Source organism: Epinephelus lanceolatus, chromosome 8, assembly GCF_041903045.1.
Source record: "Epinephelus lanceolatus isolate andai-2023 chromosome 8, ASM4190304v1, whole genome shotgun sequence".
Taxonomy (NCBI): Eukaryota; Metazoa; Chordata; class Actinopteri; order Perciformes; family Serranidae; genus Epinephelus; species Epinephelus lanceolatus.
In genome coordinates this window covers 41976072-42048160 of record NC_135741.1, presented here as the reverse complement: position 1 = coordinate 42048160, position 72089 = coordinate 41976072, and the positions used below count along the sequence as shown (strand labels likewise).

The 72089-nt window shown below is 41.7% G+C and overlaps 1 long non-coding RNA gene across 1 annotated transcript; it reads right to left on the bottom strand.

Annotated features, from left to right (window-relative positions):
- Window positions 1-25199: 25199 nt before the first annotated feature.
- LOC144464218 (uncharacterized) lies at window positions 25200-40705 on the bottom strand. Its single transcript, XR_013491988.1, has 4 exons — window positions 40689-40705; window positions 39511-39648; window positions 34641-34683; window positions 25200-25959 (listed from the first exon to the last, which is right to left on the bottom strand). It is a non-coding gene; the product is annotated as an uncharacterized LOC144464218 (long non-coding RNA).
- Window positions 40706-72089: the final 31384 nt, after the last annotated feature.

Genomic DNA, 72089 nt, shown 5'->3' with positions numbered 1-72089 from the left:
CCTGTGTGGTCTGCAGGTTTAGGAGCAGGAGAGCCGATCAGCGGCTCAGGAGAAAGAGCAGCAAGAGTCTGTAGAGCAAGTGCCCCCTTCAATGGTTCAGGGACATGAGCCTTTGAACAGGACAGTGGCACAGGAGAAAGCAGAGAGAGTGAAGAGAGCAGAACTTCTCCTTAATTCTGCTTGGTGACATAATAGAGTGACATGTCACTATGTCAGTAGTGCCCAGTCAGGTTTGAAGGCTGGTCTCTCACTTAGGTGTGAGAATAAGGCATTCTGTGGAGATGAGTGTTGTTCTTTGTTTGGTGAACAGTAAACATGTGGTTTTGGTCATCATTTCAGATGGCAAGATGCAGAGGAAAAGCCTCCACATGTCCAGTTTAGATTGACAAATGACAAATCATCTGTGGTCCCAACAATAGAAATGTGGTCTCAACCCTGGAATGAGATTTCACCCTCCGATCTTCATAGACGTTACATTTTACAAAAACAAACAAACAAACAAACAAAAAAAAACACTGACCTGATGCATCAACCATGTTCTCATGCTGTTTCCCCCAGCAACCTGGTACCACTGTGAAGCAAATTAGGAGAAGAAAAGAGGGACACAAAGATGCAGACAAACAGATAACGTGCATACTGTTACATATTGGTCTCTGGACAGTGTGTCTGTCACTTCATTGTCAGAACCCCTAATATACTGAATATCTAGTCAAAATAATTATAACAACAATAACCACCTATTCAGTCAGTGGTTTGGACACTGCAGGGAGGTCAGTGTAGTGGTCTGTAATGGTCTGTGTAGTGCACCACAGACAGCACACCAGAGCCCACATACACATCAAAATGCTTTAATGCCCAAGTGCTTCTTTTTCTATCAAAGGATAATTCAGCTGATATGAATTAAACTTCTTACAAAAGAAGATCCCTGGTCACAAACTAGATCATTAACTTGCAAAAGAACTGTGCCTGTCCCACTTTACTTGCATCCATCTGAAGTGAAAATGGACGGTTAAACCTAGGGGCTGCCAAAACACAACAATGACCAGGCAAAACTTGTTTTTCCCTTCAGCAAGTTGTGCTACTACTTTAGAAAAGTTTCTACACAAGAGCCAAGGTTGATGCTGGCTGCCGTATCATCTGGCAGCCGTATCTCAGCCAGGATAGGCCTGTATCTACAACAACTAATTGGGCTCAGATTTGACAACCACCAACAAGCCAGAACCCATTTTTGTGCTGCCTGCCCTTTTCGTCCAGCAGCCATGTCTCAGCCAGGATAGGGCTGCCCAATCGGGTCCAGATTCGGGTCCAGGCCAGAGTCAGTTTGAACGCTGGCTGCTGTTTTATCTAGCTGCCCAGTCTCAGCCAGAATAGGCCCATGTCTACCATGCTCAATCAGACACAAATTTGGAAACCACCATTGGGCCAGAACCTATTTTAGTACATGTTGCCATTTTGTTGGGCAGCCATGTCTCAGCCAGGTTAGGCCCATGCCTCCATGCCAAATCAACTCCAGGATCCAGTAAAAGCAGACTGACATGATCATCTGGCACAATGTTATGTATTCTGATTAAAACAAAGATGTAAAATTACCATCCATACAGATAAATTCATTTCATACAGCTGCTTTTTTTATCTTATTTTCATCTTCAGAGGTAGCAGTGTATGCAGTGCATGCATTCAGAGGTGACTAATGTACTGAGTCACAAATCTGGGGCTCTAATTGAACCTATTCCAGGAAGAAAAATGTGTAAGAATAATGTGTGGTGTATGGAGTCAGGTTAACGTGACCAGGTGGAATATTATCCAGGCTAGTCACAGTTTATAGCTTCTCCATGGTGACAGCACATGTGCTAATCACTAAAGCATGCAGTAGAGACAGTCTGCAAAGGCCTGACATGATCTGCTGAAGTCATTTTTAAAAAATCCATTCATTCGAGGTTTAAGTGAAAAATTTGTTTTACGCATGTCCTGCAGTCTTTTGCTTGCTTCTGAATAGCTTACCGTTATATTAGTGTACTTATTTGGCCTTTGTTTAAGTGTTTCCTTCCTGCTAAATTCTTTAATGTTCTTCACTGCTCCTCCTTGATTTCACTTAAGAATTTTTTGCTTCGGTTTCAAGTGAGTTTAGATTTCTTTAAGTTGAGCAGCTATCTTTGTCTGTTTAGCAAAAGTGCCACCCCTAACAAAGCTCTTTTTGAGATACTGAATGTGATGTAACTTCATGTAAGTGTGATAAGTCGTCTGTCTCTATGTGTCAGCCCTGTGATAGTCTGGTGACCTGTCCAGGGTGTACCCTGCTCCCAATTTGTCAAAACTAACGTTAGACATCTTAATCATACCAACAGCCAGGGGCTGATTGTCGCTGTGTTCTACTCATTTTCACCTGTTTACAGACACAGGATTGGATGGCTAAACATAAACAGGAAAAAAACAGGACAGGAATAGATACCGTCTTATTTGGAACTCTGACACTCTACATTAGAAGTACATTTCCACAAAAAAATGGGACAGTTTGTGTCCCAGGAAAGAACACTATGTGAATCTGGGGTTGTGCTATGATAACGTTATCCAACCCCATTGCCACTTTGGTAGTGACTTGTAACAGAGGGCAACCACCTGTTACTCAAAGCCATGCCCTTAATTATGTTTAACTTTAAGCCTTGAGTTATACAAAGATTTAACCCCATACAGTTGTCATTAGTATGGACTTTAGCTATAGAGACCAAAATCATTTTTTGTACCAGACTGTAAACATGTTTATTTCTGCTGTAAAGTTGGGCATTAAAACACGGGGGTCTATGGGGATGGACTCGCTCTTGGAGCCAGCTTTAAGTGACTGCAGTTTTTGGCACTGCTGCTGTGGCTTATTTTGTCAGCCCTATAGGCTAGCGCTTGGTTTTAACATGATTTATAATTACTTTCTTGGAAACAAACCCCATTCCATTGGAATAGGTCATGTTTTTGTTTGTTTGTTTGTTTGTTTGTTTTCTCACATCACACATGATATAGATAAAACTTCTCCCAGTTGTTTGGTGTCGGCGTCACCATGTTATATGTGAAGGATTTCTTTACAGCCATTGTTAATATGCCGGTGCAATTATTTTACAGTGGATTGTTATAACTAATTTGATGTAACAAACTGATTGGTCATGCAAGCTTCCCCTCAGGCTTTGGCAGCTCCATAATCACATATAGTTAAATCAAAGTTCTCATACAGTATAGAGCTAATTTCTCCAAAATGTCCCCCCTAAGTTGTGTCACTTTAACAAGGCCCAAATCCAATGCTTGGATACTCAGACAAGCCTTTTGCAGGATACACCACAACTTCCCATTCAACATCATATTTGTTTTTATTTTGCATCCAAGTTGTAATTTTAAACTAAGCAGTTCTGTTGACTTTTGCAGTATTTAAACTTTGTTTTGGCCCCTGAGATTATGTTTACAGACATTAATAATACATGAAATATGAAGTCATAATGACAATAAAAGAAGGAAAAAAATCAGTACATTATGATCATTATGCCTCCACCCCCACCTCTCTGGCACCACAGCTCTGAATGGCAGACATTAGAGGCTTGAAAACTAATTCATGAGAATCTTAGGGGGAAAAAAATCATGTCCTGTGTTGGTGGCTGCTGGTTTTCGCCACGTGAAACTAAGCTCCGAAGTGTGTGTGATGTTTCATTGGCCCACACATGCTGCCCAGCAACAGACAAGGCCACTAACTGAATCACAGTGAGGACCATCTGGGGAGGTGAATGTGTCATGCTGTGCCAAGCTGCAGAAAAATAACTCATCATCGCATTGCCCTCAGAGGAGGACAGAAGGCAGAAGAAAGCAGCAGCAGCCTTGCCAACAAGGTTCACAATGCCTCATTATTATGTTGAGAACCTGGGATGGGCAAATCACCACCTGCCCTTTCATTGTCTACATGCTGGGGTTCAGTCAACACAACTGTCTGGCACACTGGCTCTGTTTTTGTGTCAAAGTCGAGACCAATTTATTTCCCTTTGCAGTTGCATCATAAATATCGCAGCAATCAAAAGTAGCTCCACCACAGAGGAGGGAGTGGTGAACATTCATTACTGATTGGCTGGCAGTTATGTACCAGGACACCTCACACATATTTCCAGTGAACGGTTTAATCAGCCTGTATTAGGCTGCATGTAACCACAGCAACAATACAAATAATTTACTCTAGCTAATGAACTTTTGAAACTAGCGATGCAGAAGGCCCATTACTGTTACAGCTGATGAGAAAAGTATATAATGTAGTATAGGTATGTATAAAGAGTGGCTTTTGAAATTACGTTTTAATTAATAATTACATCAGTGCTGTATGCATGAAATATATTTATTTGAAATGTAATTTTTTCTGTACAAACAAAGAAATGTCAGGTAATTTCCTGCATTTAAGTCATTAATTGATGACACAGAGAATAAAGCATGTTTTTGGAAGCTGAGCTGTCAACAATTAAGGTGGCAACTGAAAACTCAGACCTATTGTAGTTGTCCTATCCAGGATCTAAATCTTTAAGAAAAGGTTAACAAATAAATATTTTTTTAAAGGTTCAACAATGTCCTCAAACAGCTGTTCACTGTAGTTTTATTGGGGACTGTTTTAAGCAGTGGATTAATTCACATTTGGTGCTGTAGTGAGTACATGTGGCAGCAGGACAGTGTATGTGGGATTGAGTCAAAATAAACTACAACGCGTGTGTTTGTGCTAATCACGGTAATGATAATGACTGTGATGTTGAGGAGTCAGAGTCACACATGTGCAGCTAACTAGGAAATGTTGATGACGTGAGAGATGCTTGCAAACAAGTTCAAACAAAAATAAATTAAAACCTATGGGCTCTAGTTTCCCGGTGCAGTGCAGGGTGGTGCAGGGTGGTGAACCCCACGCAGAGCTAGTTTCAAGCAGCGCAACCCGAGGCGCGCTCAGTTTGGTAGTTTGGCAGACTGAGGTGCGCTGAGATGGGTGTGGCGGCGCAGCAGGGGGAGGTGTCGACAGATCCAGCTAGGCGCAGTGACAGTTTCGTGCCAAAAGGCTTCACCGAAGGTGCGCTAAAAGCTCGCCATCTGAAACCAGGTCTACTGTCAGCGCAGGGGGAGCGCAGCTGGTGTAAGCCGAAGTTTGGCTGACCAGCGGACAGTGCGCACACGTCACCAAAACATCACAGGCAGGTTTCCAGAATGTCAGGCACATTAACGATGCAATAAATACCCACATAACCACTATTCAATGCAACTATCTGCAATCAGCACATAAATGTATCTCTATATCGACTGTCCCGTCACATCTGATCAGATCAAAGGGGATTGGCACCGTTTGGCACGCGTAATGGAAACCCAGCCTGTAACACAGCTGCAAACTAATGAGTTCACATCCCTCTCAGCCAACCACAAACAGCCACAGCATCGGATAGGGAGTATATATTCAGCATCTGTCATCTTAGAAAAGTCAAAAGAAAAGAAACAGAGTGAGACTGCGAGAGAGAGAGAGAGAGAAAGAGAGAGTGCGCGCGCATGAGAGAAACGCAACATTGATTTACAATTGTGGTGACCTCCTCCCAGGCTACCTTTGCATCATCAGCCCGTGGAGGTCTGCTCGCAGTTCCGTATATTCGGACAATGCGAGCTTGGACCTCCCGAACCAAAACATCAGTTTCCTCCTGGGAGAAGTTTGGCCGTCTGACGCTGCTGCTCTCTTCTACCATGGCGAATTGAGTAAACTCTCATTACACCTTTGCACGGGGCATTTAAGGGCGAGGAGAGGGGCTCATTTGATTGGTGTGATGTGTGTAAAACCCACTCCACGCCTTCTCTCCTCCCTCTTTCCGACTTACGCAGGTAGGAGGGACGGAGGTGGGAAAGAGGAGTAGCTGCGCCAGGCGCATGGTGTGCCAAACTTGCAAAATCCACCTGGCCACACCCAGTTGGCGAAGCGCAGGTGCGCTGCGCCCCCGCCTCGCCCGGTCTGCGAAACTAGAGCCCATTGTCTCAAGTTAAATGACAGCACAGACTGTTCTGATACGTTTTCCTACGTTTCCTACGTTTTCCCTGCGATAGTCTGGCGACAGGTCGCCAGACTATCGCAGGGCTGACATGTAGAGACAGGCAACCATTCACACTCACATTCACACCTACGGACAATTTAGAGTCACCAGTTAACCTATCCCCAATATGTATGTCTTTGGACTGTGGAAGGAAACTGGGTTACCCGGAGAAAACCCATGCTGACACGGGGAGAACATGCAAACTCCTCACAGAAGGGCTCTCACACCCGGGATCGAACCAGGAACCCTCTTGCTGTGAGGCGACAGTGCTAACCACCACACCTAATTCAATAACAGAACTCCAAAATATATTTTTCACTCAATAAAACCAGAATAAATAAAATATATTAATATAAACAATAAAAATAACAGACCTAAATGTAAACTTTGCCAAACATGAACATGTCCTGCAAATAACACATGACTTTAGTATGTTACTCTCTCTCTTCTCTTTTCCTACTTAATACCGTTCTCTGTTTCTCTGCACTTTTTTTGGCCCTTGTTGTGTCTATTTCTCTAGTGTCCACTACAAATCCAGCAAATATATACAGTCTATAGGGAAGACATGTGAGAGATGCATCAAGAAATGCAGTGTAGCCAATCAGAGGCGGAGGAGGGCGGGCCTTGCCAAGAAAAGCCAATAGCAAAGCAGCAAGCAGAACTAACTGAAGGATTAGTATGTGATGTCATACGGAAGTGCTTCCCTCGTCTACATGCCTCAATGTGGTGCTGGTATCAGTCACATTACTTCTCCTCAGTTTCATTATCCTTACTTTTATCCAGACCTCAGCAGAAAAAAATTCTACTACACTTCAAAGCTTTTCCTAAGAAAAAGAGCTTCTAGCTTTTGTGGACGCTACCACGCTACTCAGTCAATTAATCAACTTCACTACTGAAAAGCTATTTGAGTCAGAGAGTAGTAACGTTACCACCACGCTACTGAGAAATTGAGTTAAGTTTGTAACATCACTACTTTTAGTGACTCTACTGCACAACACTACATATTCATACATATTCCATGTATTTAAAAGGCTGCAATCACATGACTAATGCGCTGTTGGGAAAAACAGGGAAGCAGTCCTGAGCGGTCTTGTAAGACAGCAAGTTTAGGTGATGGATGTTTCAAAAAAATGTAGACTTTCCCCTGGAGTCACGTGTTTGGTACATACTTTGTATGTTTAAATTGTTTCAAATTTACTGATCTGAGCATGTGTGTATGTAGTGACTATGGACCTGTGTATGTGTGCGCCTGGCTGTATGCATTTTTTAGAAACCTGATCAAGTTTTATGCCTTCACGGTGTTGATGGCTGTAGCCAGAGGCATAAATATTGAGCATCCGTCCGTCCCAGTCTCATGAACATGATTCTCAACATCTTGAGGGAATTTCTTCAAATTTGGCACAAACATTCATGTGTTACAACCTCTGAGTTGGGAGTATACAGTCTCCCACGTGAACTCCTCCTCTGGTACCCTTGATACCATCCCAACTAAGCTCCTTAAACAGGTATTTGCGACTGTCTGCCCTGTTATTTTACAAATTTTCAACAGTTCCTTGGTTTCTGGCTCATCCCCTGACAGCTTTAAGCATGCCATTATTCATCCACTATTAAAGAAACCTCAACTGGCCCCCTGTCCTTGAGTAACTACAGGCCAATTTCCAAATTGTCCTTCTTGTCCAAAGTTCTGGAGAAAGTAATTTCCTCACAACTGGTGTCTTTTATGAATAACAACAATGTTTTTAACAAATTTCAGTCAAGTTTTAGAGCACTTCATAGTACTGAGACCTTTTGCTTGCTGCAGAAAGAGGTGACTTTCTAGTTCTTTTAGATTTAAGTGCCGCTTTTGACACTGTTGACCACTGTATTCTTCTGCACCGCCAGAGAGACTTGGATTGGAATTGAGGGCCCAGCACTCAGCCTACTTCAGTCCTACCTCTCTAATAGAACTTTCTCTGTTGCCCTGGGTAATGTTTCTTCTTCCTCAGCCCAGTTGAGGTGTGGGGTCCTCGAGCCTCTGTCCTTGGTCCTCTTCTGTTTTCCATATACATGCTACCTCTTGGCCAAGTTATCCAGACTCATGATGTGCTTTACCATTTCTATGCAGATGACACTCAATTGTACATGCTGTTAAAAACCACAGATTCTTGCAGCCTATCTTATCTCCCATCCTGCCTCTCTGACATGAAATCCTGGATGTCCCAAAACTTCCTCCAATTCAACGATGAGGAAGTTGGAAGTCATTCTGTTCGGTCCCCTAAATTTCATTAACTCCACTGGTGCTAATCTGGGAGAGCTGTCAAAGAATATTAAGCAGGCTGCTAGGACTCTAGGTATGATTTTTGGTGCCAAACTCTGTTTTGATAATCAAGTCAGAAGTGTTGTTCAGTCTTGTTTCAGCTTCAGGTCATTTTTATCACTCACAGACCTAAAAAAAAGTTGTTCATGCTTTTATTTATTCGCAACTTGATTACTGCAATGCACTTTACTCAGGTATTAGTCAGAGCTCCATCCGTCGTCTCCAGTTGGTCCAAAATGCTGCTGCCGGATTCATTACTGGGACAAAGAGGCAAGAGCACATCACCCCTGTGCTTGCCTCCCTACACTGGCTCCCTGTTAGTTCTCGAATTGATTTTAAAATTGTATTACTCACTTTTAAGGCCTTAAATGGTCTAGCTCCAACATATATTACAGACTTACTAACACGGTATGTGCCCTCTCGCCTCCAATCCGTGGATGGAGCCCTGCTGGTTACTCCTAGGTTGCAGTTTGTAACAAAGGGAGATTGTGCTTTTGCTGTTAGAACCTCCACACTCTGGAATGCTCTGCCTATTGGACTAAGGCACACTAAGTCCCTTGCATTTTTTAAATCTCACCTTAAAACCTCTCTCTATGTAAAAGAGTTTGTGAATGTTTGACTGCTTTTATTTTATACTGTTTATATTATTATTTTATATATTTTTGTATTTATTCATTTTAACTGTTTTCTGGTTCTTGTTTGTCAGTCTTTTAGTCAATTGCCATGTCTGGTTTTACCTTATTTGGTTTTTATCTCTTCTTGTTAAGCACTTTGTAACATTGTTAAGAAATATGCTATATAAATAAAGGTCCAAGGTCAACATCAGCATGACCACACCAGTCTCATTCTTGTGAACGTGATATCTCACCAACATCTCAAAGAAACTTATTCAAATTTAGCACAAACATTCCCCTCGGACTCAGTGAGCATTTAATTAGATTTTGGTGGTCATAGGTCAAAGGTCAAGGTCAGTATGACCTCACAAAACATATTTATGGCTACAGCTCAAGAATTCACACGCTAATTATGACAAAACTTCACACAAATGTTTAAAAGGATATGATGGTTAAGTGATGACAATTTATATCCAAAAGGTCAAAATTCAACTTCACTGTGACATCATAATGTTCTGCATAAAACACTTTTCTGGCCATTACTAAATGCAGGGTTCCTACACATTTGGAATTTCAAAATTCCATACTTTTCCATACCCTAATTTCCAGACTTCTCTGCGTTTTTTTTTCTTTTTTCAGAGAATATGCGACATCTGAGTAAATATATCAGTGTATCATATTTCACATCATATTTAATTATTCTTAATAGGCGATTGTAGACAAGTACCATAATAGCATGCAAATAAAAACTCAGGTAAGTTCAATGTCTGGGCTGACGCAAAAAGGTTGGGACTCTGGGTGCAAGCGATGCAGTAACAAGACATCTGTTTTTTCCTTTCATGTGGCTCAGAATCGCCTTCTCCCCCATGTTGGTGATGTCAAACAATTTCACACAAAGCTTGCATCTAGCTCTGTGTGTGAATTGGGAATCCTTGGCCAACCAGTATTTATATATGGTATTGTCAAGCCATCCATCCAAAAACTTGCATCTACCCATTGTGAACCACGTGAAACTCATCTCCTTGTCGAAGGTGCAGTGTTGGAGTGAAACTTGATACCTAGGGGGCTGGAGGAGGGTCATGGGGCAGCGGACTGGACAAACCACTTGTCAATCAGGTAAAAGGGGCGGTATGTTTTCTGAGACGTTTGCTCTCACACAAACTGTGCTTGGCCCGGCATAAAACACGATTCGGATTGATTAAATTATTTTTGGAAATACCTAATTTTCTATTTTAGAAAACAATATTTTAGAACAGTGGTAATAGTCTGGAAACATAATTTTTTTTTATACTTTATTTTTCATTTTCCATACTTTTTAATACCTGGAAATTGATCAAATTTATTTCCATACTTTTCCATACTTTCCATACTTGCGTAGGAACCCTGTAAATGTCATGTCTCAAGAACAGATGGGGAGACATCTGGTCAGATACTGAATTGGTGACACTAATCTTGAAACTGTGCCGATTGTATAGATCTACTGTGTGTGAAGCATCCATGTTTTCACAGACATGGATTTAAACTGTAAGAGAAACTTGACTGGTGCACAAAGGTGGTAATTCTAGTTTTTACATAATTTTACTGATTAGTGGAAGTTCAAAGACATGTTTTTTGTGGCATTTGTCACGCTGTCACTGATAGTGGTAGAGAGATATGAAAGGGAGACAGAGGAGCAGACATACAGGGCCCTGGGCCTGATCAAACCAGCCGGTGTGTTAGGGCTCAGTTGTACTGGTATGCACTCTACTCGGTGAGCTACCAGGGTGCCCAGAGGATGTGTTTTTACTGAGCTAATAATACACAATGTGATGGTGATGTGAAGGACTCCGCAGCTTGTTCACTGCTTATATATACTGTGTGTGCATGTGTGTGTGTCTGTGTGACATGATAATAAATGAATGTACTGCAATTACTAAGTATTTCTGAGATAGTAATAATTAATTTCAGGGCTATGCTGTGTCCCATGGTCGGAATGCTGTTGTAGAGGCTTTTCTGTCAGGAATATTTCTAGCTGAGCAATGTTGTCATTTTGTAATATTTCTTTGGCACTGAAATGGTCAAACTAAACAAGAGAAGAAAATAACGTCCATCCAGCTTCAGTCCAATCATTACTGCAGGAAGCCAAGCATGAGCAGGCGTCTGCGTGCATGGTGACAGCGTGTGATTCAGCCAGACATGCCTGGCATACCAGTTGTGTCTTTCTCTGCATGACGGGATATTTTGTCATCCTGCAGTCTGGATCCTCATTCTGTTCCGCCTCAGAGTGATGGAGTCTCGCTGTAGTCCAGATTGACATGACTCACAGCCCAGCAGGCAGCCTCTTCCCTGACCAGTTTGTCTGCTGCAGTATCAGCTCCCACTGACCAACAGCACTTAGAGAGGATGGATGGTCAAAGAGAATTACACTACAGTGCAATGACAGTACAGTTTTACAGTCAGGTAGTATAGGTAAGAAAAGTAAAAAAAAAAAAAAAATATATATATATATATATATATATATATTTCCTACATTACTGTAGTCTTCAAATTATTTCAGGTGGTTTAGCACTTTCATTAAAATATGAGATTAGTGCTTCAAGTCTTTCAGCTATTTTGAAATATTATGCTGGCTTATTTCTAAAAAGAAATAAATAAAAAAAATAAAGGGCTGATTTGCAGTATTAATTGTGAGAAACCAAGTTTATTTCAGTTTTACTGTCAGGAGGTGGATATGTTGTGCATGGGTTTAAATCCATTATGTGTTATGTTGTTGCTTTTGCTTTCCTTTTTTGTCAGGGGCAAAGCAGGAGATGCCCTGTGCAGTATGGTGAACTATGGATATGTACTTTTTATTTCTCTGACAATGTGAAAATCTTATGTTTTTACATCCCAGTGAAGGAACTATAATTCTAGCCCATTTTCATTCAGAAGTTGTGAAATACTGCCACTTTGTCAGTGATTATGGCGCTAGCCAGGTCAAGGTTTTCAAATGTAAACATTTTTATACATTGAGGAAAACATGTAGAAGAATGAGCACCAGCTGAGCTCACATCCAGCTGGCCATTGTACAGAGCTAATAGCATTTATCTTTAAACTGTCTCTCTAAACTCAAGGAGTTTAGATTACCTTTAAAGCTAGCCAGGTTTGAAGGAGAAATGTAGCTGGTTATCATCTGCATATAAATATGATATCAGTATCCTATCAGTTTTTTTGTCTCAAAAGCAAAAACTTTAAAGTGAATAACAGAGGCCTCAAAACTGAGCCCTGCAGGACACCACATGACAGTGGAGGGGAGACAGAGAAACTCCTGTCAGTGAAATAGGATGAAAAAAAGTCTAATCCAATGTATGATATGCCAACACAATCAGGTAACTTCTTAATAATGATATGACGTTCTGCTGTGTCGAACGCAGAGCTGATGTCAAGAAGTATTAATACAGAGCAATCACCTGCATCAGAGTAACTAAAAGAAGACAGAGTAAACTCTGCCCCTGCAGATTTCTGCGAGCTAGCCAGGCTGAGGTTATCACATGTAACTTCAAGTAACACAAGTAAACATCAAGCAAAAGATGGAGAAGATGGGCACCAGCCAAACGAGCAATCTGCCAGCCAGAATCTCCGTCCCCGCATCAGTTTCCAACAGGATATCAGGAACTGTAATATCCTTTGTTTCACTGTAACTTGGCTAAATCCTGGACAGTGCCGTTTGACCAGGTGACTCTTTTTCTATAAGCCAGTATGGCAGAATAGAGGACTCTGGTGAGAGAAGGAGAGGAGTCGAGTGCTTTGGAAGACTTTGGAGACTGTGAAAAATGAGAGGTGGTGTCCCAGTCCTGCTGTGGATCACTGCATTCAGAGGAGACTGCATTGCAGCGCTACACATTTTCAGGAGGAGGGACCAAGCAGGCATCTTGTTGAGGCCAGAATGTGTGGACAGTGAAATCATTCCACAGCCAGAAACCATGGATTACCAGAACCATCTAGAAACATGGGCAATTATAAAGCAGCAACCAACAATGTAAGAAGATGCAAAAAAGACATTACAGACACAAGTTAAAGGAGCTGATGGAATCATATTTCCCTGGAGTTTTATCTTGTATAATTCCTTGTGACAAATAAATAAATGATTGTCTGATGGATTGATAAACCTTAAAAGAGAATACACAGTATATACAGTCTTGAAATGATTTATCTTTAAACTGTCTCTCCATCTTTGGACGACTCAATATTCTTCTTCACTGTAAAAGCTCAAATGAAGGTTTGCTGTCTTGATCAATAAGTCTGGCCGAAAGCTTTCTTTGCTATTCTCAGATATTCCTCCAGCATTGTTAACATCCTCATGGATCCACAGGCCTCTCAGCACTGATCAATGATCCTACATGACTGCTGTCAAATAAATAGTAATTTGTCATAGACCCTGGGAGGAGGAGCAATGACTCCTTTATGGTTGCCTGGGAAACACACCAGGCAACAGACTCCATTGCTTCAACACCGATCCATTGACAACAATGGCTTACAGACACAAATTAAAATCATGTTGTATTGATGGAGTGCCTAACATGTTGGTACTCCAATGGAATCCTTTACAGCTGTAGATTGTTAATCAATGGTTCTTCTTCCCTGATCACTCCCAGCCCACTCTCCTACTGCCAGCCACTAACACTCCATTATCAGAAGGCAGACAGTTACTGCTGCATTAGTCTACATAATGGGATGTGTTGGTGCAGCTTGCTCTACTGATACTGTAGATGAAGATTGTTCTCTCTGGTAAATAAAGGGGAAGAAGGATTTACATTATGTTTTCAATATAGTAAGCAGATGTTGTTCCTTTTTTTAATATGTCAGTGTAATTTACACTTTTTGATCAATACTATGAGTTGCAAAGTTGGAAGTCATGTTCATTCATCCATCCATGTTCATCTGCTTATCCGAGGCCAGGTCGTGGGGGCAGCAGGCTGAGCAAGGTACTCCAGAAGTCCCTCTCTCCAATCCCGATCCCTCTGGGGGATCCCGAGTCGTTCCCAGGCCAGATGAGCGTGTCTGCCCTGCGGCCTCCTGACAGCTGGAAGTGTGGGGGACACCCATTCCAGGAGGTGCCAAGGAAGCATCCTAATCAGATGTCTGAACCACCCCAACTGGCCCCTTTTCAATGCGAAGGAGCAGTGGCTCTACTCAGAGTTCCCTCTGGATGTCTAAGCTCCTCACCCTATCGCTTAGGCTGAGCACAGCCACCTTACTGCGGAAACTCATTTCAGCAGCTTTTAGCAGTGTTTCTTCCTCTGTCAATCACCTGTACATGAACAACAACCTGCGTGCTGTATTTATAATATACTGTGTCCTCCTCAGAGCCACACAATGTTCTTATATGGTTTAGGTGTTTTCATTTTTTGCATCTGTATTTATTGATATTCTGATTGTAAGTTCATTATTTTATAACCAAGAATTTGATTATGGTGTCTTTGAACACTGGAAATGATTTATTAGGCCAAATGTTTCAGGGAAAATTAAAATTCTGTAACTCATCAACCCGATGCTCAGGAATGATCAGCCTCAGTGTGACTGAATGGAAATGACGGTCAGTGAAGTAAAAAGTGTTTCTTGGTGGCAGACAGACTCTCTGATAGACAGACTCTTTGATTGTATCCATAATAAAAGTTGATGAGGGAAATAACAGATCGTGAAGTGAAAAATCTCTCTAATAAATTAAGAAAATCGTTTGTGCTCCTTTTCTTGTTCAGATTTTTAACTTGATGGTAAATAAGGGATTGGGATGAACCCTCTGTGAATGCATGGTCTTTCAACGCGGAAGAGCGGAGCTACGGTGTAGCAGCGCCATATTGGCCGGAACCTGCTGCAAAATATCCCGCAAGACTGAGATAAGGACAGATGATTGTTTTTAATCCTTGAGCTACTTCCCTGGATATTTTTAAAATTGTATTTATGTGTGTGCCTTTTACAATCTTTATGATGATATTGCATTGTTTTTTTAGTAATTAGTATTTTAGTATTTGAACTCATCTTCTTGGTCTTATCAACACCACTAGTGGGTTTTTAGTAGCTCTAACTATTTTAATTTTTGTAATGAATTATTTTTTTTAACTTTACTGGACTCCGTAGCTATTTCAGTGTTCCTCTCCACTCAATTTTAAAATCAACTTGGTATACCCTACCCTCGCTTACAGCTGCACAGACCACTGCCATCTACAATGCTGTCTCCATTTATACGTACAATATAACACCCTCTTCCACCATCACCTCGTTTTTTTGTGTGTGAAACTTTTGACTCCGCCCTCCAGTGCCATCTGTTGGCTGTATCTAAGCCAACGTAAAGAATGCCTGTAAGTATCCAAGTGTGACGTGTACAACATTCGAAACAGACATATCTATTTTTGTACATTAAGGGAGTATAATGAGCCTTAAAGATTACAAGAGTGTGCCACTGAATCAGCATTCACACCAACCGGACTAAACGGCAGACAGAGCATGGTCAAGAATAGAAATGCCTTTTTGAAATAGTAAACACAGGAATCCTTCCCAAACCCAAACCTTAAAAGCAAGACTATGTCACTTTTACTGAGCAATACCCACTGTGGACAAAATTAGCAGTTACAGAATAACGTTTGCCAAAATCTTCTCAAGTTAGATGCTACAATGACATCATTCTCAGGTGAGCTTTATTGGTGACATGCTAGATGTAGTAGGAAAAGTAGCACAGGCACAGAAGAGTCAAAAATTCAGTGATCCAACTTAATGATGTTGAGCAAATTTTACATAGAACTTGCTGTTTAACTAACATTAGGTAACATTTGCCACCAGTCACACCAGACCAGGTTGACACCATGTTTTTTTTTTTTTTTTTTTGCCTCATCTGACTTTGCTGTAGGGACATCACTGTGTTCCCAGATCTCAGCAATTAGGTTAATACAGTGTTATCATTTTCAATGGGAATGATGGGCAATACAATGGAGACCCACATTTTAATGAACCAGAGTTTTCTTTAAAGATCCTGACTGATGTGTTGACTGTCTAATCAGTGACCTCTGCTGTGCGCAGAACACTAATGACTCAGTTTTAAAGCCTGATGTGATGTCTGAGGCTTTCACAAACACAAGGGCCAGTGCAGAGGGTGGGTAGTCAGTGAGTGTGTGTGTGTGTGTGTGTGTGTGTGTGTGTTGTGAGAAAGAGAGTATGCCAAACAATCTGTCAGCATGCAAACTCTTGGGCGTGTGTGCAATATAATTCACGCCTGCTCCATTCAAAAATGTTGGCGTCCAGAGTTATATGTCATCCCTGGTGCGTCCCCCAGCTTCACAGCTGCTGCACCGGTCTGCTCCATTTCAGCTCTTCTCACCACAATAACCATGTGCTTTTACTGACATATTCAGACACCTATACAGTGCAGAAAGCTTCTTTAGACAAGGCCAGGTCCTTTGTTTGCCCAGACTGTGTTCTTTCTAAAGTTATTTGGAGCTAATAATTCTAATTATTACCAGTTAGTATCCTGGTTGTAACCATGAAAGCTTAATGCTGAATTCTATTAATGGACTCTGGCTCTAAACAGTCTTCCTCTCTATTCATCTCCATTCAGAAAGTCCTATTTTTTATAAGATTCCGTCAATATGTTTGTCTTTAGTCTGAAAAGTTAATTTCACTGTCTTGGTGGTCTTTTTGTATAATTTTTGTTGGGCTACTCCAGTTGGGGGACATGCAAGTGGAAGATAAAGAAATAAAGGTCAGTAGAGGCTGAAATGTCCAGACTTCTAACCTTGAGTCAAGTTCCAAATACCTTGGATGCTACACATACAGTTGTATGTATTTATCAATAAAGCCAGAAGAAACGGATCAGTTAACTAAACTTCAAAAATGCCTTACAGACATAAAAACCTGGATGAGCTCCAATTTCCTGATGTTAAATTCAGACAAAACTGAAGTTATTGTTCTTGGCCCCAAACAACTCAGAGACTCTTTATCTGATGACATAGTTTCTCTGGATGGCATCGTGCTGGCCTCTAGCACTACTGTAAGAAACCTGGGAGTAATATTTGACCAAGATTTCTTTTTCAACTCCCATTTAAAACAAACCTCACGGACTGTGTTATTTCATCTGCATAATATTGCGAAAATTAGGCCTATCCTGACCCAAAAAGATGCAGAAAAATTGGTCCACGCTTTTGTTACCTCTAGACTGGATTAATGTAATTCCTTATTATCAGGTAGCTCTAATAAGTCTTTAAAAACTCTCCAGCTAATTCAGAATGCAGTGGCACGTGTACTAACAGGAAATAAGAAACGAGATCACATTTCTCCTGTTTAAGCTTCTCTGCACTGGCTCCCTGTAAAATCCAGAATTGAATTTAAAATTCTACTGTTAACTTATAAAGCTCTAAATGGTCAAGCTCTGTCATATCTTATAGAGCTCATAGTGCCATACTATCACACCATAACACTGCGCTCTGATTTACTCTTGGTCCCTAAAGTCTCCAAAAGTAGAACAGGAGCCAGAGCCTTCAGCTGTCAGAATCCTCTTCTGTGGAATCATCTTGCTGTTTCGGTCCGGGAGGCAGATACCGTCTCCACATTAAAGACTAGACTTAAGACTTTCCTCTTTGATAAAGCTTATAGTTAGGGCTGGCTCAGGCTTGTTTTGGACCAGCCCTTAGTTAGGCTGACTTAGGCCTAGTCTGCCGGAGGACCTCCTATAATACACCTCCTATAATACACCAAGCACCTTCTCTCCTTCTCCCTCTCTCCTTTGCTAACACTCATGTCCTGTTACTGCATCTCGCTAACTCAGGATAACTCAGAAAAATGGCTTCTTCTCGCGGGTTAATTCATATCGCAACAGTGCCTGGATGATGTGACGTGTGGTCCTGCCTGATGCCTCCTGCTGCTGTTATCATTAGTCATACTTCAACTGTCATTATACACATATGATTATTGTCACATATACATACTATCAACAAACTCAACTATATATCAACAAATACAACATATTGTACCACAATAGCTGTAATATTGTAATATTATTACTTAAATCAATGTTGTTGTAAGCTGTCATTACTGTCTGTCCTGCATCTCTCTCGGTCTCTCTCTGTCTCTGTCTATCTTTATCTATCATTTTGTCACAGATTACTGTAATCATTTATCATGTTGATCTGGTCTGTACGACATCTATTGCACGTCTGTCCATCCTGGAAGAGGGATCCCTCCTCATTTGCTCTTCCTGCAGTTTCTAACATTTCTTTTCCCCTGTTAAAGGTTTTTTTGGGGGAGTTTTTCCTTATCTGCTGTGAGGGTCCAAAGGACAGAGGGATGTCGTATGCTGTAAAGCCCTCTGAGGCAAATTGTTACTTGTGATATTGGGCTTTATTAATAAAATTGATTGACTGATTGATTGATACATAATGTAAGACCCACCCCACCAAACAAGTCTCCTCTTTAACAAGAGGGTCGCTCCTTCCAAACACGGGCAGTGACTTCTGCTCCGTAGCCTCCTCTAAACAGTGTATAGCTGTAATTCAGAGTGTTTATTCCCCTTGTGTCACAGGGAGAGGAGGAACAGGACAGCACCTGACATTCCTACTGTCACACCTGTCCTTATTTACCATGGAGTGTCACACCTCCCCTCCTTCTCTCACCAGAGTCCTCTGTTCTGTCTGATCGGCATTATAGAAAAAGAGTCACCTGGTTGAGGAGCGTTGTCTAGGTTTTAGCCAAGTTTTGGTGAAACAAAGGATATTACAGTCCTGATATCATGTTGGAAACTGATGTGGGGATGGAGATTCTCCACATTATTTCCTGTACAATGGCTAGCAGGTTACAAGTTTGGCTGGTGCCCAGTTTCTTTATCTTCTGCTTGTTAAGAGGCGATATGTTTTCAAGATGTTTGTCCGTCCAATTGAACCTTAATTTCAAGATTGCCTTGAGGGAATTTCTTCAGATTTGGCACAATCATGCCCATGGTCTCAACAATGAACTAATCAGACTTTATTGGTCAAAGGTCAAGGTCACTGTGACCTTGCATCTGTCTCACTTTTGTAAACATCATATCTCAAGAAGGCCTTGAGGGAATATCCTTACAAAAGTGAGGCACAAAAATCCACTAGAACTAGGGTGGTCTAAACGTCACGGTCAAGATCACTGTGACCTCACAAAACATGTCTTTTGGCCATAACTCAAGAATTAATATGATAATTATGGGAACACTTGCAAAATAAACACAAGACCATAAATTTAGCACAACTTTGACAGAGCTGACAGACTGGAAATTTCTGCAACTATGTCATAATTTACCAAAATCAGCCACATCCAGGCTTTTTTCCCTTTCCCCAAATACATTATTATTATTTTAAACTGACACATGTATTAACTGGCAAAGAGTAGTAAATCCAAATCCAGGTTTAAAAACATATTTTCTGTATTTGGCCAATGTCAAACACTCCATTAATGTCACAGTAACCTCAGTCAAAAACAACAATAACAACATTACTACATAAGCTCGGAGTCTGTTTAATTCCCAACTCCAATCATCCTGATGTAGCTATGGTGGCCTTTAATTCACCCACACATGTTGTATCATCTAAATGATGCACCCAAACCATCAAACAGAGTGAAAACAAGTTTTTGCTGGTGGCTGGATTTAGCACAGTGCCGTAACCCAACAACAGTTATGATTCAGAAGGTCAGTTTTTCTGTCAGGCCTGCCAACACAGCACTGATTGTACCCACAGGGACACATGCAGTGACCAGCCTCAGTCTGGGGACAAGAGGGAGGGGAACACTGCTCTGCAAACCACAGTCACAGGAGCAAAGCCTTGTTATTCCAGATGTGACTCTCTGGTGCTGTTTATAGCAAATCCACAATTTTACTGTAAGGATATAGATGTGTGTTTCAACAGGACAAACACACTACATTTTTTTGTTTTACAATACAAAAGTGACACCAAGCTACAAATTAAGGAAGCTTGCACTGCCCTGCATTGCAGCCCAGTCTCATAGAAACGAGTTAAACGGACATCAACTATTAACAACGCATTATGTGGTCGTTATGACTGTTGTCATAATTTCTTTTGTTTGTGTGTGTTATCCTGCACGTGTTCGCTGTGTGTGTTCTCTGTGTGTATTTTCTGTATGCAAATAGGTGTGTGCCACAGCCCGGCGTTGATTGGTGGATTGGATCTGCGCTCGTTCCTGATTGGCTGCCGCCAAGGGCGTTCGGGTTTCTAAAGGACCAAGATGGCAGTTGCTTCGAGCTAGCAGGCAGACCTCACCTTCCTCCTCTCCCAACCGGCCACACACATTGTAGTATTGTTGTGTTGTCGTATTGTAGGGAAACAGTGTTTTTGTATATATTGTATAGTAGGGGTGGACTGCCAGTTCTGTTGCTAACCCTTTTTTCTCCTGTTTATTTAGTTAGGGAGGTAAGATTTTTGTCATTTATTTCTTATTATTTGGTTAGGTTACTTACTCCCTGGGCAGGATTGTTTGTTATTTTGGCCTTAGTCCACCCTGAAGTTACTATTTCAGTTAATTCTGTTATTTAAATATTGTAAATAAATTTGCACTATTGATCTTTCCACACGTCTTTTTCATTGTGGCTACTTGGGACTTGGGGAAGATGGGGGCCTTTCATGTCATGTCCCAGACACCCCTAGACTGGGCATAACAGTGATGGTGGGCACAAAATGTGTTAAAATCACATTCTGGCAACACAACAACAATGGCAATGCAAAGTCTGTTAGAATCTTTTGTTGTAGTGGACACACAAATTAAATATAAAGAGCAACAAAGTCCATGTAGGGTGGACAGGAGGGGTGGTCCTTTAACTAGGAAAACAAAAAGTAAAAATAAATAATAAATTGATTCTTTTGAGTTTTTTTTATGATTCAGTAAATAAAAACAGAATGCAATGTTTTGTAAATCCTTTTTGACTTATATTCAAATGAATACAGTCCAAAGACAAGATATTTAATGTTCAAACTGATAAAATGTGTTGTTTTTTGTTAAATATACACTTATTCTGAATTTGATGCCTGCAACACATTCCAAAAAAGTTGGGACAGTAGCAACAAAAGACTAGGGAAGTTGTTGAATGCTCAAAAAAAAAAACCTGTTTGAATATTCCACAGGTAAAGAGGTTAATTGGTAACAAATGATAGTATCATTAATAGGTATGAAAGGGGCATCTTAAAAAGGCTCAGGTGTTCTCAAGTAAGGATGGTCACTTTAAAAAAAAAAAAAAAAAAAAAAAAAACTGGGCGGGCAAAGAGTCCAGCAGCTTGAGAACAACTATTCTCAATACACAACTGCAAATAATTTAGAGATTTCATCATCAACAATCTAGAATATCATCAAAAGATTCAGAGAATCCAGAGAATTCTCTCCATGTAAGGGACAAGACTAAAAACCCAACACTGAATGGCTGTGAACTTTGATCCCTCAGAGGGCACTCTATTAAAAACTGACTTGGTTGTATAAAGCATAGTACGACATGGACTCAGGAACACTTTGTAAAACCATTGTCGGTAAACACAGTTAGTTGGTAGTTAAGACTCTACCATGTAAAGTCGAAACCATATATCAACAACATCCCAGAAGGGCTGCAGACTCCTCTGGGCCCGACCTCATCTGAGATGGACAGACGCAAACTGTGCGGTGGTCTGATGAGTCCACATTTCAAATTGTTTTTTGAAGATCATGAACGCTGTGACGTGACACAAGAGGATCATCCAGGACCATCCAGACTGTTACCAGCTCAAGGTTCAAAAGCCAGCATCTGTGAAGGTGTGGGGGAGTGTTAGTGCCCATGGCATAATGAGTAACTTGTTCATCTGTGAAGACACTATGAATGCTGAAAGGTACATACAGACTTTGGAGGAACATATGCTGCCATCTGGACAACATCTTTTTCAGGGACATCCCTGCTTATTCCAGCAAGACAATGAGACACATTCTGCATGTATCACAACAGTGTGGCTTCGTAGTAAAAGAGTGCAGGTACTAGACTGGCCTGCTTGTAGTCCAGACCTGTCTACCATTGAACATGTTGCGCACTATAAAGCACAATATGCAGTAATGGAGACCCCGGACTGTTGAGCAACTGAAGTCGTACATCAGGTAAGAATGGGAAAGAATTTCACTTTCAAAACTTCAATAATTAGTGTCCTGAGGTCCTGTATGTCACCACAGACTGTGAATATTATGTACTTTTACTTGTGGTAGTCATGAGAGGGAAATACTTTGTTTAGACACAGACTGTAATTGCGGACTTAATTCGTTCATTCATCAAGTAGATGGACAATTGAGACTGTGGACGGGGTTGTTGCGTAATCTGTCCTTCACAGCTGGTATGAATGAGCCGCAAGATTGGGACTGGCTGCTGATTGGTCTGCTGCACGCCAAGCCTTTGAGTGGACCGCGGTGATTGGGGAGGATTTTTAAACAGGTGTCGGGAGTGTGCGGGAGCTCAGCTGGAGGTGATTACGACACCATGAGGAGATGGGTCGAGACAGCGGAGGGGGCAAACGGCGGCAACCAAGTGTCAGGAGCCGAGGGTCTGACGTAAGCGATCTACTGAGCAGTACCAGCGGCAGGGGCTGAAGGACTTTATACAACGCTCTCTATTTCCCATATTAAGGAAAGTCAGAAGGCCAGTGGCAAATCGAGTGAGTACGATCAGCCGATCAGCTGTAACTGTACACTGTCGCGTGGGGAGGCCCGAAAGACCCCCATACTACGCTCGCTATTTCCTGTGGGAAGGAAAGTCGGAACACTATCCCCATTTTTGAGTGAGTGAAACCCTTAGTTGCTGATTCCCTCTATTTGTTTTATCCCCGTCAGTCGCCAGCCTCTGGATTTCCTCTGCCCAGCTAACAAATTTTGGTTCCCTAAACATTCTGGGAACGTTTGTTTTAAGTTGTAGGAACGTTTTTTGAACGTTGCAACACAACGTAATATACTGGTATAAACAGCAAGTTTTCCTGACGTAACCAGAAGGTTATATTGATGTTCCCGGAACGTTCTTGGAAGGTTAATTGAACATTTAAAGAAGGTTACTAGAATGTTCTCCGTAAAATGTTCCCTGCATGTTAAAACGGTAAGTTTTCCTGACGTAACCAGAAGGTTATATTGATGTTCCCTGAATGCTCTTGGAAGGTTAATCGAGCGTTATAAGAAGGTTACCAGAATGTTCTCCGTAAAACGTTCCCTGCATGTTAAAACGGCAGGTTTTCCTGACGTAACCAGAAGGTTATATTGATGTTCCCGGAACGTTCTTGGAAGGTTAATTGAATGTTTAAAAAAGGTTACCAGAATGTTCTCCGTAAAACGTTCCCTGCATGTTAAAACGGCAAGTTTTCCTGACGTAACCAGAAGGTTATATTGATGTTCCCTGAACGTTCTTGGAAGGTTAATTGAGCGTTATAAGAAGGTTACCAGAATGTTCTCCGTAAAACGTTCCCTGCATGTTAAAACAGCAAGTTTTCCTGATGTAACCAGAAGGTTATATCGATGTTCCCGGAACGTTCTTGGAAGGTTAATTGAGCGTTATAAGAAGGATACCAGAATGTTCTCCGTAAAATGTTCCCTGCATGTTAAAACGGCAAGTTATCCTGACGTAACCAGAAGGTTATTTTGATGTTCCCTGAATGTTCTTGGAAGGTTAATTGAGCGTTATAAGAAGGTTACCAGAATGTTCTCCGTAAAACGTTCCCTGCATGTTAAAACGGCAAGTTTTCCTGACGTAACCAGAAGGTTATATTGATGTTCCCTGAACGTTCTTGGAAGGTTAATTGAGCGTTATAAGAAGGTTACCAGAATGTTCTCCGTAAAATGTTCCCTGCATGTTAAAACGGCAAATATCCTGACGTAACCAGAAGGTTATACTGATGTTCCCGGAACGTTCTTGGAAGGTTAATTGAGCGTTATAAGAAGGTTACCAGAATGTTCTCCGTAAAACGTTCCCTGCAAGTTAAAATGGCAAGTTTTCCTGATGTAACCAGAAGGTTATTTTGATGTTCCCTGAATGTTCTTGGAAGGTTAATTGAGCTTTATAAGAAGGTTACCAGAATGTTCTCCGTAAAACGTTCCCTGCATGTTAAAACGGCAAGTTTTCCTGACGTAACCAGAAGGTTATATTGATGTTCCCTGAACGTTCTTGGAAGGTTAATTGAGCGTTATAAGAAGGTTACCAGAATGTCCTCCGTAAAACGTTCCCTGCATGTTAAAACAGCAAGTTTTCCTGATGTAACCAGAAGGTTATATCGATGTTCCCTGAACATTCTTGGAAGGTTAATTGAGCGTTATAAGAAGGTTACCAGAATGTTCTCCGTAAAATGTTCCCTGCATGTTAAAATGGCAAGTTATCCTGACGTAACCAGAAGGTTATACTGATGTTCCCGGAACGTTCTTGGAAGGTTAATTGAGCGTTATAAGAAGGTTACCAGAATGTTCTCCGTAAAACGTTCCCTGCAAGTTAAAATGGCAAGTTTTCCTGATGTAACCAGAAGGTTATTTTGATGTTCCCTGAATGTTCTTGGAAGGTTAATTGAGCGTTATAAGAAGGTTACCAGAATGTTCTCCATAAAACGTTCCCTGCATGTTAAAACGGCAAGTTTTCCTGACGTAACCAGAAGGTTATATTGATGTTCCCTGAACGTTCTTGGAAGGTTAATTGAGCGTTATAAGAAGGTTACCAGAATGTTCTCCGTAAAACGTTCCCTGCATGTTAAAACAGCAAGTTTTCCTGATGTAACCAGAAGGTTATATCGATGTTCCCTGAACATTCTTGGAAGGTTAATTGAGCGTTATAAGAAGGTTACCAGAATGTTCTCCGTAAAATGTTCCCTGCATGTTAAAACGGCAAATATCCTGACGTAACCAGAAGGTTATACTGATGTTCCCGGAACGTTCTTGGAAGGTTAATTGAGCGTTATAAGAAGGTTACCAGAATGTTCTCCGTAAAACGTTCCCTGCATGTTAAAACGGCAAGTTTTCCTGACGTAACCAGAAGGTTATATTGATGTTCCCGGAACATTCTTGGAAGGTTAATTGAACATTTAAAGAAGGTTACCAGAATGTTCTCCGTAAAACGTTCCTTCCAAGTTAAAACGGCAAGTTATCCTGTCATAACCAGAAGGTTATTTTGATGTTCCCTGAACGTTCTTGGAAGGTTAATTGAACGTTATAAGAAGGTTACCAAAATGTCTCCCCTCAAACGTTCCTTCTAAGTTAAAACGGAAGGATATTTTGATGTTGCCTGAATGTTTTGGTAAGGTTAATTTAATGTTTTAAGAAAGTTACCAGAATGTTCTCCCTCAAATGTTCCTTCCAAGTTAAAACAGCAAGTTTTCCTAACATAACCAGAAGGTTATTTTGAAGTTCCCAGAATGTTCTGGGAAAGTAAGTTGAATATTATAGGACGGTTGCCAAAATGTTTGAATGTTTTAAACACAATTATAAACAGCAAGTTTTCCTGACGTTCCCAAGGTTAATTGAACATTATAGGAAGGTTACCACAATGTTTTCAGTTTAATGTTCCCTTCATGAAAATTATAAAACAAATGTGATTCTGTTCCTACTCCTAGGAAATTAAAACACTCAGTGAATGTTCCTAGAATTTTTTTAACAATACCATTTACATCAATACCAATACATTTAAAGTGTCACCATCACATACTCACTGAAAAACCAGAGAGAAAAAAAATTCTGTCAACATTGAAATTTGTCCGATTTATTGGAAACTATGAGAAAAAAAAAAAAACTGAGAAAAAAAAAAGGAGAGCAAACAGGAACACTTTCTGCTAAGGAACATACAGGAACATACAGAAACTTACAGGAAGTAACATAGATGGAGGAACACTGCAACAGGAACATACAGAAACATACAGGAAGTAACATAGATGGAGGAACACTGCAACAGGAACACACAGAAACATACAGGAAGTAACATAGATGGAGGAACACAGGCCTAGTCCTGGCTTTCTGCAGTTTGGTCTGCTGCTTCACCCCCCTGTAAAATAGAAAAAAAGTCATGTTATAATAATAATCTTTTAATCTTTTATTGCAACACACGTCACACTATCATACAAACAAACAAAAGTTTCTAAGACTTGGCTTTAAACAGCCAATGCAGGGTCTAAAATTATATTTTTGGCTCACCAGTCAAATGCCTGTGTAATGGCAATAATTCGTGGTGATCATGAAAAACACAGAGAGCTGTCCTTTGGGCGTTTATTTTCTTTGAAATAAATTATCAAGCATTCAGACCCTGGAACCCCAGCTCCCGGGCGAATGAGAGACAAATTGACATACAGAGTGGAAGTACTTATGCCAGAGAAACAGATAACGCCTTTGCGTACACAGAGAGAAACTACTTCACATATGCTGACCTTGTGGGCCAGATAAGGTTTAAGACACGGAGACAGACAGAAAAGGCCCAAACTGCATGCAATATGAAATAGGAATAGACTAAAGCCCTGTTCGGACGGGATTAGTTTTACATAGGGACGAGGGGTAAAGTAATAATTACCAGAGATTTTAGTCCCGTCCGAATGTGCCATGTCAGTAATCATTACCGCACGATGTCAGTAAAGATTACCGCGACTTTTACCTTCTGTAAAAGGGTCCAGGACAATTACCTCAGGTAATACTTATCCCGTGTGAATAGATCAGCAGTAAACGTGTGTTAGGGCTGTCAAAAAAAAATCGAAGTTAGAAATATATTCAAATATATTTATTTTTTTATAAGTTTGAACCTAAATTGGATCATTCGAATATCATTAATAATTAATTAATACTATCAATAATGTTGTATATCACGGCAAATCCTGTTTGGGCGGAGATGGCTCGCGCACGAGCCGGGCCAGAGAGGGACGCAGTGGGAGGGAGAGGCGCCGACGGAGGAGTCCGCTGCACCAACACCACCCACTGCGCTGTCATTCAATACCAAGTCCTTCAGTAACAGAGGTTTCCCATACCGACTTTAACCTCTCCCGAATTGATCATCTTGTCGATAGCACCGTAGGCTCACTGCGAACAACACTCGACTCTGTAGCTCCTCTTAAAATGAAGTTAACAAAGCAAAGAAAGTTCGCTCCTTGGTATAACTCTCAAACCCGTAAGTTAAAACAAATATCGCGAAAATTTGAAAGGAATTGGCGATTAACCAAACTGGAAGAATCTCGTTTAATCTGGACAGACAGTCTCAGACTTATAAGAGGGGCCTCCACAATGCCAGAGCAAACTATTAGTCAGCATTAATAGAAGAAAACAAGAATAATCCCAGGTTTCTTTTCAGCACTGTAGCCAGGCTGACTGAGAGTCACAGCTCTATTGAGCCTTGTATTCCTTTAGCCCTTAGCAGTAATGATTTTATGAGCTTTTTTAATGACAAAATTCTAACTATTAGAGGCAAAATTCATGACCTCCTGTCCTCAGATAGTACCTATCTAACCTCAAACACAGCTGTAAGACCTAATATATATTTAGATTGCTTCTCCCCAATTTCTCTTCAAGAATTGACCGCATGATTTCTTCATCTAAATCATCAACGTCATCCCAGCTAGGCTACTTAAGGAGGTCTTACCTTTAGTTAACACTCATACATTAGATATGATCAATATATCCTTATTAACAGGCTATGTACCACAGTCTTTTTAGGTAGCTGTAATTAAACCTCTACTAAAAAAGCCCACCCTGGATCCAGAGGTGTTAGCCAACTATAGACCAATATCTAATCTTCCCTTTATGTCAAAGATCCTCAAGAAAGAGGTCGCAGACCAGCTGTGTGATTTTCTCCATGATAATAATTTATTTGAGGAATTTCAGTCAGGATTTAGAGTGCATCATAGCACTGAGACAGCACTAGTTAAAATTACAAATGACATTCTGATTGCTTCAGACAAAGGACTCGTCTCTGTACTTGTTTTATTAGATCTTAGTGCGGCGTTTGACACAACTGACCATCAAATTCTACTGCAGAGACTGGATCACTTAATTGGCCTAAAAGGTTCTGCACTAAGCTGGTTTAAATCTCATTTATCTGATCGTTTTCAGTTTGTTGACGTTCATAATGAATCATCCTTACGTACCAAAGTTTGTTTTGGAGTTCCGCAAGGTTCTGTGCTCGGACCAATCCTATTTATTCAATATATGCTTCCTTTAGGCAACATCATTAGAAATCACTCTATAAATTTCCATTGTTATGCGGATGATACACAGTTGTATTTATCGATGAAGCCAGAAGAAAGTAATCAATTAACTAAACTCCATAACTGCCTTAAAGACATAAAAACCTGGATGAGCACCAATTTCCTGATGTTAAATTCAGACAAAACTGAAGTTATTGTTCTTGGCCCCAAACAACTCAGAGACTCTTTATCTGATGACATAGTTTCTCTGGATGGCACTGCTCTGGCCTTTACCACTACCCTAAGTAACCTCGGAGTAACATTTGATCAAGATTTGTCTTTTAATTCTCATTTAAAACAAACCTCACGGACTGCATTTTTTCATCTGCGTAATATTGCGAAAATTCGGCCTATCCTGACCCGAAAAGATGCAGAAAAATTGGTCCACGCTTTTGTTACCTCTAGGCTGGATTACTGTAACTCTCTATTATCAGGTAGCTCTAGTAAGTCCTTAAAAACTCTCCAGCTAATTCAGAATGCAGCAGCACGTGTACTAACAGGAACTAAGAAACAAGATCATATTTCTCCTGTTTTAGCTTCTCTGCACTGGCTCCCTGTAAAATCCAGAATTGAATTTAAAATCCTACTGTTAACTTATAAAGCTCTAAATGGTCAAGCTCCGTCATATCTTAGAGAGCTCATAGTGCCATATTATCCCACCAGAACACTGCGCTCTGAGAACGCAGGGTTACTCGTGGTCCCTAAAGTCTCCAAAAGTAGATCAGGAGCCAGAGCCTTCAGCTGTCAGGCTCCTCTCCTGTGGAATCATCTTCCTGTTACGGTCCGGGAGGCAGACACCGTCTCCACATTTAAGACTAGACTTAAGACTTTCCTCTTTGATAAAGCTCATAGTTAGGGCTGGCTCCGGCTTGCCCTGTACCAGCCCCTAGTTAGGCTGACTTAGGTCTAGTCTGCCGGAGGACCCGCCTATAATACACTGGGCACTTTCTCTCCTTCTCTCTCTCTCTCTCTCTCTCTCTCTCTCTCTCTCTCGTATCCTATTACTGCATCTTGCTAACTCGGCCATTCTGGATGTCACTAACTCAGCTTCTTCTCCGGAGCCTTTGTGCTCCACTGTCTCTCAGATTAACTCGGATTGCAGCGGTGCCTTGGATAGCGTGACGTGTGTGGTTGTGTTGCTGCCGTGGTCCTGCCACATGCCTCCTGCTGCTGCTGCCATCATTAGTCATTAGTCATACTTCTACTGTTATTATACACATATGACTATTGTCACACATGTATACTGCCAGATATTAATATATACTTTCAACATATTGTACCATAGTAGCCAGAACTATAACTATAATATTATTAATTTCATTAATGTTGCTGTAAGCTACTGTCATTACCGTCTGTCCTGCATCTCTCTCTCTCTCTCTCTGTCTCATTGTGTCATAGGGATTACTGTTAATTTATTATGCTGATCTGTTCTGTTATAACATCTATTGCACGTCTGTCCGTCCTGGAAGAGGAATCCCTCCTCAGTTGTTTCTACCGTTTTTATTCCCCGTTACAGGGTTTTTTTTGGGGGAGTTTTTCCTTATCCGCTGTGAGGGTCCAAAGGACAGAGGGATGTTGTATGCTGTAAAGCCCTGTGAGGCAAATTGTGATTTGTGATATTGGGCTTTATAAATAAAATTGATTGAACTGATTGATAATAGTGAAAGATTGATATTACAGGAAAATTGACCTGACACCTAGTACATGAAAAATTATATCAACTAGGGCTGTAATGAATAACCGATTTGAATCGGAAAATCGGTTTTGATTTAAAAGATGCGAGGGCATCGGTACACAGATTAATGAATCGGTCTCAATGTAGCTTGAACCGGCCGATGGCCCGATTGAAAAGTTATAAATCGGTTTAATGTTTCTGATACAGCTGCTGAAAGCTGCATCTCCCTCTTTGACCGTCTCCTGCTTCCTCCCGTAACCCCTAAATTCCACCAGATGCGTGTGCAGCGGAGCTGATACGTTTCAATTCTAATCAATGTTTGTGGTTCCACCGGCTCTGTCACAGCTGCGGCGCTCCGGAGCATCCGCAGCAGATATGCAGAGCTTCTATTTTTACGCCGAAGCACAATGCAGCAATTCAGCACAGAGCAGATCGTGCAGGACAGGAAGTCGTGCGCAGAAGCAAAATAAAACATCCGGTTAATTTTAGGCGCAGTTGACTCTCTCCCGCTCCCTCAAATAAAACTCTCACGAGACTGTCGCAGTCAGTTAGCGCTGTGAGTTTGTACACAAATCTCTCTTTGTTGTTTCTTTGACTTTAATTTGTGCCAACAAAACCTGAATATTGTTTATTTTTTCAGCCAGAAGGGCTTTGGAGAGCTCTTACATGTTGTTTTTACATGTTACACTAATAAACATGACAAAAGAAAAACAATGGACTGACAACATTCTCAGCCTGATGCTGGCATCTTCTCTTTGCTCTTTTCCACAGATTTGTACAGTACAGGCCAAAAGTTTGGACACACCTTCTCATTCAATACGTTTTCTTTATTTTCATGACTATTTACATTGTAGATTCTCACTGAAGGCATCAAAACTATGAATGAACACATGTGGATAATGGATAAAAACCACTCTTGGCATTCTCTCGATGAGCTTCAAGAGGTAGTCACCTGAAATGGTTTTCCAACAGTTTTGAAGGAGTTCCCAGAGGTGTTTAGCACTTGCTGGCCCCTTTGCCTTCACTCTGCGGTCCAGCTCACCCCAAACCATCTCGATTGGGTTCAGGTCCGGTGACTGTGGAGGCCAGGTCATCTGCCGCAGCACTCCATCACTCTCCTTCTTGGTCAAATAGCCCTTACACAGCCTGGAGGTGTGTTTGGGGTCATTGTCCTGTTGAAAAATAAATGATCGTCCAACTAAACGCAAACCGGATGGGATGGCATGTCGCTGCAGGATGCTGTGGTAGCCATGCTGGTTCAGTGTGCCTTCAATTTTGAATAAATCCCCAACAGTGTCACCAGCAAAACACCCCCACACCATCACACCTCCTCCTCCATGCTTCACAGTGGAAACCAGGCATGTGGAATCCATCTGTTCACCTTTTCTGCGTCTCACAAAGACACGGCAGTTGGAACCAAAGATCTCAAATTTGGACTCATCAGACCAAAGCACAGATTTCCACTGGTCTAATGTCCATTCCTTGTGTTTCTTGGTCCAAACAAATCTCTTCTGCTTGTTGCCTCTCCTTAGCAGTGGTTTCCTAGCAGCTATTTGACCATGAAGGCCTGATTCGTGCAGTCTCCTCTTAACAGTTGTTCTAGAGATGGGTCTGCTGCTAGAACTCTGTGTGGCATTCATCTGGTCTCTGATCTGAGCTGCTGTTAACTTACGATTTCTGAGGCTGGTGACTCGGATGAACTTATCCTCAGAAGCAGAGGTGACTCTTGGTCTTCCTTTCCTGGGTCGGTCCTCATGTGTGCCAGTTTCGTTGTAGCGCTTGATGGTTTTTGCGACTCCACTTGGGGACACATTTAAAGTTTTTGCAATTTTCTGGACTGACTGACCTTCATTTCTTAAAGTAATGATGGCCACTCGTTTTTCTTTAGTTAGCTGATTGGTTCTTGCCATAATATGAATTTTAACAGTTGTCCAATAGGGCTGTCGGCTGTGTATTAACCTGACTTCTGCACAACACAACTGATGGTCCCAACCCCATTGATAAAGCAAGAAATTCCACTAATTAACCCTGATAAGGCACACCTGTGAAGTGGAAACCATTTCAGGTGACTACCTCTTGAAGCTCATCGAGAGAATGCCAAGAGTGTGCAAAGCAGTAATCAGAGCAAAGGGTGGCTATTTTGAAGAAACTAGAATATAAAACATGTTTTCAGTTATTTCACCTTTTTTTGTTAAGTACATAACTCCACATGTGTTCATTCATAGTTTTGATGCCTTCAGTGAGAATCTACAATGTAAATAGTCATGAAAATAAAGAAAACGCATTGAATGAGAAGGTGTGTCCAAACTTTTGGCCTGTACTGTATATTTGGATCTCTTCCTTCCTGAATCCATTCTAAAAATAAAGAGACATTTGTCAGAGCGACTGACCTGCTGGCTCATTCACTGTATCTCGCTGAAACAGGGAGGGGAGGGGCAGACTAAGGCTGGGGCCACACTAGAGGATTTTCAAATCTTAACCAATATTAAAAATGCAAGAGACCACAGACATGAAGATTATTTCAACCCCTTTTAACTCTATAAATCTTCTAAATGCACACACTGTTTGAGATACTATAAAATTAGCCTATTTCAGTGATGTTGCTAGGTACGCGTCCTGCGTCCCTGACGCATTAAAATCTGAAAGGACGTGATCCCCTGTACACAGTATCGCAACATGCTAGTTTGGCCGCTACCAAAACAACTAGCCAGTCACCGCGGATTTCATTTCAACAATTCAAGATACGAACTTAGTAAAGTAGTAAATAAACCCACGTTTCCACTGCTCGATGCTGTGTTCATTCGTGTCGATGATGTTTTAACGTTTAGGGGACGTGCAGTGATTGACTCAGTTCATTTGATTTAGTTGATGTTCAGACATGAAGATTTTGGTGTTATTTTGGTGACAATTTATTTATTAACTCTGTCATAGTGATGAGAATGTTCTGTTTATGTGTTAAAATCAGCACTTTTATTGATAATTAGGGGCCGGGCAGCCTAAGCTGTATGCCTCCTGCACGTTGGCCTGCAGTGGGATGTAAACACCGACCAGAATGAATGAAGCAAACTCACGGGGGGAGTAAAAAGGTTTGCAGTTGATGAAAAAAGATTCCAGATCAGGAGAACAGTGCTGCTGGATCACTGTCACGTCATTACACCAGCCGCTGTTAGTGTAAAAACAGATACCTCCACCTTTAGTTTTGCCGGAGAGTTCCGTGTTACGATCCGCTCTAAAGAGTTGGAAGCCTGCCAGCTGCAGTGCAGAGTCCGGTATCGATACACACAGCCACGTCTCCGTGAAGCACAAAACTGCAGATGTAGAAAGTCTCCGTTTTTCACCATCAGTAGCTGAAGTTCATCCAGTTTACTGGTCAGCGAACGCACGTTGGAGAGAAATATACCTGCATGGCAGCGGTGTCCGCGTTGGCGAAGACGCACAAGCGCACCGGCACGTTTTCCCCTCCTCCGGTGTTTCACTGCACTAGCAAAGGTGAGGGCACCTTTGGCCAAAAAGCCCAATAAATCCACTGAAGGCTCCAGAAAAGTGGGATAAAAATCCGCTGGAGTTGTTCCCCTGACAAAAAAAGCCTTACAGTGTCACTGGCCCGAGCGGGCCTGTGACCTGTCAATCAACTTGCCCGACATACTATTTTATTGGCCCGGGCCATCGGGCCATGGGTTATGTCAGCTTTCCACTATTGCATTTTTCCGACATTTCGCTAATATTCCCTCCGCTCTTTCGCCACAGCATGAGCACGCTCACAGCACGTTGCATTCCAAGCATCAGGTGTTGTGACTTTGTGCACCGACCGTAAACAATAGCCAATTAAAGGGTTCTGCCTGTCAATCATCACATTATACTTCCGATCAAAATTATTACATGTTTATATAATCAAAATAAATCTTGAATAACAATGTTTTTTTCCATCAAGTGTATTTAATTTTTTAATGCCTCTGGACATCGAATTTAGTGCTTTTTAATGCCATCTAAGGCCTTAATTTTCGCAAAATCTATTTTATCTATTTCTGCTTTTTAATGACCCACGGAAACCCTGAACACAAGACAATAGTCCTGATGGCGGCACTACAGCAAGCCTCTAAATTTCAAATTCATAACAAATCAACCATATGTGTCACAGCTTTGGAACTTTCACTTTCAAATTGCCTAATTTTGCCTAAAATTGCCCGGCCCCGACATTGCTGCGCAGCAGCTATAATTTATTTTGATACTACAGACACCATTTTGTTTTCATTTGAATTTTAGTAATTTATTTTGGTGCTATTTATGTTGCTACAAAAATGCTATTTTATTTGAATTTTGTATGTCATGCCACTGTGACAGTTGTTTTGCAATAACCTTTTCAGATTTGGAATTTTATTTGTTTAATTTCAGATAGGCTACATTTTGAACATACATGAATATATCCATTAATTATAACCATGTCATACCATACCACCATCAAAGAAATAGAAGAATATAAGAAATAGAAAGAAATACATTTTTTAATTGGGGACCCATTGAATTTCCCAGGGACCCAATCAACATCACTGCTATTTTATTGCTTTTGTTACTGCAATATTTCAGAATCATATTTTTTCATCAGTCTGACACATCGGTCAGCGAGGGGGACAGCCAGCAATTAAAAACATATCTACTTCTGGGCGCAAATACACATAAAATACTTGCACTGTAGAGCCCTAAGAAGTCAATAGGATGGTGTCCGCAAATAGGATGGTGTCTGCAACATTAGAAAATTCTGCAGGGGTGTGCCATGAAAAGAGAGTATTGAGTGACACTTTTTTCTGTCGAAATAGAAAATATACTCACCACAGTGACCTTTCTCTCCAACTCTCCAATAGCCTGAAAGCAACTGAAAGAAAGAAAAAACTCATGTCACATTCTTTTTGTTTGTTTTTTAAATCACTGACACATAATGAGCATGATTAAATAGCAAATATTGAGAAAGATAATATTAAATATTAAATATAAAAGGACTTACAGATCTTTGAATACAGACACCACATTTTATTAAAGAGGACACGCAACAGCCAGTTAAACTAACACATTAAACGTAAACATTAAGGAGAAAATTGAAGTCGTCGTCGTCGTCGTCGTCGTCCTCCGCTTATCCGGGTCCGGGTCGCGGGGGCAGCAGCCTCAGCAAAGAAGCCCAGACAGTCCTCTCCCCTGCCACTTCTGTCAGCTCTTCCGCGGGAACCCCGAGGCGTTCCCAGGCCAGCCGGGTGATGTAGTCCCTCCAGCGTGTTCTGGGGCGGCCCCGAGGTCTCCTCCCAGTTGGACATGCCCGAAACACCTCCCAAGGGAGGCGTCCGGAAGGCATCCTTACCAGATGCCCGAACCACCTCAACTGGCTCCTCTCGATGTGGAGGAGCAGTGGCTCTACTCCGAGTCCCTCCCGGATGTCTGAGCTCCTCACCCTATCCCTAAGGCTGAGCCCAGCCACCCTGCGGAGGAAACTCATTTCGGCCACTTGTACTCACGATCTCATTCTTTCGGTCACTACCCAGAGCTTGTGAAACAAAGGTGAGGGTTGGAACGTAGATTGACCGGTAAATTGAGAGCTTCGCTTTCTGGCTAAGTTCCCTCTTCACCACAACGGACCGGTTAAGCGCCTGCATCACTGCTGATGCCACCCCAATCCGCCTGTCAATCTCCCGCTCCATCCTACCCTCACTCGTGAACAAGATCCCGAGATACTTAAACTCCTCCACCTGAGGAAGGACCTCCCCCCTGACCTGGAGTGGGCAATCCACCCTTTTCCGGCTGAGGACCATGGCCTCAGACTTGGAGGTGCTGATTCTCATCCCAGCCGCTTCACACTCGGCTGCGAACCGCCCCAGCGAGAGCTGGAGGTCACTGTTCGATGGAGCTAGGAGGACCACGTCATCCGCAAAAAGCAGGGACGAGATCCTCCCGTCACCGAACCTGACACCCTCCACCACTCGGCTGCGCCTAGAAATTCTGTCCATAAAAGTTATGAACAGAACCGGTGACAAAGGGCAGCCCTGGCGGAGTCCAACCCTCACCGGGAACAGGTCCGACTTACTGCCAGCCACGCGAACCAGACTCATGCTCCTTCGGTACAGGGACTGGATGGCCCTTAGCAAGGGGCCACCAACCCCATACTCCCGGAGCACCCCCCACAGGATGCCCCTGGGGACACGGTCGTAAGCCTTCTCCAAATCCACAAAACACATGTGGACTGGTTGGGCAAACTCCCATGCCCCCTCCAGCACCCTGGCGAGGGTAAAGAGCTGGTCCATGGTTCCACGTCCGGGACGAAAACCACATTGTTCCTCCTCAATCTGAGGTTCAACTATCGACCGGACCCTCTTCTCCAGCACCCTGGAGTAGACCTTACTGGGTAGGCTGAGGAGTGTGATCCCCCTGTAGTTGGAACACACCCTCTGGTCCCCTTTCTTGAAAATGGGGACCACCACCCCGGTCTGCCACTCCAGAGGCACTGCCCTCGATGTCCACGCAATGTTGCAGAGGCGTGTCAGCCAGGACAGCCCTACAACATCCAGAGCCTTGAGATATCCAGGACGAATCTCATCCACCCCCGGGGCTCCGCCGCCTCGGAGTTGTTTCACTACCTCAGCAACTTCTGCCCCAGAAATTGGACGACCCGCCCCCGAGACCCCCGTCTCTGCTTCCTCACTGGAATACGTGTTGGTGGGATTTAGGAGCTCCTCAAAGTATTCCTTCCACCGCCCGACAATGTCCCCAGTTGACGTCAGCAGCTCCCTGCCCCCACTGTAAACAGTGTGAGCAAGTTGCCGCCTTCCCCCCCTGAGGCGCCGGACGGTTTGCCAGAACCTCTTTGGAGCCGATCGATAATCTTCCTCCATGGCCTCACCGAACTCCTCCCATGCCCGAGTTTTTGCCTCAACGACTGCCGCCGCTGTGCTCCGCTTGGCCCGCCGGTACCCGTCAGCTGCTTCCGGAGACCCACAGACCAACCATGCCCTGTAGGCCTCCTTCTTCAGCCTGACGGCTCCCCTCACCTCTGGTGTCCACCAGCGGGTTCGGGGATTACCGCCGCAACTGGCGCCAGCGGCCTTGCAGCCACAGCTCACAACTGCCGCCTCGACAATGGCAGAGCGGAACAAGGCCCATTCGGACTCAATGTCCCCCTCTGCCCTCGGGACGCGGTCGAAGCTCTCCCGGAGGTGGGAGTTGAAGATCATCTGGACAGGTTCTTCCACCAGGCGTTCCCAGCAGACCCTCACTGTTCATTTGGGCCTGCCAGGTCTGCGCGGCGTCTTCCCCCACCATCTGATCCAACTCACCACCAGGTGGTGATCAGTTGACAGCTCTGCTCCTCTCTTTACCCGAGTGTCCAGAACATATGGCCGCAGGTCAAATGATACGACTACAAAGTCGATCACTGACCTGCGACCTAGGCTGTCCTGGTGCCACGTGCACCAATGGACATCCTTATGTTTGAACATGGTGTTAGTTATGGCCAAACTGTGACCCGCACAGAAGTCCAATAACTGAACACCACTCGGGTTCAAATCAGGTAGGCCGTTCCTCCCAATCACGCCCCTCCAGGTCCTGCTGTCATTGCCCACGTGAGCGTTGAAGTCCCCCAGCAGAACAATGGAGTCCCCGGTTGGGGCACTGTCCAGCACCCGTCCCAGGGACTCCAAAAAGGGTGGGTACTCTGAACTGTTGTTCGGTGCATAAGCACAGACAACAGTCAGGACCCGTTCCCCGACCCGAAGGCGCAGGGAAGCAACCCTTTCGTCTACCGGGGTAAACCCCAACGTACAGGCAGAGAGTCTGGGGGCTATCAGAAAGCCCACCCCGGCCCTCCGCCTCTCACCGGGAGCAACTCCAGCGAAGGAGAGAGTCCAACCCCTCTCAAGGACTAGGGTTCCAGAGCCGGAACTATGTGTCGAGGTGAGACCGACTATATCTAGCCGGTAGCGCTCAACCTCTTCCACAAGCTCCGGCTCCTTTCCCGCCAGAGAGATGACATTCCATGTCCCAAGAGCCAACTTCTGTAACCGAGGATCAGACCGCCAAGGCCCCCGCCTTGGTCTGCTGCCCCGTCCACATTGCACCGAACCCTTCTGGATCCCTCTGCGGGTGGTGGGCCTGCAGGGGGACGAGCCCATGTAGCCGGTTCTGGCTGGGCCCGGCCGGACCCCATGGGCGAAGGCCCGACCACCAGGCGCTCGCCCACGGGCCCCAACCCCAGGCCTGGCTCCAGGGCGGGGCCCCGGTAACCCTCCGGGCCGGGTACACGTGTCCTTGTTTGTATCCATCATGAAGGGTCTTTTGAACCGTTCTTCGTCTGACCCTTCGCCCAGAACCAATCTGCCATGGGAAACCCTACCAGGGGCAAAATGCCCCCGACAGCATAGCTCCCAGGGTCATTAGGGCACTCAAACTCCTCCACCACGATAAGGTGACGGTTCTCGGAGGAGAAGTCTAGTTTCACATTTTTCATTAGTTTTTTAGCTAGAGTGCGGCCATCTTGTCGGTCGACAGTCTATGACATCACTGGTTGTGCTGGCAGACAGCAACAGACAGTGAAAATAAAGGACAGTTACAGACAGAGACGGTAAAACATGAAACTGTGGAGGTACAGGATTAGAGAAGACACAGGGGAGACCACTCCTATATTATTACTTCATGTAACAACGAGTTTTACAGTGTTAAAGTTCGTGTACTGTATTGAAAATGTAACATATCGACATTTTCAATTACCCCACTGGAATACATTGAAACAAGCTTTGGACCTGCAGTCCCTCGCTTTGTCCTGGAGCAATTGCAAATATTGAAAATCCCACCACTCATTTAGATAAAAGTAGATGGGAAAATAGGGTCCAGGGTGCTAAAAACCATACTTCCCCTTTAAGGATTGAGCCTCTCTTTGCAACAATCATATTGAATTATCTGACAACTGACACCCTTGAAAAAGGTAGGCTCTCTTTTTCAAGACACCTTAAGCACTTTGCAATGGTCATCTCATTATGAACCAAAGCAAAGGTAGCTAGTGTGCACTGCAGCCCACAACACATCAGTTTGGGGTGACTGTGGCCCAGATGGTAACGCAGGTTACCACCTTGCATTGCAGCTCCCGCCATTGGTGTGTGAGTTTGTGTGTGTGAATTGGTGAATGAGAGGCCATTGTAAAGTGCTTGAATGCCTCAGCTGGTGGAAAAAGCACTATGTAAGTGCAGTCCATTTACTATTTGGCCCATAGGAGTAACATGGGGGTTAAGTGTCATGCTTAAGGACACTGACATGTGGACAACAGAGCCGGGATTCGTCCGTCTCGTTCATTCAAACTTTGTAAACACGGTTGGCATATTCTGCCATCATAACTTGGCTCTCAGAATTCACCAGATTGATGCCTTTAAATCAAATACAAAATACAAAAACAAAGCACGCCCCCGGACCCCCCTAGAAGGTTCGGACCCCCCGCCACAGTCTCCAAAAATCCTGTGGGAAACACTGGGTGATTCCTAACTATAAATAAAAATATTCCTTAATTTTTATATTTTTAAACCTTTAAGTGCCGTATTTGTTTTGATGCCAAAATTCACATCGTGATCATGAACAAAGCAAACACTATAAAAAAAATTAAAATTAAAGAGTGTAGAAAGAAAGCACTGAGCACTGTGTCTGTCATTTATATCTGGCATATTTTGTGACTTACCGGTTTTGCTCTCCTCCATGTGCTCTAATGGCACGGTTGCATCCCCTGTCCCTGGCACCAATCAGCCATTTTGGCACTGCTTTTTCCCCATCTTTCCTTGTTATGTCTTTGGTGAGGTAATTTTTTTTTTCAAACTCTCTGTAAGTGACATCCAGTAAGAGCATAAGAGTGAGGCTCGTTATTGTCTAATTCGAGGCGCTTTGTCAAGGTGAACTTATCAGGTGATCAGAAATGAAGATCAAGCTACTCAAAGCGGTCTTTGCTATTTTATCATTAAAAGTCAAAGCGGTACAAGATTATATTTAGGAGTGAGTGTTAAGTGTTCCCAATGCAGTTGCTTTATGACACTGATGATCAATGAACAGTGTGCTCAAAACAACACTGATGTTGTGTTGAGAATAAATAAATAGCATTAGAAATGTTCCGTGCACATATTCACTTCTCAGTAATTAATTAAATGATCTAAGCCACAATGGTGTCAGTTTGTTATTAACTTGGATTTTTAGATATAGACAGAAGACGGGGGAAACAATATAGGAAATGAAATGATGATGTTTATGGAATGTTTATTTGGAGATGGGTAAGTTTATGATGTTATTTACGCTTCAGACTCCGCCATGTTGGACAGCCAGCGCAGTTGTTTCTGCCGTTGCCATGACAACGCGCATCCATGAACCGGTCACCTGTTAACCCGAAACACCGCCCAGTCACGGCTTTTCACATGTCCGAAAACGTCGCAGCAGATTTACAAACAGACGTTATTTGGATAAGCTAACCGCATATGGGGAATCTACATGGTTGCTTTCTCGCCTAAAAAAATGTTAAATCTTAATAATGTGACTCAACAGTCCCACTGTGAAAATTGCAGCTGCTTGTGAGTCTGCTAGTCTCCATTCTGTTCTCCTACAGAAAAACGCCGTTTTTTCATTTTCGGTTTTCCGTTTTGGTTTCAAGACGGAAAAACGGACCCATTTGCTTATTTTTCTGATTTTGTTTTGAAACGGAATAATGAAAGATCGAACCATACACGGATTAAACATACAGAGTTGCTCACTAACTGTCACGAAGTTAACGTTCGTTATGACGGCATATCTACGTTGCTAACGCATGCATGGCACTGTGTTATAGTATGTGTTGTTCTATGTCTGTGTACATATAGCATAAGAAATCATACTCACTGTGCCATAAAATGCATAACAAATCATCATGATGTTAGCCAACATGCGAGCCTCCTAGCGGAAACGAAAACACCGTTCGTGGGTAAACAAGAGTTTAGCCAATCACAGATCCCGCTGGTAGACGTTGGGATTATGGGTAATGTAGTACTTCTTCGTGACTACGTGAAAATTAATTGTTGTCAAACCTATATTTGGAAAAAAAAAACTTCTAGATACGAGCGTCGATCGTCTGACAGTTGTTCTAACATAATTAGTGAGTCTACATTGGCAAGTTAGGACATTACATGTTAAACTCATTTGAGTCATAGCATGCTAGCTAACGGACGTTTAGCCACCTAGCCAAGAACGTCGCTAAAGGGAAAAAAGTAGTTGAACAAACTTTTAGGTTTACACAGTGCTTTTTTCAGTTCTATAGTGTTGTTTGTTAGTCAGGACTTACCTTCAACACTGTTTGGCCCAACTCAAAACTCCTCTTCAACGGTTGAAATATTTTAGGCGCTGATCCTGAGCGGCAACTCCAGAATGAATGAGTCATCGTCGGTTATCGCGAGATTACTTTCTCTCATTTCCATGACAACCCCCGCCACACACACGCGCACACACTGTTTATAAAAAAAAATGCACTGGCTATTTTAAAGAGCAGATAGGCTATCTACGGCTGTGGTTGAGTTTATTCAGGTTTTTATTTTTTATTTTTTTTTTACCTCACATTATAGTGGCTTAAATACCAAAACATTTTGATGACACCTTAAGTGTCAATAATACAGCAGTATATAACAATATTATTTTACCTAAAACAATTAAATTTACATGTCATTTCACAATAGGCTATGGCCCAGTTGGGACCCATCTAGTTCCCATATGTGCTGGCCAACTGGGATGCCCATCTCTCGCCCATGTGTATTCTTCTGGGATGCCCACATGGGGCCCAACACCAACCCACTTAAAAGCCCACTCTGAGCCCATGCCCAGTTAAAGCCCATGTAACCCAAGTAAATCCCATGTGGGCCCCACTTGGACGTGTTGGCTGGGATGTATTTAATGAAATCACTGAACACTGCAATCTACAAACATACTATATATCCTACACAAGGACCCACTAGAAATCACACAGATGTGATTGCCAAAGAAGACTATAACATCTGTATTCCTCCATCACATTAGGAACCATTAGAGACCACTACACCCTGTAGTGACCACTGTATAGTGACCATTAGACTGGTATAGAAACACCTGTAGGAACCATTAGACTCCTGTAGGAATCATTAGTAGGGACCAGTTAAAGTCCTGTGTATTTGTGTTTGTATTTTGGCCGGGTTCGGACCGAGAATTAATGCTTGTCACTTGCATTAATTAGTCAATCCTCTCGCTCATAGATGGTAGAAAAATGTGAATGTAACCACGCCGTACCAGGCCGGCCCGCTGACCCACCGGCCCACTGGGAAAACTCCCGGTACTCCCGGTGGCCAGTCCGCCCCTGGACACCGCTCCTCATTCTCAAACATAAATCACAAATACAAAACAGTCTGTTACACTAGCTTTAGCTTCACGTGTCCTGACAGAAGCCGACACAAGGAGACAGTGAAGTAATTCCCCATGGCTTAGGCTAGATTACACAGTTTAGCTAGCTTACACATGAACAATACTAGTTACCCAAATTTCAACCAAACAGGAACATCAAGGGGAACAGTATAGAAATTAATAATATATTAATAACTACAACAATTATTATTATTATTATTATTATAACTTGAATTGAACATCAAGGGGAACAGTATAGAAATTAATAATATAATAATAACAACAACAATTATTATTATAACGGGGCGAAGTAGCCGGTTGATAGTGGAAAACAGCATTCTGGGTTGGTTTTGCTGGTTGCAAATGAGAGTGGAGTAGTGGTGTGTTTTGGCCTGGGAGAGAGCTTCTTTATAGGACCTCATATCCATAGGCCTCAAGGTTGACAGTGAGGCCAGATTTTTTAAAGAACCTCTCCAGTTAGCGCCAGTGGTCTTCAAGGGGTGGAGTTCAGTGGTGAACCGGGGGCAAGATGGGTATAGAAGACAGTCCTGATTTTGAGGTTGGCAAGAGAGTCAAGCCAGCAGGATAAGGCGGAGTGGCAGTGAGCAGCCAGCCCATCAAAAAGGGTGTTGGAATGAGCAGAGGCCAGGTGGGTTGTTATGAAATTGGTTAGGGCTGGTGTACTCACTGTCTTGATGTTCCTGTATGTGATGGTCCATTTTGTGAGCTGCCAGGGCAGGGAGTGCCAATGGAGTTCACAAGGTCCAGTGTGTGGCCTTTGATGTGGGTGCACCCTTTAACATGCTGTGTGATATTGAAGCAGTCCAGTAGGCTAGTGAAAGGAATTCAGTGGCGAACAAGCAGTTGGTATTGTCCACATGACCCCCAATAATCATTATGTCAACATTTTGGGAATGTTATGATAAAGAAAATAATTTTTAAAAAGTCTTGATAGCAGACTGTTGCCATGTAACAGATCATTGCAAACAGTTCTGCGTCCATACGAACAAATGCAATTATTTTCATTCAGAGCAGTAATAAACTTATTTTTAACTCAATAAAATCATATGAAAAATGTAATAAGCAGGATAATACAGTGAGTTGATTATTATTGCAGAAAACCTCTTCAAGGGGGATTTGTATCAGGATACTGATCATCCTGTCAGGATTTTTATCCTCAAGAATGACCACCTCGCTGTGCATTATCCATTACATGGCAACCTGTCCATTGAAGCTAAAACACAAAACATGACCAGAGGGCTGGCAAAAATATTGTCATGCTGCCCCCATCCTCCCTCGTTCATTACAGCTGATGCATTGAGTAGAAGTTACATGTTGCCTGTAACTGTATACTGAATAGGTAACAGTTCTCTTTTATTCCTTTTTCAATCAAACTGCTACATAGCCAGCAATGATGATGTGTGTGTGAGGTGGAGGGGCAAAGGAATTAATAGAATAGAATAGAATTTATTGATCCTCAAAGGGAGATTAAATTGCTTTGTAGCTCAACACAACAAACTACGTATTCTGATGGCAGTTTATATGAAACATTTCCAGAATCTCAGTTCTGCAACGTAGCTGGATCAGTCGATCTCTGCCTCATCCCTTCCATTCCACCGGCACTATGAAGATGGTTTCTAACTTCCATTGTGTGTGCATTGCTTCACCACAGCCTCCAATGAGTCTAATCTGATTGCTATCACAAAGCCAGCTCTTTTCACCAGTCTGTCAAGCTGTCGTTCATCTTTCTGTTTTATATTGCCTTCCTAGCAGACGGCAGCATAGAACAGTACACTTGCCACAACAGATTGGTAAAAACATCTGCAGCATATTTTTGCAGATGTCTGGATCTGAGCCTCCATAAGAAAAAGAGCTGCTCTGTCCCTTTCTGTAGAGTGTATCTATGTTAGGGGACAAGTACAACTTGTTGTCCAGGTGAACTCCCAGATATTTGTAGGTTAGCATTACCTCAGTGTCCACCCCACGGATGTTCACTGGCTGGTCCAGGAGCTTGGACTTTTGGAAATCCACTATCATTTCCTTTATCTTTGTGGTGTTCAGTTGGAGGCAATTGTAAATATGATTAGTTTTTGGGTGACCCTGCAGTTTATGTCATTTGGAGTTATTCCGTGTATGCCTGACCTCTCTTGGATGCCCATGATAAATTTCTCCTGACAGAGTCAATAAATACTAATCAATCAATCAATCAATGGGGATCTCAGGAGAACATTATAAAATTCATACACACAAATCATTTGTGCAACGTTTTTAGAACTATCCAGAATTCAACCAAATGGGAACCTCAGGGGAACATTATAAAATTACTCTCAAAAAACGTTACAAGCATCTGGTTATTAGAATGTTTTATGAATGTTACATCAAAAACCAAATATGTGTAGAACTTTCTTAGAACATTGTGGGAAGGTTACCCAAAATGCAACCAAATGGGAACCTTAGGGGAACATTCTATAAATTACTCCAAAAAACGTTACAAGCATCTGCTTAGTAGAATGTTTTATGAATGTTACATCAAAAACCAAATATGTGTAGAACTTTCTTAGAACATTGTGGGAAGGTTACCCAAAATGCAACCAAACAAGAACCTTAGGGGAACATTCTAAAAATTACTCCAAAAAAACGTCACAAGCATCTGGTTAGTACAATGTTTTAAGAATGTTACATTAAAAACCAAATATTTGTAGAACTTTCTTAGAACGTTGTGGGAAGGTTACCCAAAATGCAACCAAATGGGAACCTTAGGGGAACATTCTATAAATTACTCCAAAAAAACGTTACAAGCATCTGGTTAGTAGAACGTTTTAAGAATGTTACATTAAAAACCAAATATTTGCAGAACTTTCTTAGAACGTTGTGGGAAGGTTACCCAAAATGTAACCAAACGGGAACCTCAGGGGAACATTCTATAAATTACTCCAAAAAAACGTTACAAGCATCTGGTTAGTAGAACGTTTTAAGAATGTTACATTAAAAACCAAATATTTGCAGAACTTTCTTAGAACGTTGTGGGAAGGTTACCCAAAATGTAACCAAACGGGAACCTCAGGGGAACATTCTATAAATTACTCCAAAAAAACGTTACAAGCATCTGATTATTAGAACGTTATAGGAATGTTACATTATTTGTAGAACTTTCTTAGAATGTTGTGGGAAGGTTACCCAAAATGCAACCAAACAGGAACCTTAGGGGAACATTCTACAAATTACTCCAAAAAACGTTACAAGCATCTGGTTATTATAACGTTTTAGGAATGTTACATTATTTGTAGAACTTTCTTAGAACGTTGTGGGAAGGTTACGCAAAATGCGACCAAATGGGAACCTTAGGGGAATATTCTAAAAATTACTCCAAAAAAACGTTACAGGCATCTGGTTATTAGAATGTTCTACGAATGTTACATCAAAAACCAAATATCTGTAGAACTTTCTTAGAACATTGTGGGAAGGTAACGCAAAATGCAACCAAACAAGAACCTTAGGGGAACATTAAAAAAATTACTCCAAAAAAATTTACAAGCATCTGGTTATTAGAACATTCTACAAATGTTACATCAAAAACCAAATATTTGTATAACTTTCTTAGAACGTTGTGGGAAGGTTACCCAAAATGCAACCAAACGAGAACCTTAGGGGAACATTCTAAAAATTACTCCAAAAAAACATTACAAGCATCTGGTTAGTAGAACGTTCTACAGATGTTACATCAAAAACCAAATATTTGTAGAACTTTCTTAGAACGTTGTGGGAAGGTTACCCAAAATGCAACCAAACGAGAACCTTAGGGGAACATTCTAAAAATTACTCCAAAAAAAACATTACAGGCATCTGGTTATTAGAACATTTTAGGAATGTTACATTATATGTAGAACTTTCTTAGAACGTTGTGGGAAGGTTACCCAAAATGCAACCAAACGGGAACCTTAGGGGAACATTCTAAAAATTACTCCAAAAAAACGTTACAGGCATCTGGTTATTAGAACGTTATAGGAATGTTACATCAAAAACCAAATATTTGTAGAACTTTCTTAGAACGTTGTGGGAAGGTAACCCAAAATGCAACCAAACTGGAACCTTAGAGGAACATTAAAAAAATTACTCCAAAAAAAACATCACAGGCATCTGGTTATTAGAACATTTTAGGAATGTTACATTATATGTAGAACTTTCTTAGAACGTTTTGGGAAGGTAACGCAAAATGCAACCAAACTGGAACCTTAGGGGAACATTAAAAAAATGACTCCAAAAAAACTTTACAAGCATCTGGTTATTAGAACGTTCTACGAATGTTACATCAAAAACCAAATATGTGTAGAACTTTCTTAGAACGTTGTGGGAAGGTTACCCAAAATGCAACCAAACGAGAACCTTAGGGGAACATTCTAAAAATTACTCCAAAAAAACATTACAAGCATCTGATTATTAGAACGTTATAGGAATGTTACATTAAAAACCAAATATTTGTAGAACTTTCTTAGAACGTTGTGGGAAGGTTACCCAAAATGCAACCAAACGAGAACCTTAGGGGAACATTCTAAAAATTACTCCAAAAAACGTTACAGGCATCTGGTTAGTAGAACGTTATAGGAATGTTACATTTATATGTAGAACTTTCTTAGAACGTTGTGGGAAGGTTACCCAAAATGCAACCAAACGAGAACCTTAGGGGAACATTCTAAAAATTACTCCAAAAAACGTTACAGGCATCTGGTTAGTAGAACGTTATAGGAATGTTACATTTATATGTAGAACTTTCTTAGAACGTTGTGGGAAGGTTACCCAAAATGCAACCAAACGAGAACCTTAGGGGAACATTCTAAAAATTACTCCAAAAAAACATTACAAGCATCTGGTTAGTAGAACATTCTACGAATGTTACATCAAAAACCAAATATTTGTAGAACTTTCTTAGAACATTGTGGGAAGGTTACCCAAAATGCAACCAAACGAGAACCTTAAGGGAACATTCTAAAAATTACTCCAAAAAAACGTTACAGGCATCTGGTTATTAGAACGTTATAAGAATGTTACATTATATGTAGAACTTTCTTAGAACGTTGTGGGAAGGTTACCCAAAATGCAACCAAACGAGAACCTTAGGGGAACATTCTAAAAATTACTCCAAAAACACATTACAAGCATCGGGTTAGTAGAACGTTTTAAGAATGTTACATTAAAAACCAAATATTTGTAGAACTTTCTTAGAACTTTGTGGGAAGGTTACCCAAAATGCAACCAAACAGGAACCTTAGGGGAACATTCTAAAAATTACTCCAAAAAAACGTTACAGGCATCTGGTTATTAGAACATTTTAGGAATGTTACATTAAACACAAACATTTATACAACGTTCTTAAAATGTTCTTTAGGGAACGTTCAGTAGAAAACTTGTAGGGAACATTCTGGGAATGTTACCGGAACGTTATGTGTTAGCTGGGTGGGGAGTATCACTGGACGCACCGTTGGGGGAAGACACCACGCCATCGTGGACAGCCGTGCCCCGGACAGCCGTGCCCCGGTGTATCCCGTCGCTCAGGACCCTGTACGGATGCCACCCAAGGGCGGTGAGAGACTTTGTGCTTTAATTCTCTCGGCCGGATGTGTTCCCGCCCGAGAGCAGACTTTTAGCCTTTACACACCACTGTACAGCCAGCGGCCACCATCCCTGCACTGTGCTGTGGCAGGCTATATGAGGGGTGATTAGTACCCCTCCTGCCAAACTTCATCTATGTCAGTACTGCCTCACTCTCCCTCAAAGCGTCCAGTGGGTGTCTTAAAAGAGTTTTCACCTTGTGTTGTTTGCTGTGAAAAAGGGCGGTTACTGCCCCTAGTGTGGGTTTATATATATATATATATATATATAGTCAACCTGTGTGCAGTTTTTTCTCGAAGAGGAGTCTGTGTGAAATGTTATCCTCTGCTTAGAAGTATTATGTAGTGGGGGTTTTTGTCCAGGACTCCTCCTTAAGCATCCTCAGCCAGTAGAAGCGGGGTGGGGGGCTGCATGGATTTACCTGCCTAGTTAGGAAAGGAGTTAGTGCAGCGCGATTGTGCATGGTGTGACTGTGTTTTTTTTATTGTTTATGAATTGCAAATGAAATAAAGTGTATTTTTTTGTAAATTTAATTTCGCCTGCTGTCTGTGTGGTTTTGGGGGATCTATGAATAGTCATCTGTGAGTGCCGGTGGAAAATTCGGCACTCGTGACACTATACACGTATTGAGTGTTGTTAGAAGAAAAGGTGATGTAACACAGTGGTAAACATGCCTCTGTCCCAACTGTTTTGGAACATGTTGCAGGCATCAAAATCAGGATAAATCCATATTGATAAAATTAGATAATGTTTATGAGTTTGAACATCAAATATCTCGCTTTGGACTGTATTCAATTGAATATTTAGTTAAGGTAAAGTTAAAAAAAGGATTTGCACATTGCATTCTGTTTTATTTACATTTTATACAGCGTCCCAACTTTTTTGTAATTGGGGTTGTATAATTCCTTCCAACCCCAATGAGTATCATTAAACAGTCCATTTGCATTCCAAAGTGGTTGAATGGAACAGCTTTACCAGTGATAACTGCATCAGACACCTGACGGCAAAAGCCACCTTTTGTGGCAATATGATACACTACTGGATTGTGTCAGTTTGTCAAGCTGCTGGATCTAACCATGTGTGGTGTTATGATGCACTGCCAGTCAACTCAGTGGTACCTGTTGTGGCAGTATGATAACTGGACAGGCGGCTTCAGTTCATAACATGGCCAAATGGCACCTGTCATGCCACTGTTGGACAGCATCAGGTTGAAACACTGCCATTAATGCTGTAATATAAGGATCAGCAAAGTCCCTATAGGTCGGGTGGGAAGAGTGGTGGATGGGTTCAACAAATCCCAGACTTTTGCCTGGGAGCCAGGTGTACTCTTCCCATATAAATGTAGAGCCAAACCACAATGGTTTTTTCTAAACCTAATCACATGCTTTTCTTGACGTTCTGGCGTTGGTAGCAAAGTCCCAAAACATCAACAGCAGACGCAGGATGATACCTTGTGCCTAATATGTTGACATGAAAGGCCACTGAGAAAGCAGCAATATGATATATACGATCTTGGATAATCAATCAATCAATCAATCAATTTTATTTATAAAGCCCAATATCACAAATCACAATTTGCCTCACAGGGCTTTACAGCATACAACATTCCTCTGTCCTTATGACCCTCACAGTGGATAAGGAAAAACTCCCCCAAAAAAAACCCTTTAACAGGGAAAAAAAACGGTAGAAACCTCAGGAAGAGCAACTGAGGAGGGATCCCTCTTCCAGGACGGACAGACGTGCAATAGATGTCGTACCGAACAGATCAGCATAATAAATTAACAGTAATCCGCATGACACAATGAGACAGAGAGAGAGACAGAGAGAGAGATGCAGGTAATGACAGTAGGTTACAACAACATTATTGAAAGTAATAATATTATAGTTATAGTTCTGGCTACTGTGGTACAATATGTTGAAAGTATGTATTAATATCTGGCAGTATACATGTGTGACAATAGTCATATGTGTATAATAACAGTAGAAGAATGACTAATGACTAATGATGGCAGTAGCAGCAGGAGGCATCTGGCAGGACCACGGAGGCAGCACAACCACACACGTCACGCTGTCCAGGCAGCGCTGCGATATGAGTTAATCTGAGAGACAGTGGAGCACAAAGGCTCCGGAGAAGAAGCCGAGTTAGTGACATCCAGAATGGCCGAGTTAGCAAGATGCAGTAATAGAATACAAGAGAGAATGAGAGAAGGTGCCTGGTGTATTATAGGGGGGTCCTCCAGCAGACTAGGCCTAAGTCAGCCTAACTAGGGGCTGGTACAGGGCAAGCCTGAGCCAGCCCTAACTATAAGTTTTATCAAAGAGGAAAGTCTTAAGTCTAGTCTTAAATGTGGAGACGGTGCCTGCCTCCCGGACCGTAACAGGAAGATGATTCCACAGGAGAGGAGCCTGATAGCTGAAGGCTCTGGCTCCTGATCTACTTTTGGAGACTTTAGGGACCACGAGTAACCCTGCGTTCTCAGAGCGCAGTGTTCTGGTGGGATAATATGGCACTATGAGCTCACTAAGATATGATGGAGCTTGACCATTTAGAGCTTTATAAGTTAACAGTAGGATTTTAAATTCAATTCTGGATTTTACAGGGAGCCAGTGCAGAGAAGCTAAAACAGGAGAAATATGATCTTGTTTCTTAGTTCCTGTTAGTACACGTGCTGCTGCATTCTGAATTAGCTGGAGAGTTTTTAAGGACTTACTAGAGCTACCTGATAATAGAGAGTTACAGTAATCCAGCCTAGAGGTAACAAAAGCGTGGACCAATTTTTCTGCGTCAGGATAGGCCGAATTTTCGCAATATTACGCAGATGAAAAAATGCAGTCCGTGAGGTTTGTTTTAAATGAGAATTAAAAGACAAATCTTGATCAAATATTACTCCGAGGTTTCTTACGGTAGTGCTAGAGGCCAGAGCAATGCCATCTAGAGAAACTGTGTCATCAGATAAAGAGTCTCTGAGTTGTTTGGGGCCAAGAACAATAACTTCAGTTTTGTCTGAATTTAACATCCGGAAATTGGTGCTCATCCAGGTTTTTATGTCTTTAAGGCAGTTATGGAGTTTAGTTAATTGATTACTTTCTTCTGGCTTCATCGATAAATACAACTGAGTATCATCCGCATAACAATGGAAATTTATAGAGTGATTTCTAATGATGTTACCTAAAGGAAGCATATATAGAGTAAATAGGACTGGTCCGAGCACAGAACCTTGCGGAACTCCAAAACAAACTTTGGTACGTAAGGATGATTCATTATGAACGTCAACAAACTGAAAACGATCAGATAAATAAGATTTAAACCAGCTTAGTGCAGAACCTTTTAAGCCAATTAAGTGATCCAGTCTCTGCAGTAGAATTTGATGGTCAATTGTGTCAAACGCCGCACTAAGATCTAATAAAACAAGTACAGAGACAAGTCCTTTGTCTGAAGCAATCAGAAGGTCATTTGTAATTTTAACTAGTGCTGTCTCAGTGCTATGATGCACTCTAAATCCTGACTGAAATTCCTCAAATAAATTATTATCATGGAGAAAATCACACAGCTGGTCTGCGACTATTTTCTCAAGGATCTTTGACATAAAGGGAAGATTAGATATTGGTCTATAGTTGGCTAACACCTGTGGATCCAGGGTGGGCTTTTTTAGTAGAGATTTAATTACAGCTACCTTAAAAGACTGTGGTACATAGCCTGTTAATAAGGATATATTGCTCATATCTAATATATGAGTGTTAACTAAAGGAAAGACCTCCTTAAGTAGCCTAGTTGGGATGGGGTCTAAGAGACACGTTGATGATTTAGATGAAGAAATCACTGCTGTCAGTTCTTGAAGAGAAATTGGGGAGAAGCAATCTAAATATATATTAGGTCTTACAGCTGTGTTTGAGGTTAGATAGGTACTATCTGAGGACAAGAGGTCATGAATTTTGCCTCTAATAGTTAGAATTTTGTCATTAAAAAAGCTCATAAAATCATTACTGCTAACGGCTAAAGGAATACAAGGCTCAATAGAGCTTTGCCTCTCAGTCAGCCTGGCTACAGTGCTGAAAAGAAACCTGGGGTTGTTCTTGTTTTCTTCTATTAATGCTGAGTAATAGTTTGCTCTGGCATTGCGGAGGCCCCTCTTATAAGTTTTGAGACTGTCTGTCCAGATTAAACGAGATTCTTCCAGTTTGGTCAATCGCCAATTCCTTTCAAATTTTCGCGATATTTGTTTTAACTTACGGGTTTGAGAGTTATACCAAGGAGCGAACTTTCTTTGCTTTTTTAACTTCTTTTTAAGAGGAGCTACAGAGTCAAGTGTTGTTCGCAGCGAGCCTACGGCGCTATCGACAAAATGATCAAAGTCGGTACAGGAAATCTCTGTTACTGAGGGACTTGGTATTGAATTTAACGACGGAGTAATCTTTTCCTTGAATTTTGCGACAGCACTATCTGATAAACATCTAGTATAGTAACTGTTGCTGAGTGGCGTGTAATCGGGTAAAAAGAAATCAAAAGTAATCAAATAATGATCAGATAGCGAGGGATTCTGTGGAAAGACTTTTAGGTTATCAATTTCAATTCCATACGTCAGAACTAGATCGAGGGTATGGTTAAAACAATGAGTGGGTTCATGTACACCCTGACTGAAGCCAATGGAGTCTAATAATGAGATAAACGCGGTAGCCAGGGAGTCATTATCAACGTCGACATGAATGTTAAAATCGCCTACAATAATAACTTTATCTGATTTAAGAACTAAACTGGATAAAAACTCTGAGAATTCAGATACAAATTCAGAATACGGGCCAGGAGCACGGTACACTATAACAAATAAAAGTGGCTGCGAGGTTTTCCAGGTCGGATGTAAAAGACTAAGAACGAGGCTTTCAAATGAATTATAATCTAGTTTAGGTTTAGGGCTGATTAACAGACTAGAGTTAAAAATGGTTGCAACTCCCCCTCCTCGGCCGCTGCCTCGAGGAATGTGGGTATTATTATGACTGGGAGGAGTGGATTCATTGAGACTGAGATATTCATCTTGACACAGCCAGGTTTCTGTGAGACTGAGTAAATCAATATGATTATCTGATATTAATTCGTTTACTAACACTGCTTTAGACGATAGAGACCTGATATTTAACAGTCCGCATTTAATTCTCCTGTTTTGTCTTTCTGTCACAGAAGAGGTTTTAATTTTTATGAGGTTGTTATGCACAACTCCTCTTTGTTTAATTTTAGATTTAAATAATGTAGGTGGTCGGGGGACAGACACCGTTTGTATAAAGCTATGAAAACTATGGCTGGGTAACTGAACTAGAAGCTCAGAGAGGCGTATAGGACTGCGTCTCCGAGTCCTGGTCTCAACTCTGGGTTGTCAGGGATTTAAATTACTAATAAAGTTTGCCAGGTTCCTAGAAATGAGAGCAGCTCCATCCAAAGTGGGATGAATGCCGTCTCTCCTAATAAGACCAGGTTTTCCCCAGAAAGTTTGCCAATTATTAACGAAACCCACATCGTTTGCTGGACACCACCTGGACAGCCAGCGATTAAGTGATGACATGCGGCTAAACATGTCATCACTGGTCAGATTTGGGAGGGGTCCAGAGAAAACTACGGAGTCCGACATCGTTTTTGCATATTCACACACCGAGCCAATATTAATTTTAGTGACCTCCGATTGGCGTAACCGGGTGTCATTGCCGCCGACGTGAATAACAATCTTACTGAATCTACGTTTAGCTTTAGCCAGCAGTTTTAAATTTGACTCAATGTCGCCCACTCTGGCCCCAGGGATACATTTGACTATGGCCGCTGGTGTTGCTAACTTCACGTTCCTCAGAATAGAGCTGCCAATAACCAGAGTTTTATCCTCAGCGGGTGTGTCGCTGAGTGGGGAAAAGCGGTTGGAAACGTGAACAGGCTGGTGGTGAGCCGTGGGCTTCGGCTTGGAGCTGTGCTTCTGGCGAACCGTAACCCAGCCTTAATACAACGTTTGACTCAAAATCCACCAAACCAGCCTGAAAATGGAGAAAATGAAATGATTGCATGAGATACTATGGAGCACTGTTGTGTAGTTGTGGGACCCTTGTCGGAGCTGGCCGATGGTATGCTATGACTGTCCAGTTTGAGTTCAAGGGGCAGAACTTTGCAAAGGGTCAATTAGATTTTATTAGGGATGCACCGAAATGAAAATTTGTGGCCGAAGCCAAAGCCGAATAAAATTAAACGCTTGGCCAAATACCGAGTACCGAATACCAAATGCCGTTGTTTAGTTTTTCATTAGTTTTTGCAGATGAACACCCTCCAGATAGTTCAGTATTACATTCTTTGCAAACCACTTTTCTTCTATCACTCTCCAACACTTTGAAATATAGCCACACTGCTGACATTTTACTCCGTCCGTCACCGCACGCTGTATGATTGCATCATCAAAACACGCTGCTATTATTCAGCCTTGCTTTTCACTTATTCCACCGAATACTGAATCTGTGTTTTTTTTGCAATATTCGGCCAAATATATTCGGTTAGCGAATATTCGGTGCATCCCTAGATTTTGTGTTAAAATAATTTGAATTGGACAAGCAGATTCAGTATTGGATTCAGATTAAGCTTTTGATCCCTGACCGTAGGTAACAGTATATAACATACTGTTATATTTACAGTACACATGTAAAATCTTTTGTGTATATGATTGGATTTATAAATTGCTCTGAGAAAAATCTGGATAGTACATTTATGCCCCACAGACATTGGATTAAGTCTACTGTGGTATTTATGTAATTTATGTATTTGCTTGGTGAGTGTTACTACCCTGGGCATGAGTGCTTTTAATTAGAACAGATAGCCTTTGCGTGGGATTAAAAATCACTGAATGATTGATATAAGCAGACCTGTGGACCAGGTTCAGCATGCATGTAAACAGAAGTAAAAAGAATCTGACAGAGACAGAAAATGATTTGCATAAGGAAACAAATGAGTCATTCTAATTGAATTCCTCCTCTAAAAGCTTATCAAAGAAATGTCTACAAACACTACTGTACACTGATGAGAAATGGTGATTCAGTGAAAAGTCTGCACTTCTTTTAAACAATATAGGTGTGACTAATGTGCAGATGTCAGCATAGAGGTGTTTGAGCACCATCCAACTCTGATGCTGCCTCACCAGTACTCCTATCCATCCATCTATCTGCCCATGCTTTTTTGGGGATGTTTGGCCTCACAGCCTCTCTGCCAATTGTCCTTGTCCGGGTCACCACCATGCTGGATCCCTATCTGTCACTGCCAGCTGAAACGCCCCTACCCCACGCCTCTTTTTTCACCCCGAAAAAGCATTTGTCATGGATTGTTCCTGTGCATGCTGTAGCAGACCCTGCTGCTCTCACTTAATTAAGTAGCTGGAAAGCCGTGTGGGGTGGTGGCATGGTGAGAAATGTGGAGGTATGAGGGGAGACAGAGAGGAAAAAAAGAGTAAACCCTGTGAGATTTATAACTCCCATTTGCATAATGGGATTAATAGGACCTCTGTATGTATTCAGTGGTGGTGGGTGAGTAGGAATGGGGGCGGGGGGAATAGATCAAGGCAGTGCAGACAAGAGCAAGAATACACCTTCTTGACTGGCTAGTGACAGGAGCCGACTGGATCATCCCCTGCTGTGATGTTTTGATAACATGGCCTCTGGGTGGGGGGTGGGGTAGGGGTGGGGCAGGGCGGGGGATGGGGTAGGGGTGGGGAGGGGTAGAGGCAGCAGGGCAGCCTCTTCGTGGTAAGCCCTTCTTCTTTATCCACGTGTCCTGCGACAGTTGGCCCAAATTGTAGATCTCATTTATTTACCATAGAGAAGCTGGAGGCATGCATCTCCTCTGAGGCCTCGCTCAGATGGCCTGCAGTCTGGCAGATGGTAAACAATGCTGGGCTGAGCAGATTATACAAACTGTATGCTCTCGCCTTTTTACACTAAAGACATTTTGGTACTGCTATATAGTAGTGCTGGATGGTAATTACCAAAAATTGTATCACAGTACACAGTAGTTAAGATTCTGGCAGTTTCACGGTTTATCACGGTAACAGTTGCAGAATGTAAACAGTTTTTATTGAGCAAACTAAAATATAGTAAAGTTTTCAGAGAGATTTTTCTCAAATATTTTATTGTAATAGCAGGGTTGGGCAGTTATAGTTATAGTATTACTTTTCCAGTAACATACAGTATAGTGCAATTTCAGTAATAATATTACTGTTACCCCAAAACCAAATAACTCGTTACAACATTACTTTTGTTATCACCCCACTGCTGACTTGAAATACAACAATCATATCAGTGGACTCATTTTCATAATTAGCGCACTACACAGGCCTGGCACAAAGCATCATTATAGTTTGGAAGATGGAAACACTAACATTAACTGCTGGAAACATTCCTAGGAGGAGCCCTCCTTGGCCGCTGAGGTCGGCAGCAGAAGAAAAAGTTACTGCCCAACAACAATCACAACAAAAACATAAACTATCTATACAGAAACATGTAGAAATATTAGGACACCCACGCACAATTGGTTTCATTCATGAAACATGAGCAGAGCGAATTTGTGAGTTAACTGTTCGCAGAGGAAAATGTACGTGTATTTCAGCTTTCATCAATATGTCAGTAGCTCCAATCTTTATGTAGGTACTAACAAAATCTATACCTGCTTCTGACTGCTGCAGTGCTAATAATGAATGCACATAAATATCATTATTATAAATTACAATTTTAATTCGTATTGTGCTCTGTTCACAATATGTAGATGCCTCTGAAACATAAGTTAAACACAACAGAATTAGAAGATTAGAAATATAACACATTTAGCTAAATTAGTTGGCAATTAGCAGACCTAAGCTACAGATAAAGTTTCCTAAAAATGTGAATGGGGTATTTAAATCAACATAATACATGTGTTTTCTACATTTCTGGCATCCTGTTCCTACTTGAATCAATCAGGAGAGAGAACTCCACAAATGTATCTTCTGTTTGAGACTGTGCGACCCACATTACTGACCAAACACTAAGCTATCAGTGATGGCTGTCACAATGAAGTGTTTTAACAATTGCTATAACATTTACATCAGGGGCTGTAGTACTCGAGTCCAGTCTCGGTCTCAAGTCCAGTCTCGAGACCACTTTTTTTAAGTCTTGCACTTGTCTTGGTCTCATGCCTCATTGGACTCGGAATTGTCTCGTCTCAGCTATCGGTCTCGGCCAATTGCTCCATGGTCTCGGCCAGGTATAACTGCTAAAGTTGTTCCTGGCATCTGATTCGGTATCAGATCTGCAGAATTTGTTTAATTCTACCAATAGAAAACCCTAACAAAAAATACCACCTCCGCCCCGTCATCTACGCAGCAATGCTGGCTGAGAAGCTCGGGCTTTGTGTGTGTGTGTGTAGGTGTAGGTGTGTGTGTGTGTGGTAGGGGGTGGATGTGTGTGTATGTGTGTAAAAAAAAAAATTTAAAAAAATTACATTAGCCTTACAGTACTTACTTTACTTACTACTTTCCTGTTACATTATATTCATGCGTGCAGGAACGTATTTTCAGCAGGGGGGGCTGCCCTGAATATTGCGTCGCTCAACAATTTACATGCACGCGCATATTAATGTTTAAAATAAACAGATGTTATGTAGCCTAGTACATTTTCTATTGCTAAATTTGAAACTTGTATGGAAATATTACAGCACTGTGGCACAAAGAAAACAAATACTACTACAGTTTCACCTTTGGCCTAATTTTAAAACTATCAGCTCAAACTAAGCAACAATTATTTTGCACATCAAGTAGCCTTTTCACAACAACTTAGCCATAAATTATTTTCAGGTACCGAATAACTCTAAGCAAAATAATAATAATAACAACCTGATAACATATACCCCGACGCACATTATTCAGTGTGAGCACACCCACACAAACACAAAGAATACAGCGACTGAAATAAACACACACTTTAATAAATGCCCAGCAGCAGTGCTATTAGGCAGTGTTATTAATAAAACCACATCTTACCTGGATTTACAGGGCACCAAACGTGGCCTTGTGCTGCTCGTCATTGTTGCTTGCCAACTAAAATCAACTGGACTCGATTTGCTCTGGACTCGATCTTAACTTGGTCTCGAGTGCCTTTGGACTCGGTCTTGACTCGGACTCGACTGGACCTGGTCTTGGACTTGACTTGGACTCGGTTAAGGTGGTCTTGACTACAGCCCTGCCTGTCCCTGTCACACCACCCCTAGCAGAAGAAAATAAAATGTTTTTCTTAACCCCACTTAACTTAAAATTACTTCAATCTCAGCATGGGAAAAGTTTTTCTTTCTTTCTCTTTCTTTCTTTGTTTCCCCCATATTCGCAGGTCGACAGGATGCACCTATCCATAGTTACTATCACTTGCTTATGTGTTGGTCACTGGCTATTCATGGGTGGAGATGTATGCTCATTGCTGACTAGTGGGAACAGGCTGTTAGTTTACAGTTGCTTAGCATTCATGAACATACACACGTGTCTATGACCAAATCCAAGTTTCTCGCGGGGTTCATGTATCCGATGTAGGTTTTTAGTGCCAAGGTTTTTTATGTGCAAATCTACTGACAGATTTGCTAACACTTAATAAATGAGACCACATGACAAGAACCAACCACTTAAATTATCCTTGTACTTATGAGATAAAAAAAATCAAAAACGTTTCACAGAAAACCACTGAATGGCCGAATTAAGTCCGTGACATTCAATTTTTTTTAAAGACTATTCCAAGTGAGAGGAGCAGAGTACATAAAAGCCAAAAAACATCCAAACAGCAGACACAACTCCTGTCTTGTCCAGAAGTTCTTCTGGTGCATCTCCTGTCTCTCTTTCGTCATCTTCCACCTCTCTTTTCTGTTCTATTATATGTACTGTAGCAGCGGAGCTTCTCCCAGCTGTTAATATACCTGGCTACATGACCAGCTGTACCCAGCATGCCATTCTGCAGTGCAATAATTTACAGTTTTTAAAGTTACAAATTGTTTAGATGTCACACATTATGTGCCATGGTGTTTACCCTGTTAGAGTTATTGTTTTTTTTGTTGCTGTTGTTCTAAAGTTATAACCACAGCACTTTTCTTTTTTTGGGTTAAAATGCTATTAATAAGCTGATGGCACACTAAAAGGTAAGTGAATTCCACCAGAAATAAAAACTCATAATTATACCATTCTCATATGATTGGTTGGAGTTTTCTCCTGTCCTGTCTGTCTTCCCCACGTGGAGGCCTCCAACTGACGTAACCGCTAACCTTCTGGCGAATGTCCACTCGCTGGACACGAAAATGGATTACATCCGACTGTGGAGATCCAGTCACCGAGGAGTGAGGGACTGCTGCATCCTTGTGTTCACTGAGACATGTAGGCGGTGGGCCGAAGGTCGCTATCTGCTTTTGTTTTTGAAATGATCGATCCTCAGTGATAGAGTAGCTGCTTTTTTAACATTAACTTAATATATTTTTTCTGAACACGTTTCCGTTTGTTGGCAGTCTCAATTCGATCATATTTTTATGAAAACTAAACTTATGTTTGATAAACTAATCAGGCAAACGCTATGGCGTACTATACCGCAAACCAATCAACAACAAGTTCCAGTGTCACCTGACTTGAAGTGTGCCAATGATATTCACCCAAATAGGAAGTAAACACAGCTCAGAGGAGTTGACCAGAATTGACCGGAGTTAACCGTAAACAGTATGTAGTCTGTGTCTTTATGCTATCTAACCGACAGTATTCACCTGGACATTTTCTGCATATCTTCTGTGAGAAGCTGAAGACGTTTCTAACGTTAACTTAGTTGAAGTGTTTTGAACAGTTATTCACGTTGTGTATTAGCTCATTAGCCACTGATGTGTTGTTAGCATTCATCACTAGCAAAGTGAACGGACTTTTAGCCGCAGTACAGCCTCTATAAGTACAGCTCAGCTTACTAATGAGACTGCAGTTCATAGTTTCCGATGAGGAGAACCTGAGGAATAAACGGACTGTGCTGTGAGTAACCCAGCTAACGCTCACAGTATCCTGACTGCACTGCTCGGGCCCCGCTGTCATGGACGACATCGACGGGCCATCTTCATCTTCGCCACTGACTGAATGAATGACTGAAAGGCTGTTACACGTCGTCTGGACACATGTGTGACATCTTGATCCTCGCCTGCTGGTTCGAGAGACCATGGACTTGACAGGAAATCAGACGCAAACTAACTATCAAACTATGTGATGACTATGGTATTAGTACTTTTACTGAACAAAAGGATCTGAATACTTTACCACTGTATGATATATGAATAACAAAAGGATCTGAATACTTCACCACTGTATGGTATATGAATAACAAAAGGATCTGAATACGTCACCACTGTATGATATATGAATATTTATGATATGAAAATTGAAATTGAATGTGCTGTCCAAAGTCAAAACCACAATGTTGTACAAACCAATCTGCTGTATTGCCCTCTCTTAACTCTTGCGAGCTCTCTCAATGTTTCTTCTGTTGGCATATTGCATATAACATTCTCGGTGGTAGCCAACATTAGCTGGCACACAAAGACATTTTCCTTTAACTCATATTTTTCTACAGCTATTGCTGCAACTTGGCTTTCTTTAGTATCAAAACTGACCCACTCCAGAGAACTTCTTACAAATGCTGCCCAACTTTCGGCTGAAAACTGTATGATATTAGGAGTTGTGCTGCATGCAGCACTCCATATTTTCCAGGATGCATCCTTAGCTGCAGATGTGCTAGCTAAGGTAAACATGTGTTTGGGTTGATGCAAATGAGATGACATTTAAAAAAAAAAAATCAAATCAAGTGGAGAAAACGACTCAGACTCATCACTTGTTGTATATTGTAGTTTATTAGGTCATTCATTAGACTCTAGAAGCTTATAAACTAGTCAGTTTAGGGTCTATTATTAAGAAATATATACATATATATTAAAATTACTCTTTTGTATAGTATTAGAACAATATGAGAAGCAGATGTAACATATGCCTCTTGCATGTTACATTAAATACATCAGTTGAGCTTTAAATGGTCACTATGTCGAATAGCAAAATCTTGTAATATAGAATATAATTTGCCAGTAATTTTACCTTTATTTAATAGTTGTAAGGTGTACATATTTGTGTTATTTTCATATTTTTATGCTGTTATCTTATATTTCAAATTTAATACTTTGCTACACCGTATCCAAGGTAACGATGCAGCTATAAAGCCCATCACCGGGGGAACAAGTCAGACCGGACTTGTATCCCCCACGTCAGTGTGTGAATGTTAAATGGAAACCTGTAAATATAAATGTATAGCTGATCTGAGAGAGACTTTATTACTAATTATAACTATATTGACATTCAGAGTGATTATCAATGTGTACTGGTTCATCTGTATCAATAGTGTCTTTTATGTAATTTGTAATATAGTAAGTCTTTGACATAGCTGTCAAGTCTCCCGTTTTGGCCAGGAAACTACCGTATTTTACCCCTCTTTCCCGCCGTCCTCCCGTATTAGTATTTTCCTGTAAATCTCCCGTATTATAATAACATAATAACCCTGTATTATAACGTAGGAATGTTCACAGCATTTCAGTGTCAACAAAGGTAGGCCTATCAGATTCTGATCACCTAATTGTAGTTAGTAAGTGGTTGACAAGTGGTTATTTTAGATTTCCTGTACACCTGTCTTAAAATGTAAGCGATACTGGAGCTTGGTTGGGGTGGTGGGACGGCTCGCGGCGGGCGCCAGAAAATTTCCCTTATTTTCAGATCCAAAACTTGACAGGTATATGGTCTTTGATCCTGGTCAAGGTTAGACCGTTGACCATTTAATTTGTTATTTAACGGTTATTAAGCTTCGTCACGTTGACATCATTTATTAGTATTGTAAGTTTCCTTTGATTATGATTTTATTATTTATTAAATAGTTTTACTGAGACCGGGCTTGTATCCCCCAGACCCCGAAGTGCTTGTAAGCAATAAACAGTCATCACTGAATCGACATCGGAGCGTCTGTGTGTCTTTGTTGGAGTCAACTGACGTTACTAACTGTTAGCCGTTAGTCCACCATCATTATCACAACACAACGCAGAGACTGTAGGCTGTCGCTATTACCAGTATCAGCAATATAAAAGAAACTTAACGGGGGCATACATAGAAAAATAAATCACAACACTGGCCATTTTTAGCACCTGCAAAGGGATTTGTGTAGACCCTAAGATTATACAATCATGTTACATACATATATTAATGATGATGGTGATTATATACCATATATTTACATTAAATTGTTCATTTTGACACAATAATAAGTCAAAAAAAGACTGTCAGTTTTCCCTGTTTACATTTTCAGGTCCTAAGGCCGTCTGCCATTGGTTGATATTCTCTAAACTACAATCTGATTGGTTCATTAGCTAGAGTTATCCCGCAAGTTGCCTGAGCAGAGTGACAATTAATTTGTGAAAATATATGATCAAACCAGAGCTGCCAACAAATTTTTCCAGACTCTATAGAATTGTTTAATATCACACACAAAAAACTGTGCACTCTATCGATGGAGATCGATCAACAACACGAAAAACGCATTCGGCCCACCGTCTAATGGATGAATTGTAACATATCAGACTCCAGTGTTAAGCTAATGAGACTAACACTACATACAGCAGACAGGGACGCTGCATCGTCTGGTAAGCTCCGTGGTGTATACACAAACAATTCATGGTGCTGTGATGTGAAGAGGATCTCCCAGTTCTGCTCTCAGGATGTGGAGTTTTTGACTGTGAAATGTTGATTTTAAATGTTTTGTTTCTTTTTGCTTGGGGTATGCGAAATGTCAAATAAATGAGTTCAGTTCAGTTCATAATGTTATATGACAACACAGCATCCAGTTGCTAATGGCTAACGTTAGCCTACTGTAGCGTAGCCTCTGAAACATTAACGTTATCTTCCTTGTGCATTTCCACTTACTAGTAACGTTAACGCTACCATCTAACATTAGCACTGTTACCTTATTCTAAAACTCATCAGTCATCACTGACTCCGGTTGAGTTTTAAAACTATCCGTGTATCTAACGTTACCTTACCAACGCCTACATCTTGGACGTAATGAGGACGTAATGGAGGAGGGAGGAGTAGGCCTTTGGAGGGAGGTGGAGTTGCAGGAGGAGGGGGATGGGACTTTGAAGGTAGGCGGGAGTTGTGGATGTTCAAATGTTTTCTAAGTGCTGTGTGAAATGCAAGAAAGGTAAGAGCTGCTTTAATTGTGAATTAATCAACCTCTTTCCCTTTCCTCCCTGCCACAAACTGGGGTTGCTCATTTGATTAAGGCGAGTCACACTCCCTCTGTGTGTGTTGTAATCCAAGTCTCTCTGTTTGTTGTTGTGGTAGACTGAAGGGAATCCAATTGATGAAAACAATTGAGGGCATGCGACTCCCTGTGTGTGCCGCCCACTTGCTAGCTAATTGCTGCCACTCTGTACTGTGCTCATACAGCAGTTACCACTGATCAACATCGACATAGAAGCTTAGAGCCCACTAAAGGTCAGCCAAAAAGCCCAGGCCTCAGGCTCAAAAGTTACTAACCAACAGCTCAGACTACAGGCCCGGCCCGGGCCTATATGACGTTTTTTTAATTTTTTTTTTTTTTTTAGGTTACGGATCTGGGCGAGTTCGTTTCTGTCAGACAAAACAAATAAAAGTGTTGATTCAACAACTCAAACATGCTTCAAACTTTTTTTCTAAATACACTTAATATTATATTATGGTATTGTGTTCATTATGTTGAAATGTAACAAAATGTAACCACTTGTCATTATGCGGTTGTGTATGAGTAAAATAGCCTGTTCAATTCATTATTGATAATTCAGTTGACTAGATTTATAAACCCCAAAAAACTTTTACACTTGATATTATAATATTAATGTTTGTATAGTATTATTGTAGCCTACTATGATATAAATCACCAAATGATTATGGGGCTGCTCTCCGCTCCCTCAGGGGATGGGTGAAATGCAATAAAAAATGTGAAATTCAATGAAATACCATGTAGGCTATTGTGGGAGATGAAAAATAATAATATTATTAATTAGGGCCACCACGGGCCACGGGCCTGTGTCTCTTTGCCTCTACTCGGGCCGGGCCGGGCCAAGGTCCTAACACCACGGGCCTACTAGGGCCTCAGGCCGAGTTTTAGGCCCGAATCTGACCTTCAGAGCCCACCCTCCGGTTCCCCCCTGGTAAATACCATTGGCCCTGTCAATACTGTTGTTGTTGTTAGAGGTGTTTGCATTGTCAGCACCGGTAACTGCTAGCCGCTAGCTCAGCCACCTGCATGTTGAGACCCATGGGCAGTCAACCTGAATCATACTCTGAATCACAGATTTGCTCTGAATGTTGAATGCAACTCCTTTAACAGAGGTGAAGAGTACTCATTTACATATAAATACAGAAATGTATTAAATCTAAAGGCCTCTACACATGATCAGCTGTAAAACCGCTTTGCGCTGGCTGTCCCATTGTTTGTCTATGGAGAGGGCGGCAACGCCTGACAAACCCTTGGTGTCGCGCACCGCTCGGATTTTCCGCCCGAGTGCTGCGCTCAGAGTTGAAATTATTTGAACTTTGACCGTGCCGCTGCGCCGCACCTGGCGGTGAGCGAAGCGCATTGTTTTTATCATGTGAAGGCCGCTAAATGAAGGCAAAACACTCTTGATCTTCTATCAATATATTTTCTTCATTCCTTCACCACTTTTTTAGGTGTCAAAATGCTGAAATCAGGCCTAATTGCCATCACAGGCAGGCCACAAATCTTTTCCCCAGTTGAGGCTTTCTCCTCTGTCAAAGCCCTGACCATTGTTAGAGTGACGGCACTGCTCCAAGACCAGCTGTCAGAGCAGAATACACCCCTAACCCTCAGCAGTACAGTAGAAACTGAACCCCATCTGTGTTGGACCTCCACAATCACCATCTGTACACTGTAAAGTTTATTTTAATTTCATTATATACTGCTGAGTATTATCTATAATAATACATCATCATTCATTAGTTAAACATATTTTTGTATAATAATCTGAATCTTCAAAGTAGCTAAAGCTCACAAATAAATGACAGAGTACAGAGTACAGTCTGAGATATGGTGAATTGGAAGTATAAAGTATAGCACAAAATGGAAATACTCAAGTACTAGTATTTCAAAGTTCTACTTAAGTAACGCTACATTCCACCACTGTTAACATGAAAACATTTGACTATTTTTCCAACTCTAGTCAATGAATGTTTAATGATAGCATGATTGTTTATTTTTTTAAATATTTTTTAGGCCATTTTGCCTTTATTGGACGGGGCAGGTAAGTGTGAAAGGGGGAGGGAGAGAGAGAGAGAGAGAGAGAGAGAGAGAGAGAGAGAGAGAGAGAGAGAGGGGGGATGACATGCAGCAAAGGGCAATGGGCTGGATTTGAACCCGGGTCGCTGCGGCAACAGCCTTGTACATGGGGCACCTGCTCTACCACTAAGCCACCAACGCCCCTAATAATTGTAAAATATTCTGTTTTTACCCCATACTAATTACCAACAGCATTCAGCATTTTTAACATCACAACTCATAAACAATCTGAAAAGTAGCCTAAAAAACTGTTTTTGAGATCAACTTTTCAGTGATTAATACACATACTTTGAATGTAAATAAGTTGCCAGAGATCATAAAAAAGTTTCAAAACAGCTGGTTTATAAAAAATAAAATGAAGTAAAATAAAATAGAATGCAATAAAATAAAAATCCAAGGTGAGGTATGTGTGTGAACTGGGAGTAAAATACTACACTGTAGAGCCGCTGTTGTAAAGGAAAACAGAAGTCTTGTAGTACTTGAGACTGGTCTCAAGACCACTTTTTCAGTTTTTGTCTTGGATTCAGCTGCATTTTTACTCGGCTTTGTCCTGGTCTCCAACAAAGAGGACTCTGAATTTTATTTCAAGACTGGCCAAGACCACAACCGTGGGGATATTACTAAATTACCTGCGCAAAAAAGGAGTGTTGAATAAAAATGGTTAGATTGATTTAAAATCCTTGGTGTTTGTTTGTATTTGTTTACACGTAAAAAAAAAAGGAAAATTCCCTCACATAAAAATTTACCCTGCAATGCCTTTTGATGTTATATCAAGACATGTATAATGGTGCACTTAATGCGCGTAGTGCCGGACCAACCTGATCTCACAGAAATACGTGAAATGACCACGACCTCTTAACACCAAATTCCGTGGTGACAGCACGTAATGAGTTAGAATTATGTGCCGGTACCATGGAAACAATGCCAATGTAAAGTCAATTAGGTTCCATTGTCGTGGTGGACACACGGATTCCCTGGTTCAACAACGTCACGTCAACCTCATTTTCCTCAATGATATCGTTAACATTCCTGTATACACACAAAAACACGAAAGTGTCCTTGATAACTCAACAATATGACAGGTTAATGTCAAGGCCATAAAATAAAATAAATGTATTTTGCCATCTTTTGATAGCGTAGTGCTTTAAGAGCATTGTGCTGTGGGCGGATGTGGCACGTTCGACTACTGTTTTGTAGCTACTGTCTGCCATCTGTGGGCATTCCATTTCAAATTGTCATCCGTCTGCCGCAAACAAATCCAAACGGCATCTCTGTTAAGAAAAGATTGTTTGTTTGTGTGTGTGTGTGTGTGTGTGTGTGTGTGTGTGCGCATCAAATCTTGTACCATGGAAATATAAACGGGATGAGGACAGGATTTCCGTACTATTATCAATAATCAATCAATCAATCAATCTTTATTCATAGAGCACTTTTCATACAATAAAATGTAGCACAAAGTGCTTTACATGTTTACATTTTACCTGGCACGTAATTTCAACCCATTAAGTGCTGCCACCACGGAATGCGGTGTTAAGAGGTCGTGGTCATTTCACGTATTTCTGTGAGATCAGGTTGTACCAAACCTAGCACAGTCAGTGCCCTATGCAATCTTCCACTGCCCCCTTAATTGTTTAAGATTTTTTTTAATTTTCAGGCTGGTTTGGTGGATTCTGAGTCAAATGTTGTGCCTGGGGCATGTGAATTACTGCAACTCGCTCATCATCTCAAGTCATCACATATCACACCTTTGTCAGTGGCCTTTCATGCCAACATATAATCAGTGAAAGCATGTGGTTAGAGTTAGGAAAAATCTTCATGGTTTGGCACCGGCCACAGGCCACCGGCCACCGGCCTCCCAGGTGAAAGTCCAGGGTTTGTTGGACCCATCCACCACTCCTCCTGCCCACCCTATAGGAACTTTCTAGCTCCTTATAATATGTCTTTACCGGCAGCGATTCAAACTGACACCGTCCTCCTGTGGCGTATCATATCACCACAACAGGTTACGTCCGGCTGTGTTATGAAGTTACATATCATACCAGCCGACCAGCAGCATATCATAACACCATGAATGGTTCCATCTGGCAGTGTTACAAACTGATGTGTACTTGAGCATCTGAGCATATCGTACTGCCGTGAAAGGTGGCTTTTAGCAACGGTGTCTGACCCCGAAATTACTGACAAAAACAGTCAGTATTTGACGATTTCAGGATGAAAACAGGCTGAAATATCATTATTATTATTATTATCATTATTATCATTGTAGGCCTATTTATTAGTAGCTAGAACCAGAGCTAATGAGAAATGAATACAAATAAACAACTTAGCCAGCAAATACTTATAATACATAACTACGAGAATAGGTATGTGCAAATTCCATCTTCTTGTGTCATCTTATGATCTCCACTTTCACTCCAAGCCATGATTCCCCTGATGTTTGATTTTTTGAATATCAATTTTTCTTTCATATAAACACATTACTGAGAATAAAGAGGAATCTTGTTTTTTTTTTGGTTGGGTGGTTTCATTGGAATGAGGATCTTTCAGATCAATTTAAGGAGTGCTTTGCATGTTCCACATTTTATCTTGAGTGTGTCATGCAGTGTGGGACTGACACTGGTCTGGTCTTTGTCTTGACTTGGTCTCAACCCCTTCAAAGTCTTGGTGTTGTCTTGGTCATGACTCGGTCTCGGTTTAGGTGGTCCTGACTGCAACACTAGAGAGCAGTGCTGCAACACCAGCATGCTGAGCTGACAGTGGAGCACAGTAAAGAAAGGGCTGGATTTTGATCATCTTTATATTAGCTGATACGATCCATTAAAATGTGCCTGGATACACATTCAAAGGATTGGCTCGAGACAGCTTTAATCATGAGTTTATGGCTCAAAAAGCAACTGCATTTTTCTCTTCACGTTCATGCTCCATTTTGAGGCCCTGTGGTGGCAGTGTAGCTCCTTTGTCAGGTGTTGTATGTCAGGACACCAGATTATTAAATGTTTAGATAATTTAACAGAGTGTGTCAAGATCTTTCATGACGTGTCTTTCGCGACACACAGTACAAACATTTTTGACCAAGTGGCTTGTCAGATGTTATTATGATGTCTGGAACACTGTGAACATTGCACTGTGCACCTGAAGATGTTTGTTATTCCAACTGTAAGCAGATGTGTATGAATTTCAGTGTGATAGTGATCATGTGTGCTTACGAGGGTTTGTCTTCACATGCTGCACTACTGTGATGTATTGTGGGTCCAGTGGGTAAAGCAGGTTTACTCTGTGTTACTGAGAGAGGGGAAACAATGAGTCTCAGAGATCGAGCTAAAATCCCCCATGCCTCGTTCAGCCTCCAGGTTGCCGAAGTGCCACCCCTAATTTAATTACTTCCCTCTGTCTGACAGAGCCGCTGCCTGTGCTGGCTGCCATCCCTGCATTACATTAAACAAACACCACTGGGGAAAAGCGCAGGCGGCAGAGGCCAGCCTTTCAGACATGAAGCGGGTAGCGTGAGTGTGTGCACACACACAAACAGCTGCACAATCCCTTCTGAGCAGGTGAGAGCTGTGCAGATGCTCTTCAGTCGGTAGGAAAAATAAGCCCTTAATTACCACCCAGTCTGTCTCACTCTTCCTCTGTTCCTCTCCCTCCCCCTCATCCTCCACTCCTCCGTTGCAGAGCACTGCGGTTGTGATGCTTGCCTCAAGGCTGGTGATTGCGGTGCGGGGCTCCTCTGAGAGTCTTCCCCTGTTATTATCCTTAAACAAGCAATTACAGCTGAGTCCCCAAGTGGAGCAAAATAGCGAGGGCACACCCATAGAAAAGCTCTGGTTGCTCAGACAACGAATAGCAAAGCTCTCCCGGGCAATTTTGTTTCTGGAATTGGCTACACGCTCCCACCAGCGCTGTGATGATGGAAGAAATGCTATGGTTAGCATGAAAACCAGCGAGCGGGAGAAAAGAAAGCAAAGTTTAAATAGCAGCGCCAAAAACAACACAAGCAGCATTGTTATGTTTGACACACGATGGTTACTAAACACATTTTTGTATTTTTTTTCAGACATCGCAGTGATTTTTCTGCAGTCTGGATTTGGGGGAACAGTAAATTAGCAGGCAGCAGAGGCCTCAGGAGGGGCAGCTCTAGTTCTGCTGCTGAGGGACAAACCAGGAGCAGGCCCAGACGATGGGGCTGGTATGATAGACTTGTTGGAGTCGAGGTGAAGCAGAAGGGCTGAATGTTTTGAATGACCTCTCACCTGTCACTCAGAAAACCTGTCTGGGTAATTTAAAGCCAGAGAGAGATGTAAAATTACTGCATGATTTGCAAAACTAAGGTATTCATGTTTAGAATGCCATTGGCAGTCTATATAAAAGACCGTGTCTTGGGGGTGGGGGGTGGGGTGTAACAGCACTTTGAATGTGCCATTATTGAAATGCTGCAGACATTCTGCTTTCTGAAGCCTGAAACCCAGGAGCCGAAAATGTCTAGATCAGCTCAGGTTCCAGTATAACGACTGTAAAGGGGGCTGTGTTTTGTGTTCCCTGCACAGAAGAACTAAAGCATCTGATTAATGCCATGTTATCCTGACATCTTCAGACATTTCTTTACTGTAGGGTTGCCAGACTGTTAAAGCTAGTTCCACACTGTGAGCCAAGTTAAAGCCAATTCAGTTCGCCCAAAGAAACCAGAGGTCTCAAAACTGAGGTTCAGGGCTTTGATACTGGGAAGGTAACGTTAACACTAACATTAATCTACAACAGGAGTTTGTCTGAAGCACGCCCCACTAGTAGTTGACTACAACCTGAAAATGAGCGAGGGACCAACCCAGTCTCACTCCGAGGGTGTCAAATACCTGCACTTGGGCAGTGACTTCTGGCATCAGACACCGACGAAAAAAGACGTCCTTTCAAGGACGCAAGATATGCAGCTGCAAGTTATTGTGTGGCGTCGTCAGGGGGAAACATGGTGGGACCACAACGTAAGTTATGGGGACAAAAGTCCAAGTAGGGCGGGAGGGGTGGTGGATGGATCCAACAACCACTGTCTTTCACCTGGAAGGCCAGTGTTTTCTTCTCGTGTGATTGTAAAGCCAACCTTGTTCTTTTTTTCTATTGGCTAAACATAACCATATGCCTTTGCTATGAAGGGCAAAAAAACCTTCAATTTGTGGTGTTGTACTGAAACAGTGCATTTATTTTGAAAGAGATCTATCTATCCATCTATCCATCTATCTATCTATCTATCTATTGGTATGTAGGGATGATAGTGGGGATAGTGAAGACACTGTCTTTCTCAGAATTATTGACAATTCAAAAAATCATAGTTGCAGGTTATTTACATTCAACACAACACCTGGACTTAGTTTTGAGTGGCTTCACCACACAGTGACCGATGCTCTTTTCTTTTTGCAGTCCCACTATGTGATTTGAAACAAACCAAAGTAAAAATGTTCCTGGAGCAGCTCTGTTACTTAGGCTCTCCTCTTCAGTTTCTGTTCCCTACATAACACACTGTGCTGTGGTCTGGCAAACAAAAGTGCCAATTCCACCATTGCCCCCTATAGTATGTATTCCCCTCCCTCCTGTTTGCTTCCTTGAAGTTACATCACAGGCATTACCTCACTGCGCAGCACAGCCCAGTCTAAACACGCTCACTGTGATGTTGCCATAACAATGTGTTCCACTGGCTCTCGGCTCAGCCTGGCTCGTCCAGCAACGAGGCAGTCCATCATTCATAAAGCTGTAATGCCTCTCACCCGAGAGGCTGCAGGTCTCCACGCTGCCCACCCCTCCATTGCTGCAATGACGACCGATTGTTTTTCATGAGTAAAGCCAGAAAGAAGAATGGATTCACCAGATGTGCTGTATTAAATAGCAAATGGAGCATGGGAAAGCTCTTTATAAAAATAATAATAAGCAATTTGACTTCAGGGCTCAAGGCTAAGAAAGCATTAGCTTTTAGCTTATTGCAAGTCTTGCTCAGTCTGTAGATTCCTGATGAGGAGGGCTAAATTTCATGTTAGGAAGAAGGCAAATATTGCACAGATGGCAGGGGTGCTCGAAATGTTCAAGGAAGAACTTCAAATACATATGGTGGCATGCAAAACTTTGGGCACCCCTGGTAAAAATGTTGTTTACTGTAAGTAGATAAGTAAGAAGAAGATGACCTGAAGATGAAGATGAACTATTTCTTTAATATTTTAAACAAGATTACTTTTAAAATTTCAGTCTTTTAAAGTTTCAAAATAACAAAAAAGGAAAAGGGCCTGAAGCAAAAGTATGAGCACCCTGCATTGTTGGTACTCAGTAGAGTGCCTGCCTTGGCAAGTATCACAGCTTCTAAATGCTTTTTGTAACCAGCAAAGAATTCTTGTTTGGGGGATTTTCACCCATTTTTCATTATAAAGTGCTTCTAATACTGTGAGAGTCTTGGGCCATCTTGCATGCACTGCTCTTTTGAGGTCTATCCGCAGATTCTTACTGATGTTTAGGTCAGGGGACTGTGAGGGCCATGGCAAAACCTTCAGCTCGCACCTCTTGAGGTAGTCCATTGTGGATTTCTAGGTTTGTTTAGGGTCATTGTCCTGTTGTAGAGGCCATCCTCTCTTCATCTTCAGCTTTTTAATGAATGGTATGATGTTTGCTTCCAGAATCTGCAGGAATTAAACTGAATCCTCTCCTCCCTCTACCTGTGAAATATTCCCCGTGCCACTGGCTGTAGCACAAGCCCAAAGCATAATTGATATATCCCCATGTTTAACAGTTGGAGAGGTGTTCTGTTCATAAAATTCTGTATCCCTTTTTCTCCAAATAGAGCTTGGTTATTATGTCCAAAAAAGTTCTATTTTAACTTGATCAGTCCACAGGACTTGT